Source organism: Leucopleurus acutus, assembly GCF_964270905.1.
Source record: "Leucopleurus acutus genome assembly, chromosome: 16".
NCBI lineage: Eukaryota > Metazoa > Chordata > Mammalia > Artiodactyla > Delphinidae > Leucopleurus > Leucopleurus acutus.
Window position 1 is genome coordinate 38,123,254 of NC_139158.1, and position 70,177 is coordinate 38,193,430.

The following is a 70,177-nucleotide window of genomic DNA, read 5'->3' on the forward strand; positions in this document are numbered from 1 at the left end:
CCCAGGAACGCCAAAGGCTGTCCGGGCTCCTGGGCCCACACCCCCGGCCTGGCCCAGGCCCCCCACCCCTCCTGCTGGGCCCAGCCCTGACAAGGACTTTCATTTCTCCAAACTCAAAGCCACTCCCCGACCTGGGAGGGCCAAGCCTGCATCCACTGCTTGTATGACATGGCACCTGAGCTTCAGTCCCCTCCTGCCTAGGAGGAAACCCAGCCACCTGGCCGGTGAAGCCCCTGCTCAGCCAGTGCGCCTCCGCCCTCCCTGGCCCGAGCGACCACACTTTGGTCTTTCAGTTTTTGGAAAAGTTCGGATTTGTCTTTAAATGACCACAATACAAATGGTCTGGATGAGTCACCCCCAAACCTGGGTCATCTTGGCTGCCATGAATCTTTCTATTTTAATTTATTGAGTTGAGATTCACATAACATAAAATTAACCATTTTAAATGAACATTCTCAATTCGGTGCAGCCACCACTTCTCTGGAGTTCTGGAAATTTTCTACCCCCCGGAAGGAAACCCCGGCCCCATCGGTCACTCCCCATGCCCCTCCCCCAGCCCCTGGTGATCAGTGATCCATTTTCTGTCTCTGTGGATTTGCCCGTTCTGGACATTTCGCATACATGGAGTTACACACTATGTGGCCTTCTGTGTCTGGCTTCTCTCGCTAAGCATCATGTTTTCAAGGTGCATCCATGTTGTAGCAAGTGTCCGTGCTTCATTTCTTTTCATGGCTGAGTGATACTCCGAGTGTGGACGGACCACACTTGGTTATCCCTTGGCCTGGCCCTTGTCACCAGTTGTCCCAGGGCCACGGGAGCAAGCACTGCCGAGCCTCCACACTTGGCCCCAGCCCACATAGCTGGCCACCACGCACCAGGTTTCGGCTTTGCAGCGGTTTATTCTGGGGACAGGCTCTCCAAGGACAGGTTGGATTTCACTAATTTTTTTTTTAAGTGAGCTTTTTTTTGGGGGGGGCCGCACCGCATGACATATGGGATCTTAGCTTTTCCTGACAAGGGATCGAACCTGTGCCCCCTGCAGTGGAAGCACGGAGTCTTAACCACTGGACCATCAGGGAAGTCCCTGGATTTCACTCATTTTAATCAGCCCCGGTGTGGCGTATCAGGGCCCCAGGGCCATCCCAGCTGCCCCTCTGTGCAGAGACACTAATTCCCTGTTCACAGAGGTCACTCACGTCTGCCGTCCCCACCAAAGGGCAGCCCCCATCATTTCAGAAGCAGGCTCTGAGGCTGGTGTAAAGGGGCCACCTGTGTTCAGTCACCTGATCACTGCAGAGCCCCCACGTGAGGAGCAGTGCCCAGACAGGCTAAGAAGCATATCTCAGGCTGTGTGGCCATGGGCAGAGTGGGAGGCCAAGCCCCGCAGCCCGTTCAGGGTCCAGACCTTCCCTCTCCGCTCTCCTGAGCTCAGCTTCCAGCTGACTTTCCTGCTGGCATTCCGAGGAAAATCCAATCCTCCTGGGTGGAAACGGCATCTGTCCAAATAAGTTTTCCGAGTCTGGTTGAAAACACTCTGGGAAGCTCCAGGAGAGAAAATGTGGTTTTGATTTTCTGGGGCAGCCAGGCCCCCAAACTCAGCCCACGTGGCCCAAGCACGAGTCTCTCCGATTCTCAGCCAGACGCAGCGCATCACTGAGCAGGAGCTTGCTGACAGGTGGCCTCTCCCCAGGGCCTGGGGCTCCTGTCCTAGGGTGCTGCTCCCTCCGGCCTCACCTCGGACAAAGCCCGTGTCTGAGCTCTGACTGGTCACTTCTCAAGGTCACTAAGAAACTTGGGCAGGGAAAGAGCTGACCCCATGGGGCTTCCGGGACATCCCAACTAAGCCTGGGTTCACAGCTGCTGCCTCCTACCTGGGACTGTCCAGCTAGGTAGTGAGCTCCTCTGCGCAAGAAGGTTGCCAGAGCAGCTGGGCACGTGGACAGAGGCGAGGTCCTCCCAAGCGCCCATGCCCATTCTTGTCTGAAGTCAGAGGTGTTGGTTGTGTCCACCTCTGGCTGGAGGATCCCAAGCCCGTAGGCAGCAGGGAGGGTCCGGCCACCCAGAGTCCATGGAGGGGGTCTGTGGGCGGCTCCTGCTTCCTCTCCCAGGCCAGACTCTTGGGAGCCCACAGGAGCACTTTGGGGGAAACCCGTGGCCTCCGGGGGCTGAGGTCATGGGGAAAAGGTCCTCCTGCTCCCAGGGGTCCCTGGGGTTCTACTCACTTCCCTGCACCCCACATCAGCTAGAGAGCAACTCAAGAGGCCTTACCAGTCTCTGATGCCTTGTAACATGGAGACCCCAGTTCCCCATCGGCAGAGCGGGGAGACCCCCGCCCAGGCGGGGAGTCTGAGCAGTATCATGAGGGGTGTCGGCAAGTTCCAGGGCTCAGCTGGGGGATGGGACTGGGAGGTACCCGAGCGCCCCCCACCCACCCAGACTCTGCCTCCGGAACCCCTGTCCACCCCTGATGGTCAGCTCATGTGCCTGACATGAGGCGCTGGGGTCAGCAGTGACCACAGTGGGCCCGCCGCTGCCCTCTTGGGGCTCATGATGTGTGGGCAGGAGTCCCACCTGTTGCAATGACAGCTGACGGTGACCTGGGCCACTAGGGAAATAATCAGATAGGCTCATTATGTGGGGTAGTGCAGAAGGCTTCTCGGAGGAGGAGGCATCTGGGCCGAGGGTGACGGGGCCAGCAGGGGAGAGGCAGGGCAGGCACGTTTAGCACTGAGGACACCACTCCCCACTTCTCCCAGGAGGGGAGATGTCCCCTTATGGCAGCAACTTGTAGGACGGTCTGGCTGGTGCGCCTTCCCCTACCTCCCGACAGTGGAAGCAAACAGGTAACCCACTCAGTTCCCGTCAAGTCTCCTGGGAAGCAGCAATGCCCGTTCCGGCCTCTCTTTCTTCCCCCATCTCTCTCTCTTTAAGTCTGGTGCAGGGACATTCTGGCCAGCCAGCCCGGCTCCCCTCGTTGAACCCTCCCTCCCTGCCCATCTCCTCCACCTCCCCTGCAGCCCCCACCCAGGGTCGGCTCCTTGGAGTACTCACCAGGCCAGGCTATTTGTATCCCCTCTTGACACCCACCCAGGAGCCAGGCGCTATACCTGGTTAATTGTTTCCTACCGCTGTTGGGAGCCCCCACCCACACACCTCCCACAGGCTGTCCCCTGCCTGCTCCAGAGCTCTCAGAGTCTGTGTGCACCCCTGATGACCCAAGGGCAAGGTCTCTGGGGCCGCTGGGCATGCATGTCTCCGTTTCGTGGGCCTCCTCCCCAGGGACCACCCAGCCTCGCAGCCTGGCCCCAGCACTCATGGTTCTGGCTTATCCACCCCATGGCTGCATAGGAATCTCCCAATTTAGTCCATTGCTCAGGCTCCGTGGGGCTCAAGCCTCTGCTCACTCAGGCTGACCTTCTGGCAGCCCATGGGGGAAGCTGCTCCTCTCTTTCCCCGTTGGCTCCCTCGCCGCTCTGAGGTGCCCAGGCAGGCGGACTTGGGTGCCCATTTCCCAGATGGGTAAACCGAATCTGAGCCTTCCCAATATGCCCAGCCCAGGGGAACCAGCAGGGACCGTGAAGCGGCCTCTTGCTGGGGTCCCAGCATCCATCTGGGTGGCAGGGGTAGGAGGGCATTTTGCAGACTGGAGCTTCAGGGGCTCAGTATCAAGGAGGATTTGGGTGGGGCCTCTCCGGGGCTTCATGCAAATGAACCTGCGCTGGGGCTGTTTTGTAACAGCCTCGCCCACACTCCGGATCTGCCGCGCCCGCTGCCGCCCACGGACCCTGCGGAATTAGCTTGCAAATGGGAGGAACAGGTGACAGGGAGCCCGCGTGAGGGGAGTCAGCCCCGCCAATCTCACACCCGGGTGTGCGGAGCGGGAGGCAGGCGGGGGCGAGGGCCCGCGACCCCATCAACCCATCACAATCAAGATGTAGTTTGTCTCCTTTCCAAAGGCACCGAGCTGGCTGTGTCCCTGCTTTGCAAGAAAATGACTTTCCTGTCAGCTGGGAGCAGGACGCCCACCTCCCCAAAGCTCTAGCTCTGTCTTCCTCCACGACAGCGCCTGCTCCATCCACACTGCGGGCATTCCCGAGGCGATGAAAACCCCCACTCAGCCTGGCCTGTGACATCCATCTGCCCGGCGGGTGGGGCTGGGGCTGGTGTTTCATGGAAGGAAACACTCCAGCCAGCGCTTCCTGCTCAGGTTGCCTTCTGTCCCTGCCGCTCCCTCTGGGCCTGGCGGTCAGGTCAAGGAGGCAGGGCCGGGCCAGGCTCCGCGTCCAGCAGCCCCCAGTGTGCACCCCACCCCCACCCACCACTCAAGCCAGCTCCCAAGGGTGCCTGCGGGGCCTCCCTGGCCTCAGGGCCAGCCTGAACATCCAAATGTGCTGGCCGCCCTCCCGGGGTGTCCAGAGGGGTCCAGAACATTTTCTCAGCCTTAGATCGTCCTCTAACTAGGACACCCAAGAATGCTTCCCTCTGTGGGTGATGCCAGCGCATTTGGGTCCCCTGGCAGGCCAGCTTGGGGGCTGATGGGGCAGAGGCACCTCTGGCTTGACCCACCAAGGCAGAGCCCAGGAGGAGCATCTGAGCCCACAAGCCCCTTCCATCCAGCTGACAGAGTGAAGGCCCTTCCCCTTCCCAGCGAGGAAGCCCACAGTGCTCAGAGGACAGACAGGTGTAGGGTGTCCTTTAGGGCAGCAGATCCTGGCACGTCCTGCCGCTGGGGCCTTGCCCCACTTTGCTTTTCTGCCCAGGGCTTGGCCTGCAGCCCTGGCCAGCAGAGTGACCACGGGGGAATCACAGACCCTTCAGGCCTTTGCTGAGATCACACTGGCTGAGCACAGGCCAGCCCAGTGCCCAGCACATACTGTACGGTCGCCGCTGTCCTCACGCCCCCTACCCTCTTCTGCACACCCGCCTGCCCCCCCAACCCCTTACGAATAGATGCCTCCCCAGGTCCTCACAGAGCATGTAGGTTTCCTCTTTTAACAGGACCATGCTCCCCACCCAGACATTCCTCTCCGGGGACCTGGGCAGCTGTGAGGGGCTCCCGCCTGCCTTTCCCTTCTCACCCTCAGCAGGAGAAAGGCATTCTGGACTCCCTTTCACCATCGCTCTCTTCACCATCACTTACCTGTTTCAGGATATTTTCTTTCTGTCTGCTGAATAGAGTGGAACATTCCACAATGTGGAAACGTGGGGACATGGGTCCCCTGACTCTGGGAAGAAAAGTTCCAGAGACCCCACTTTCCATAGAGTGATCAGAAGAACTTTGGGTTGATTTTGGAAGAAATCCTCCTACATGTTTTTCTCACTGCCCTGCCTTAAAAAAACAACAACAAAACAAAACGCAAAAACCCTTATCCTGGATGTGAATGGAATCTCCCGGGTGAATGGAATCTCACGGTGATCCCTGCCTTGGGAGGCTCCGTGATGCCTGGCTCCTTCTCCCAGCCGTGTTGGACCCCAATGTGTGTAAAGATCATAATTCACTTACTTACTCAAAGGGCACTTGGGAGGCTCCCAGTTTGCAGCCTACAGAGAACCTTCTAGTCTTGTGAGCACAAGAGCTTTTGGCTGTGTGTGCACACCCAGGAGCAGGACTGTGGGGTTGTAGGGCACCTATGTGTCACCTGCAGGTAGGACTAAAGCCGTTTTGAGAGATGAGGCCCTGGTTCCCCACATCCTCTCCGGCACTTGGTGTTTTCCCTCCTCTTAATTTTGGCCTTTCTGGCAGGTGCCACCCCTTCTGGAGAAGGGAGTTCACACACGCTTCAGCTGTTTCTTGATAATTCAAGGTCTCAATCATCAGTGTTACTCACAGTTCCAGATTAAATAGCTCAGAGCAGACCAGCCCTCCCCATGTTGTGTGCTTAGCACCCCCCTCACAACAACTCACCGTGCATAGACCACCAGACTGCCAACCAGAGTGCCCGGGGCTCCCAAGACCTCCTTTGTGCCCTGTCAGCCACCCCTTTTCACTCCCTGCCACTCCTGTACAAATATTGTCACTATCTGAGACATATTGAAAGAGAAAACAGTGAGTCCCTGGGCATCCTGCCATGCTGCTGCCCTGCCCTTCTGTGACCCCTGGGCCTTCGTCCGGCTTCAGGCTTTGGAAGAACTGAGACTCGCCTCATCTTCCTCTGTTCATTCACAGATTCATAGTCAGCAAATATTCCCTGAGCATCTGGTCTGTGTCCAGAACAGCCTATGTCATGGATGAAGCTCAAGCACAGCCACAGAACTGACCCTGTTGAGCTCGTAAGGCCACCCAGGGGCACACTGCCCATGCTGGGATGGGGTTGCCCCCCCAACACTGCCCCCACCCACAACCCAAAGTGCATGTTTTCCACAGAGGGGCATGGACAGTGTGTGACCTCCCACACTTGTTTATTGGGTGACCACCGTCCTGGTTCTCCAGGGACAGAGGGCCTCCCAGGATACATGACAGTCAGTGCCAAAGCTGGAAATGTCTGGAGAAATTGGGGTGAGTATGGACCCAGAGTTGTGGGGGGCTGTACCTGGGTCCTGGCCCAGACACTCTGCCTGCCTTGGGCATGGCTCAGGTCTGCCCCTGTGTCTTCTCAGTGCTGCTGCCCACTCAGGTCCAGTGAGAAAAGAGCCAGCCAGGGCTGCCTAAATGGGCTTCTGAGGCTGAGTGAAGGAGCGAAGGATGATGCCATTTACCAGGATCTGTACTAGGCAAGGCTGAGGTCACAGATCCCTGCTCAGAGGCAAGACTCTGTGGAGGGGATTTCCCTGGTGGTGCAGTAGTTAAGACTCTGAACTCCCAATGCAGGGGGCCCAGGTTCTATCCTGGTTAAGGAACTAGGTCCCACAAGCATGCAGCAACTAGCAGTTTGCATGCCACAACTGAGGAGTCAATGTGCCACAACTAAGGAGCCTGCGAGCCGCAACTAGGGAGCCCACCTGCCGCAACTAAGACCTGGCGTAACCTAATAAATAAATAAATATTTTTAAAAAAAGACTCAGTGGAAACATCTCAGGGAGACGTCTCCATGACAACCCGCAGAGGAGGCTGGTCCCTGTGTAGGTTCCTACAGTCCCCTCCACTTGTCCTGTGTGACCCTTTCTTGATGCACTGAGAAGGGGGCAGGGCTAGGTTAGTCTCCTTCTCCTTTAAAGTCCGGTACCTGGTGTCTGATGGTCATTGGATGGATGGAGGGATGGATGGGGAGAATGTCGGCCCTGTCCAGCAAGCAGGCCGACTCCTTGCTGAGGTGTGAGTCCTAACTTCAGCTCAATGACAACTTTGGGTGATGTGTATTTAGTGGCTGCTCCTAACCAAATCCTGTGCTAAGGACTCATCTCCCATGCTTCTGATCACCGTTCCTGGGGAGGTACACACCATCCTTCCCATTTTACAGAGGGACCTCAGGAGCCAGAGAGGCCTACCAGATGCCAGGCACCGTGACCCTGTCTTGATAACCCCCTCCTGTTTGGAAAAATGTAGAAGACTCAGGTTTCTAGAGCTAGGGTCATCCAGGCCCTCTGGCCACCTTCATCCCACCCCTCCCTCTCCCTTTAGTGAACAAGCTCCTCAGAAGACCCATGTGACCCCAGGAAATTGGGGAGAAGGAAGGGGAGACCCCCCCCTTTGGGGGTGATGCCCAGAGTGTCCAGGCCCACCTTAGTCCCACACTTGTGTGTGAGAGGGGACGCACACACAACCATCGGGGGTACAGGGTACAGAAGCGTAGACAATACTTCCCAGTGGTGTCCAGACGCCCTGCCACCGATGAGACACTTGTTATCTGGAAATGGATGTGGCCTCTGCTCCATGCAGCCCTGGCTTGATGGAGCTCCCTCCACCCAGGGACACCCAGCACTTGCCCTCTGCCTGCACTAGGGGCTGTCCTCTGGACAGAGCAGCCCCTCATCCTCCATCAGCCGGGATCTGGAGCTGGTCCAAGTGTCCCAGTGGTGGTGTCACCTGTCCCTTAACATCCAGCCCAGGAAGGGGCATTGACTGCCTGGTCACACACCCTGCTTATTCTCCCACATCCCCATCGCCCCGCGGCAGGGGGACCCCTCTCCCAACTTGTCTGGCATTTCAGTCCCCTCCCTTCCACCCCCAAGATGACATCCAGGAGGCACAAGACATGCCGTGAAGGAGCAGGAAACCAGGGAGCCGGCACCGGATCCTCTAGGCGGTTTCCAAATCCAGCCCCCCAGGGGGTCGCAGGGAGGAGCCGGCTGATCCTCCCCCGCGATGCACTCCTAAGTCACAGGCTCAATTTTTCTGGTGGGAGAGCTAGATCTGTGGGTGGCACTTTTTTTCCTGGTGACGTCTAAATAACCATGACAGCAGCAGCAAAGGATGGCAGAGCCTGGCTCTCGGAAGAGTTTCTTCTGGGTCTTCCAGGCTCCCTCTACCCTCACCCCTCTCTTCCCCTCTTCTCTCTTTTTTTCTACCCTCCTCACCTCACCTGTCTCCTCTTTCCTCTCCTCTCAGTCTCTCTCCTCCCCCCTCCCCATCCCTGCCTTCTGCTTCTCACAATGCAGGGAGCACAGCCACTGCTGGCCTCTGTCCCCTGAGCCAGGAAGTAGAGTCCAGGGGCCAGGATGCCCACCCGCCAAAGTCCCCTCTGTATCCAAATATTTACACTGTGTCTGCACACAAAAATTAATACATCGATTTTGTCAGCCGATTCCCACTGCCCGCTTGGCCTCTGGAGAGTCAGGCCGGTACTGGCCCGTCCTGCCCGCCACAACGGCAGCACCCACAATGCTGCCCAGAGGCCGGCTGGTAGCGCATACAAAGCACCCGTCCGGCCATTATCATTCCGGAGCCGAAATCCACCCCGGCGTGCATCTCATCGGTCATTCAGCAGCCCTTAATGACTTGTCAGTTCCTTGCCCTGCCATTTTCTGTCTAATTAATTCTTTTATTGTGCACCGGATAAAGCAAGACAAAGGCCTCCCCGGCAATAATGATTCATTAAAATGCAGCGCCTTCGCTGGCGCTCTTGGCCCTGCACCAGCCCGGCTGCTCTGCTCAGCCGCCTGCACTCCCGCCAGGCCTCCAGCACCTTAACCCTTTGCGGGGTCCTGCGGGTGGCACCCTGGCCCAGGGAGCCAGCGAGCAGGGCCGACCTGACCCGGTTAGGGACCTCTTGGAAAGGCCCAGCAACAGCCTCAGCAGACCGAGACCTGCATTCTGGCCCCAGCCCCCTGGGGACGGCAGGGGTTATGGAGAGCTTGGGGGGGCGGGGGCGAGGTATCCGCTGCACACAGGACCTTGCTGGGGACAGCCCAGCCTGGGCAGGGGAAGCAGGAAGGCTGTGCAGGCCTCCACCACCGGCCATTCTGGGGCTGAGCTGAGGAAGTCACTATGAGGCTGGGGGAGATGAGGGGAGGGAAGACCCCAGGGGTCCGGGGACAAGTCTGCCAGCAGGATGGGGCAGGAAGGTTCCTGTCCCATGTGTCCAAGTGCTGGCCTCAGGCTCACCAAGTAAATCCTCAAGGCACCTCGGTGAGACCATCATCACCCCATGGTCATGGGGGGAAACTGAGGCACAGAGGGGTTGACAGGAAAGTGGCAGAGCTTCTATCCACCGGCCCAGACTGCCTTACTGCAGGGAAGCTTGGAGGACACCTCGGTGCAGCAGGAGGGGTCCCAGAGGCAGAGGCTGGGACGGGGGCATCCCAGGCCCCTGGCCTTTGAATGCACATTCTCTGCCCATTTCACTTTTACTTAATTTTCTTACCAGCAAATCCACCTTATTCTGCAGATGAGCAAGAAGCAGCATCATGTGATTGAAGGTGGTAATAATAGAACCAAGAGTTCTCTCAGGTATCTGTGCAAACGCTCCATCGCGGGCAGGTCCTAATCTCACTGAGTCCCCCCAGTATGTCAGGGGGTCTTTTCCATCTTTCCTCCCTCCCAGAGGGAGGCCAGGTATCCCAAAGCCAGCCTGAAGAAGCAGAAGACAGGACACCTCTCACAGCCTGGTTGCCCAGGCACGCAGCCAGGGGTGGGCAGTGCTGGGCTCTCAGGGGCAGTCCTCGGCCCCACTCTCTGCTCCAGGACGTTCCTCACATGAAGGGGGGGCTGGAGCCCCATGTGCATCTCCCTCTTTTGCTCCTTCCCTCCCTGACTTTTCCCCTTTGTAGCCTCCTGCAGCCCCATCCTTGGAGATATCTGTACAGCTGCTCCCTCCTGGAGGAGTAGTGCCTGGGCCAGGGGGCCCGAGTTTGGGGGCAGAGTGCGGCTACAAGTCTCCTTCCTCGAGAGTGATTCCTTACCCCCAGTGCCTGGCAGAACAGCCCATCTCCCTTGTCTTGGGGTCTACACTGGCTCTGGGGTGAGACTGGGGGATTTGGCATCACGGGCTTTGTGGCCTCCAGACTAGGTCCTGGTCAGCACAGGTTTTCCATGAAGCCTGTTGGAATGTGTCCAAGGAGGCCGTCCACACAGGGTGTGAGGGCTTGCCTAGTGTCTGGTGGCCATCGAGTCACCACCTGGAAACACATCCTCCCAGCCCCACCTGATGCCATGGACCGCAGCCCCTGCAAACCTGATCAGCCAGAGATGGCATCCACAGAGACCCTAGAGCCCTCTGTCCTGGGCTGGACTGGAGACCCCAGCTACACACTGGGGAGGAAAGAGTTGGTTCCACACCAGGCCAGGACTCTAAGTCTGTGATGCCCATCCTGAGTGCTGTCCCCCTAAATGTGGGCCAAAGTTGCAGCAGGCTGGGTGGGTCCTGAATCTGACCCTTGGGATCGGCCAGGTGAGCAGGACTTTGGGCCTCTCCCAGGCAGCTGCTCAGAGGACACGGGCCTTCCCTGAAGCTGACAGCCACACTGGCCATGAACTCCCATCCAAACAGAAAATCCACTTCTGAAAGCCGACATCATCCCAGGAAGAGTGATTGTGAACCAGAAGGGGCCTTTCCAACCCATCAGAGCAGGGCTGGATCATAAATGCCATTTCCCCTTTCTCCCTGAACAGGGCACTCTGTTCATCTGAGATCAGAGAGGCTATGCTCTCTGTTCTGCATGAGGAAATGAAAAATGAGGATCTTTTCCTGCCAGTCTGGCCCTGGGATGGGCCAATGGAACAGTCTTAATGAGAACAGGACTCCGGACCAGCTTGAGCAGACACTGTCTTAGACTTGGGGCGAGGCGGGGCGAGGCCGACCTTGGGAGTAACCTTGTCAGCTGGGCTTTCCTCAAAAATCCTTCACCAGCCTGAGGACCAGGGTAGCCCAGGGAACCCTCTCAGCAGCCCTGACCCCCGGGGGGCCGCCCCAGCTGCCTTCTCAGAGTGTCACTGAGGGACCCAGCATTTGGGGAGACAGAGACCCCACCACTTCTAGGGTCCTTGGCTGTGGGCTCGGCCTGCGATGTCTGCCTGAGAATGCTCCCAGCGGGGAAGCCACCAGCCCAGGCCCCAAAGACGGGAGGGGGCCCTGGAGGGGCAGGGACAAGGTGCAGGGCACTGGGTCTCCATGCCCTCGGCCAGGCAGGGTGTGGTTGCGCCAGGACCACGTGACTGTCCTTCCTCTCCCTGGAGCGTCACGAGCTCAGATGTAGGAAACCCATGGGAACCCTGCCCAGAACCCAGGGCCATGGGGGCTGTCACACAGGGTGGGTCAGCGGGAAAAGACCGGGACCTGGGGAGTTAATACGCAGGAGCCCCTCCAACTCCAAACAAAACTGGCAGAGCCTCCAGCCCTCGGGAACCTGGCAAGGCCTGAGCGATCCCAGAACAGCAAAGGGGAGGCCTTGCTCCCTCTGTCAGCAAGCTGGACGCTGGGGGCTTTCCTTGGTTTGGGGTGTCAATGCGAGGGCTTAGAGGGCCATATGGACCTGGACAGCCCTTCGCTGGATGCAGGGCAGGCTGGGTTGGCTCCTCGCAGGCGGCCGGCTGTGAAGGCAGCGGGCCTCCGTGAGCCTGGATGTCTATATCCCCCCACCTCAGACCCGCCTCACCCGGGAAGCTTGGCAAACACTGGTCTCACGAACCCTCATAAATCCGGGCAGCTCTTCCCAAACGCTGCTCTTGGCAGGCCCTGGATGTGGCTCCCCAGCGCGGGGTGAGGGACGCGCCCTGGATTGCAGCCACGCGAGCGGCTGGGCAGGCGAGGGGACGGGTGCGTGGCCCTATACCCAGGCCATCCATTAAAATTGCATAGGTTAACTGCCTTGCGTATCTGGGTTCTCTTGAGAAGCATAATCTTCCTCTCACCCCCAGATGCATCTGCACAGCTCAGAGGTGGGTGCCTCCAGGCCCGTGTGCTGGGGAGGCCCAGCCGGGGAGCGAGGCTGCCCCTCGCTTGCTGTTGCTCCCACAACCGTTTCTTCCTAGAAACCCTTTCTGCCAACCAGACAGTCCTGTCCGGGGCCTGCAGGGCAGCTTTTATCCAGCTCCCAGCCTGGCTCTGAGCCAGTGCCCGAAAAATGTCGTCAGCCACCCAGAAACCAGCTCTGGGATTCGCCTGGGAGGAAACCACGGCCCAAATCTGGCCCATCTGGACCCATTTTGCCTACTGAGAAGGTTCCCCCCCCCAACACACACCAGGAGGAAGATGCATCCCCCGCTTCCTGGAGGCTTCTGAGATCTATTCTTTTCAAATTCAGATGCAGCACCCAAGAGGGAGGGTGGTCTGGCCAGCCGGCCCCTCCCCCCGGGGAGCCTGGGGTTAACCCTCACAGAGCCCACTCCTGCCTTGGCCAAACCCCTTCAAAACAGGACCCCCATGGTCTCGGAGACCCACAGCCCCCACGCTTATGGAAAGCAACACACAAAATGCAGCCCACGTAGATAAAAAGCATTTTTTAATTTTATCAAATTGATCTGTACAAAAGTTAGCGTTGCTTGGTCAGAAAGTAGCGAAACACAGCAGGTGAGTGACAGCGAAAGTCCAAACTTGACACCGAAAAATATATTGCATAAAAATGAGTTTGCTGTAGTTCCCTGCCCCCACCCCCAGGAAGAGATATGCAAAACAAAAAATTTTTTTCTAGAAAATGGTAGGAAAAAGTAGAAAAAGTAAAAAGAAGCAACATCTCAGATGTACTTAAATTTACAAAGTTTTAAAGGCACAATTTTCCATGAAGTAGGCGGTTATCATCGCTCAGCACACAGCAGAAGCAGGACAGGGAAATCAGGTATTATTCTTCTAAAACTAAGAATCTAAAAGCGCTTAGTGGAGAAGGTTTTAGTTTCACAGCTTGTAGGTGGCGCCTGGTTCCTAAGAGCCGAGATTAATGCATTTCTGGAGCCACCACGTCCCAGGAAATTCCCGCCTCCACCACTTGGCACGGTTGTGAGCAGGAAAGAAATTCAGCGACACCCTGCCTTCTAAACCGTGACTTAATGCCAGGTGCCAGGGGCACCTCAACCTGATCAGAGACACCACAAGACAAATCCCTTCTCCTTCCTCGGGGTTCCGGCCACCTCTGGGGGCCCTGGAGCTGGGGCTCTGCCTGATGCCTCCCAAACAGCCAGGCTCGCAAATGCCTGGAGCAAGGGCCCCACCCCATCTGCCCCCACCCCCAGTCCTCACCCTCAGCTCTGCGGCTTCCGTTTTGTCTTAAATTCTGCTCTCTGCACAGATTACTTCATTAATTAAAGATAAAATAATACAGAACATAAATACATTTTAACAGCTTTCAAAACAAATCAAACACATTGAAGCTTCAAAAATAAAAATTAAAAAAATAAAATAAAAAGAGAGAAGTGTTAATCACAGCCAAACCTTGCTCGGAAGAACCCTAACTACAAGGAACACCTCAGGTCTAATGAGCTGGTCCCAAGAGGTGCTCCCGCGGACACATCCCCGCCAGGCTGTGGGTGACGGGTGATGACCAGCCTCAGGAACGTCATCCATTGGTCTTGGGGAGTTCTCAGCGCCAAGGGTGGCCAGGACCTTGGAACACGGGCGGCCTGGAGACCCCACACCTCTTCCCTCCTTCTGTCCTTTGTGCTGTGGCTGCTGCTTTGCAGACACTGAGGTGCAAAACCCAGACGCTGGCGTCTGCTCGGAAGAGGGACCCAGTGACTGTCCGTCAGAGTCGCAGTCCCCGCAAAAAGAGAGCGAGAAGGGAAGGAGGGCTTTGTCCATGGACAGGAGTTTGGAAGTCTGGAAGCAGAGGGGACTCGTTTACAAAGCCTGGCTTCCCGCGGACCTCAGCAGGCACTTGACGGAGCCGCGGCTCCTCCCCACATCACACACCTTCTGGAAGCCCTCGGAGGTCTATCTATCTTTGCCGAGATCAAGGTTGTCCTTGGCCGCAGCCCGTCCACGCGGCCGCACCCTCAGGGTCTGGTCAGGGTGGTGTACACGGGCTGCTCCCAGTTACTGGGGGGGCTGTGGGCGGGCGGCACGGAGAGGCCACCGAGCAGGGGCGAGGCGTAGGGTCGGCGGGGCGAGTGGAAGTAGGGGTACTGGTAGAGGCCGGACGGGTAGCCGGGGTATGGGCCATAGTAGTTGGGGGCCTGCAGGTCGGTGTAGTCGCACTGTGAGCTGGTGAAGGAGCTGGCGGCCGCGGCGGAGGCGGCCGTGGTGACGCTGGCCTGAGCGCTGTAGGAGCCGTAGTCGGTGTGCCCCGGAGAGCCGTGCGACTGGTCGCTGTAGTGGCCGGGGCTCAGCTGCTCCGTCTTGATGTGCGGCCTCGGGGGCCCTGCCTCAGTGGGCGACGCAGAGGCCGATGGGGCTCCCTTGTGGGCCCACACGGGGGACGCCCCGATGCCAGCCGCCCCGGAGTGCGAGTAGGAGGTGCCTCCGTAGGAGCTGGCGGCCGCGGGCTGGCCTGGCTCTGTGGGCAAGGCCGAGTGGCCGTTGAGGGGCAGGTACTGGTCGAACTCGTGGACGTCAAAGGTGTCCATGTTTCCGATGACCTCACTGCTCAGCTCAGAGATGTCCACGTTGCTGAAGTCGATGTTCTGGCGCCCGCTGTCCACCAGGCGGCGGCCTTCCAGCTTCAGCTCCTGCTTGCCCCCGTGGTGCAGGTCAGTCTTGGGGGTGGTGGGGGGGGTGGGCGGCCCATGGGTCTGCCCTGGGGACAGAGCACATTTCAGGGATGAATGCCCCTTCTGTAGGGGGCGGCCAGGCTGGTGACGTGCACACAGGAGGAAAACCAGCCCCGCTAACTGCCGCAGGTAAGAATCAACGGCTTTTTGTTCCTGTACATTTCCCAGAAATTCCAGCAAAGCCAGACCTAGACCTCACTCCTCGCCAAGGAAATTCCATTAAGCACTGTTCTAGGGAAAGGCCTGGGGCCAGGGAGGCCCCATCGTGAAGAGCAAGCTGGGGGCGGGGGGGGGGGGGGGGGGGGGGAGGAGAGGAAGTGCCCAGCCCCTCGCCCACGGCAACAACACAGTCCACACAAAACCTGTCTCCCCAGGCCCGTGGCTGTAGCCAGCGTGACTAAGACTGCTCAGCTGGCCAGGATTCCACCCGGGTCAGTCTGATCCTGAAACTGGGCTGCTAACCACCAGGCCGGTGGCATGGGTGAATCCTAGGTCAGAACCAGCACAAAGGCCAGCGGAGCAGAAATGCTTTCGGGAAGAACAGAAAACACCCAGGTCACAGTGCGCTAGACCAGGGCAAGATATCAGGCCCTCAGTCTCAGAGGGGGCTAAGCAGGCCCCCGTGGGCATCGGAAACAGCTGCCTTTTGGGGCTATGGGGCCTTTTCCCAGGTACCCGGGGAAGGTTTGGTTCTCTTGAGGGTGCCTGCCCTGGGAGTGAGCCCCTGCTCCCACCCCCAGGAGCCCACCTGTGTGGTCACCGTGGTGGTGTGCGTCACCGAGGCCAGCGTCAGTCTTGTAGACAGCACCGCCCGGGTGGTGGCCCAGCTCGGCGCCTGAGTCTGAGTCGCTCTGGCCAGTCTTCACACTCTTCCTCCGGCGTGGCTGGTACTTGTAATCTGGGTGGTCCTTCTTGTGCTGGACCCGCAGCCTCTCTGCCTCCTCCACGAAGGGGCGCTTCTCACTCTCACTCAGCAAGCTGCAGGGCAAAGGGCAGGAACAAGATGACGAGGGGGCCGGCACCACCCCAGGTGTTGGCCCGCGCATCAGGTGAGGCGCTGGGTAGGACCAGGGAAGCCCGAGTGCATGCCCGCAACCTGGTGGGCACCAGGCAGGTGCTCCCCTTCTCTGAGGACAGAAGGGATCAAGCCGGGGGTGACGGCATTAGGTGAGGTCAGAGGAACAAGCCAGAATAAGACCCAAACCTTCCGGCTTCCATCTTCCTCCTCTGACTTCCCCCCTCCCTGAACCTGTCCCCTCCCTTTGGGACTTTCTATGGCAGGTGGGTGAAGAGGCCAGGACCCAGCTGAGAACACACTGTGGACAAAGGGAGGCTTCTGGGAACCAAGCCGGGACTTTGTGGGCAGCTGGGCTTCCCAGACTTCCAGAAACACTGGCAAAACCCAGTGGTCCTCGCTAAGGCTCAGAACACACACCGGCCCCCCATACCCTTCCAGAAGCTCATGTCTGCCTGCAGGACAGGGTCTAGGGATACAGAGGCACGGGGCTGCCATGGGTCCACAGCACCCTGACTGGACAGAGGCCAGAGCACAGAAGACATAAACACAAGCTTTGAGCGCCCACTCATGAGGTGAGGAGCAGGAAACAAGACCAGCACCCTGGATCCAGAGCCGTTCACTTTAAACCCCAGTAGAGAGCGTTTGGTGGGGATGGGCTGTCCCAAGCAGCAACCTTGTCACTGCTGCCCACTGCTTGCCGTCCTACTTTCTGCAAAACGGCCAGCCTCATCACACCAAAGTGCACACCAGTGCTGAATACCCCCTCCATCCCCTTCCTTCCCTGGTGAGGGTGCAGAGGTGGCAGAGCATTGGGAGAAGCTGCGGGGAAGGTGCCGAAGGTGCTGGTGGGGCAAACACACACCATTCCACCTGCCTTCTGGACTCCCTCCGCAGGGTGGTCGGGGAGTCCTTTCCAAGGAGGGGGCACCTCCAGAGAGTTGTGTTCTGCTTCCAGAAAGAGGCCACTTTCCTCTGGGAGGGACAAGCTTCCAGGCTCTGCGGCCACTCACAGCTGGGGTCCCCAACTCGGCCTGCCATCCACTGCCTAGAGAAGGCTGTTTCTGGGCTCAGGGAATGTGCTAGGGGCTGCACACTGCTCCTGCTGCCCTCTGCGTGCCCAGGCCGTCCTGTACCCCGCGTCCCATCCGTCTGGCCAGATCGGGTTTTTCCACTACGACTCGCCCTGGGAACAGCCACTGGGAGCAGGGCCGAGGCCGGGCGCTGCGCCACCGCCCAGCTCCACGCACCCCAGAACCCGCTCCCCGCCCCGGCCTCGGGACAGTGCACTCACCGCCACAGCTTGCCCAGCGTCTTGCTGAGTTCCGCGTTGTGCAGGTGCGGGTACTGATCCGCCAGCTTGCGGCGCGCTGCTTGCGCCCACACCATGAAGGCGTTCATGGGCCGCTTCACGTGCGGCTTGGCCTTGAGCGCACCGCCGCCGCCGCCTCGCACCGGCATGGGCACCAGGCTCCAGTCGTAGCCCTTGAGCACCTGCGACACGGCGTCGCGGATGCAGGCGGGGAAGCGCTCGTCCGCCGCCTCGGCCGCGTCGCCCCGGCCGCCGCCCCCCGCGCCCGCCGCACGGCCCAGACCCTCGGAACCGGCAGGCGACGGCGGCGCGTCCGAGTCCGAGTCCTCCACGTGCGACATGGAGCTAGCAGTGCCAGATGGGCTGCAGGGCGGCTGGGCGCGGGTCTCGCTCATGTCCAGCATCGGGGCCGCGCGCGGAGAAGCGCGCACCAGGGAGGTGCACCGAGTCCGATGCCCGGCTGCGCTGCAGCCTCTCTGGGACTCGAGGTCGTCGCGCGGTGGCCCGACCCGCGTCCCGCAGCCTCCCAACCCCGGTCCTCTTGCCGCCGCCGCCGCCGCCGCCGCCGTCGCCGCCGCCGTCGCCGCCGCCGGAGCTCAGTCCCCGCTGGGCTACCCGCAACAAGTTTCTTTAAGCAGCTGCCACAAGGCTCCGCCCCCCGCCCGGCTCCCCATTGGCCGGCGCGCACCCCACTGCCACTGGGGGCGGAGCTTGGCCGCCCCCGCCCCCTCCCCCCACCTTAAAGAAAGCGCCGCAGTTCCCCCTGCGCCCCCGCCCACCCCGCCTGGCGCCGCACCACGTGGGGCCGGCGCGCCCGGCAGCCGAGGACCGGATCCCGGGCTGTGCAGCACGCCGCGGGCCCCCCTTCCAGGAGGGGCGGGAAGGAAAAAGGGGGCAGAGACGGGTAGAGGTGGGCGCTCCGGGGTGCCCTTTGCCTGCTGGGGTTCTCCGCTGCGCTCCCTCTGCTGGCTCATAGCTGCTCCTGTGCGTCCGGGCCCCGGTCCCATTACCCAGCCTCGGCCTCCCGCTGCGTAAGGAGGCGGGTCCTCAAGAGCCTCCCCCACAGCTTGCGTTGAGCCCCGATGTCTTGCCCACAGCCCAGAGGCGCCGGGGTCAACTGCTGCCAGCCTGCGGCCCAGGGCGGGGGGTCAACTCCCCGCCCGCAGGGCCGGCGCGACGTGCAGGAGCCTCCCGCGCGCCAGTCTGCACGCCGCGCACGTCCAGGTAACGGCGCGCCCAGGGACCACGGCTCGGAGTTGGGCGATCCCAGGACCCCGATCCCGTCCGGGCGCGGAAAGTGCGGCAGGGGCGCTGCCGCAGAAGCCGCGGCCGCCGAAGGGGGCGGGAGCGCTGGGCGGGGCCTGGGCTGACCCTAGCTGAGTCCCTAGGGCGGCCCGGCGGATGGCGTGGCCGGACGCGGGGGCCCAGGGCCTTCCGGGCGTGACCCGGGAGTTGGGGGCACCGAGGCCGTCCGCCGGGGCGGTCCTGGGTGGTCTGGCGGAGGCGGAGGCCGCTCCGGGCGCTTGGAGTGGAGGAGGTGGGCGCGCCAGCCAAGGAGAGAAGGGGGCGGGGTGTGCCGCCCTGTTGGGGGCGGCGGGGTCGGAGAGGGGACATTTACCCGGAGGCAAGCGCCGGGCCGCGGCTCAGAGTCCCCGCCCGAGGCCGCCCCCGCCAGTTGGCCGTGGGCCCGGCGGTCCCGGAGGGCGGCTCGGATTCTTTCGCCAAACCCGCCGAGAGGCGACGGCCCGGCCGCCCAGAGCTTCGCCACACTACCCCCCCACCCCCACCCAAGACAGCCAACACAGAACATGCGCGTCTCCGACCTTGCGACCCGGGTGACCCTAGTCAAGGGCGCCCAGTTCCCCAACCATGCACCTCCTTCCGAGTCATGGATTCCCGGGCGAGTGGCCACGGCAGCCTAAGGAGTAGAAGGGGCGGGTCTGTTAGCAGAAAACACCAAAGCTGAAGAGTCTCCCCTATGTGCTTTTACCAACCCAGGAGCTCCCTCCAAGGCTCTGACCTCGCAGGGAGAGCCTCCTGCCCTCACCCCGCCCCCACACGTAAGACAGGGCTCCAGCCAGTTTCCAACTGAGTGCGCCATTGCCTGGGCTGTGAACTCCTTAGTTAGGCCTTGGAGACAGTTTCTGCCAGACGTCTAGTGGGCTCTGGGAGATGCCGGGGATGCCCGGGACCCCCGCAGCCTTGCATCTGGAACAGCTGGCCCAGGGTAAGAGGCAGGGGCCAGCGCCCAGGCTGCCCTGTTCCCCACCACCTTCAGGTGATGGAAGGGCTACCCCACTGGCCCAGGTCAGGGAACCCGACCTCCAATCTTCCAGGAAAGCACCATGAGGAGCCTCGTTGTAAGGCGAAACAGTGTGCTGGGAGGACGCCCTGATACCAGAGAGAGAGCTGGCCTCCAGAGTGGCCTGTCCCTTTGCCTCCCCTCCTGTCATCTGCCTGCCTTTGCAAGGTCACCTGCCAGGAACATCCTTCCCGCTGGTCTGCGGTGGCTTCCCTTCGGAGGTCCTGCCCTCCTCTTGGAGTCCCACCCTGCAGTCGGAGGACACCAGGGAGGCCCAAGTGAGGGCTTCCCCAGGGGCATCCACCGGACTTCCTGGCCCATAGGGATCCATGCAAATAAATGCAGGATTGAAGTGGGGGGAAGGGGGGAAGGATGACAGACCCGGCCCAAACTGTCCTGCCTCCAACCCTGTCCTGGGGATCAGATCCCACCCCTCCCTGCACTGGGCATGCCGTTGGGCACCAGGTCTGCGTTTCCATGAAGAGCTTTGCTTTGCCAGGGAAAATGGAGCACGGTCTGCATTGGGTACACTGGGCAGGGCAGCCTCTCCCCGCTCCCCACTGACCCATGGTGGGGCACCACACAGCTATGTCTCCTAGGACACAATCAGTTGACCACTGGGACCCTTGGGGGAAAAGAGGCTGAGCTAGGAGAGTCCAGTGCCAGATCCAGGTCACAGTGTGTGGCATGTGCAGTCCTAGGCCCCACCCTCAGCTCCACCGGGCTGCAGTGACCACCTCAGGGACTGATGGGGTCCTGGTGGGCAGCTTCTGTCTTATATGTGCAGGCCACCATTCCCAGGGGATGGGCAGGCAGATCCCTGCCAGGGCTTGTTTCAGGCTGGCTGCTGACACAGAGGGTGGCACCCAGAAGTGCCCCAAAGCTCCCTCGTGGTCTTGAAGGCTGTAAAATTTGCCATGTGCTATCCGGCCCCACCCATTAGTGCCGACCTCGATTCATATCCTCATCTGCTAGGCAGCCCCTGAGTGGACACCAGGACGTAGCCTTCAGAGGAGGTGGTGGCCACAGTTAATTCCTGTGTTTACCAGTATTGATGAAGTGCCTGCTGTGTGCTGGGGCTTTTCTGGGCAACACAGCACAGAACCACACTACACCGTCCTAGCCTAGAAGATGTGGCGTTTGAGGAGGGGGCCAACAGTGAACACACCAAGGGGCTGAGACATTCACCATGGGTGGCAGGGGGGTGGTGGTGGTGGGGTGATCCAGGAAAGCGGCTTTGAGGAGGTGACAAGTTGGGGCCTGACACTTCTGACCAATCGAAGAGAGAGGAAAGAGCATGGCGGGATGGGGAGCATGTGCGAAGGTTCTGTGGCAGCAAAGAGCACAGGTTATCTGAGAACAGAGCCAGGCTGAGGGGCAGCTCTCAGTCCACCCCCGGCTCCCCTCTTCTCTGAGCTCTTCCTTTCTGTCCCCACCCACCCCAGTCCACATGCCTCTACCTTCATCTGTGGGCTCTGCGGTTTCAGGGAGACGATCTGATTGGCCAAGTTTGGACCAGGTACCTGCCCCGGGACTATCAGCCTGGGGCGTGGGAAAGCTGACGTAAGCAGGTTTCTAGACCCACACCCCTGGCAGAGGCTCCAAGGGGACCTGCAAAGAAGGAGGTGTGGGCTGCCAGGCACCCCCCGTGCCTATGAGACCTGGCCAGTGGAGGGCTGGAGAGCTCCAGGGAAACCTCTTCCAGGTGCAGAGACCCCCCCCAGCCCAACCACTCGTTGGCTTCTAGGCCGGCTTGGGAAGTCCATGTGAAGGGGCTGCTGAGGACCAGATCACCACGGAGAAGGACACCTGCCCATCCTCTGCCCGTCCCCTGCCTGGCTCTTCTCTCAGACAGTCAGGGCGGCCATGTGTGTAGTTGGTAGAGTCTTTAAGAGAAAAACCTTGGGGGCAGGTCATGTGGGCCCATGAACCCCAGGCCGATGTGTCCCCTGTGTGTCCGCAGCCCTGGCCTGGGCCTCTTGGCAAGCCAGCCTGAGGCAGTTGGCATTACATCCTGGGAACCCCGGCTCAACCTTGGGGATTAATTGGTACTTTTAATTACTGGCCGGTCTGCAGAACCAAACTTCCAGGCCAAAGATGAAGGGACAGCTCTGAGCAGAGGCCCCATAAAGGCAGCCTCGTCCTGGCCCACCAGGTCTCCAGAGAGAGAAGAGAGGGGGCTCCCAAGGGTGCCAGGGGTCCAGCATCCCCCAGTAACAGACTCTCGGGGCTCTGGGCCAAGCCTTTTGCTGAAACTCCCCTCCCCGACATGGTTGCCAGCTGGTGTGGAAGTTCTGGTTTGGGTGGAAGCCGGCCCCTTGGTTGGGCTAATATCCCCTCGGGAGCTGGCCGTAGCTGTTCCTTGTCCTGTGCAGAGGACACTGGAAGATCACGCCCGGATTCCTCCCCTCTCTGCCCGCAGGGCCAGGGTGTTGGGGGCCAGCCCGTGGCAGGCGCTGGTCCCATGCAGCTTGCTCCTGAGCCCTGTTACTGCTTCCAGCAGACACCTCCTCAGGATGCCTCCCCACCTCCAGGTAGGGAGAACCTGCTCCAGGCTGTCCCTCTGCACCTTTTCATCAGCTCTAAGGCCTCCTGATAAGTAAACCCATACGGCCTGGGGGTGACTGCTGACTGCTGGTGGGACCCCCTGCTGTGGCTGTTCTTCTCTGGGGAGGGGGCAGTGCTTAACCCAAGGACCCCAAAGTACATTGTCTGCCCAGTGAGATGTGTGTGCACAGATGTGTCAGAACAGCTGTGGTCTCTGCTCTGGCCTCCACTCACCCCCTCCTGGTAGTGGTCCCCAAGCCTCCGGCTGTGCCCATCCATCTCTCTCTGGCCAGTGGGCTTGGAGCTGACTCCACCAACAGCCATTAGGTCTCTTTGACTGCGGGAAGAGGGTGATTCTGCAGCCAAAAACGTCTCCAGGCAGGGTCCCGGGGGTAGAGGGAGCACAAAGGGGTCCAGGCCAGGCACAAGCAGCGTCTTCCACAGAGCAACTGAGTGCTGAGGCGTTAGCGTTTTGGCATTGGTGTGTGCCTTCCTCTGGACGTCTCCCCCGTCAGCCAGTAAATTCCGTTCCTTGTCCCTGCAGAAGGGCTCTGCGTGCTACCAGACTCCTGGATCCCTGGACCCCAGCCCCATGCTGGGCCCTCACTCCCCTGGGCCCTGGACTCCACCCTCATGTTGGGCCCTCAGTCTCCTGAACTCCCAGACCCCACTCTCATTCTGGGCCTTTGCCCCCTGGACCCCAGCGATGGGGCCAGGAGAGACTTCCTCAGCCCCCATGCAGGAGGGGACCCAGGACATTGAAGCTGACTCTCACTTCAGAAAATCAGCTTTCTGAGCCCGAACAGGCTGCCAAGAGCTATGCTTGTCCTTCCAATCTTGGCTTTCAGATTTAATGAGGCCTCTTGTCCAAGTTGAACCCCTCAGAGTGTGACTGGGATGGGCCAACATGGCTGAAAGTAGACACGTCACAGAGAAAATCCCTTTCTGAGTAAGGGGCTCCGGCCAGCAGGGACCTGGCCGCCTCTGCCACTATGGAAGGTTCCAGAGACCCACTAGTGTCAAAGGCAAGTTAAAACACACCCTGTCAAAAGATTACCACCCAGGTCTCCCAGGTATTTGTTTTTCTGAACACAGAGCAGGAGGGTTTAATTAAGATGCTCTCAGGCGGGCACATTGGGGGGGTTCTTCTGCAGTGAGGTGGGAGCCGGCCTGCAGGAGCTCAGACATGGGTGTGGCAAAGCTTTGCCTCTGGGGGTGTTGGGCTGGGGCAGAGGTGCAGGAAACTCCTGGTCTTCTCTTCGTGGGTCCCTTGGTCCCTCTGGGCCTGGCACGGGGAGCTGGAGGGGCAGCCGCTGGCAAGAGAAAACCCAGCCTCCTCAGCTGCAAACCCTAACGTCTCCTTCCTCTTGGGACATGGCGTGTGTAGAACAGGACTGTCAGCCACCTGCTCCCGAGCCCCAGGACCTGAGGACTTCAAGATATGGGCCAACTTTGCCACTCAAACTGGTGATTCCCACCCAGTCACCTGGTGTTGGTTTGAGAAGGAATGGGCTCCTTGGCCAGGTGCAAGCAGGAGCCTGGCAGGTCATCAGAGGAGGTAGCTGGCACCCCGGGGGCGGGTATATTGGAGCCTCCTGAGGGCTGGTGGCCTGCTGCTCCCTCTCCGTTCCCTTGGACAGAGGGGCCCTGAGCTGGCTGTGTGGAGGTGGGTGCTGGAGTGGCCGGGATGAGCCAGCTCCGAAAGCTCTTGATCACGTGACCCCTGCGCGTTATCTGGAAGTACAGTAATGAATTAACCCGAGCGGTTAGAAGCAATTTCTGGCAGCTTTCAACATTTCCTGTGACCACGATGAGATGGAGAGCCCCCAGTGGCCGCTGTGCAGGTCCATTAGACTAGATCGGGATGGGGGAAGTAAGCGTTCTATATTCTATAGCTCATTCTGAAAACACTTTTGGGGCTTCCAGGCCAGACCTGTGTTGGTGCTGGGACAGTGGGTGACGTTCACAGGGGCTCTGCCCTGTAGAAGCTTATGCCGGCAAAGCATTCTAATAAAGTGTGGAAGGAGGTTTCCCAGCTGGTCTGTGAACTGGGGCTGCACAGTGGTCCCTGCCCCTGCCTCCTGCCTCCTGCCCTTGGGGTGTGGAAAGGGGCAGGAGGGAGTTGTGGTGCTCCCCCGAGAAGGTGCTGGAGTTCTAGAAAGGAGGGCATCTCCAGGTCATGGGTTCTGATGCCGTTCTCTGTGGCCTCTAGCTTTTGGGCACCTCTAGTTACGGGGTTACTCTGGGCAGCAGAGTACCTGTCTGTCCCGGGGGCCCCACCAGACCTGCACAAGTTGATGTCCGTAGGATTCTGGGTGTGCTGTAGACAACACCTGATGTGTCCTGCATTTTCTCAGTGACCTCACCATCATGCGAAGCTGGCAGAGTTCTGAGCACATCTCCCACTGTCAGGCCCACTGGGCGTCCTGTAGGAGAACCTGTAACAGCAATGCTGCCCTCTCTTTCCAGAAATGAATCGTCTGCTTTAATCACGGGGTGAGTCTTAAGAAGGTAAGATCTGGTGATGCATGGCACTGGGCACAAGCTCCCCCAGCCCAGCCCTCAGCACCCCCCAGGTTTGGGCCAAATCACGGTCTTGGATGCCGGTGCCTTCAGGAGCCAGGCAGGGAGGGGAATGTGGAAGCTGTTGAGGGTGAGGCTATAAGGAGTGGTGCGGCCTGTGGGTGGCCGGAGAGAGGCCCTAATGGCCAGCCAGGGCTCTGCTGCTACCCAGACCTCAGCTGACTGCAGAGGCATACCTGAGCCAGGCTGGATGGGAAGCACTGCCCAGCGACACAACAACTTGTGGCTTTGAGGCTGTTTGTTACGTGGCATTATCGTGGTGATTGGTAAATGATACAGTTCTGTGGGCCGAATTCACCTGCAGGCCTCCTGATTGTGACCTCAGCAGTTTTCAAGACTTCTTCCAGTTCAGAATATGATTCCGTGAGAAAAACATAACTGTACACTCTTTCCCCTATAGGGCTCTACAACCAGAGAATGTCACTGCACTGGGATTATTTGCTTTCCACTCTGCCTGGCAGTCATGGCCCACCAGCTTGCAGGTCCACACAGGGTCACATCTCCTTCTGGGGATCAGGGGTAGGAGTGCTCGTGGCCCGGAACCGAGGTGTGGGGACAGGAGACGGGCAAGCCAAGCAGAACAGCCGTCCATGAGTCATGGTTCCAGAACAACCAGCAAATGGCCAGCACCTGCTCACCCACCCCCTCCCGCACCTGCCAGCCTCACCAGGGGGTTTTGGCCGCTGGACAGGCAGGGTGGGGCCGGCCCAAACTGACCACCCCTCCAGAAGAAAGTGACAGATGTTAGCACCAGCAGGTCCTGCCCTCCCCATCAACAGATGTCAAGACATGAAAAATTGGGGTAAATGAAGGGTGCACGATTAGATTTGGGCCCAAGCTGGGTTTTTGTGGGTGCCAGAGACAGCTGCAAAGGCACGTCAGGGACAATCACCCTGATGCGGTGGGGACTGCCAGGCCCGTGTGCCCAGGGACAGCTGGACGAGGTGCTGACATGGGGCTCCTTCCTCTGAAGCCGTCCTGCAGCTGCTGGGAGTGCCGCCAGCTGTGAGCTTGTGCGCCTCGGCTCCAGGGCCGTGCTGGGGGAGCTGCAGGCGGACCCACCTAGGGGTTCCTGGGACACTAGCCCATCTTGAGCTGAGAGCTCCTCTCAGGGGAGCTCCCTTTCTCCCCTCCCCTCCCCTTCTTGGCCCTTTCTGGCTCTGTCCAGGTGAGGCTCAGCTCCAGGTCTCTTGAAACCAGCCCGGAGGGTAGTCAGGCCTCCTCTCAGCACCTCTGGCCTCTCCTGTATCTTGGCTTGTTTTCATATAGTTTTTTCCTTGAAAATGTAGGTTCAGGAGCCTCCCCCAGGCTCCTGGCGTTGGTGAACAGCTGCTTCATAGAGACCCCAGCATGCAGGCGCTGAGCGGTGGGGCAAGAGGAAAGCATCTCAGTGCCCCGACCCAGCACCAGGCCCCGGCCCTCCGGCTTGGGGTTTGCAGAAGAGGTGTGTTTTAGAGTGGGGCATCTTCGCGGGGCACAAGATGTACCCATGTCTGAATATTATTTTAAAACTGTTAGTTGCTCTCTAGCATAGATGAAGATGTAAGTTTAAATGAAGATGTAAGTATAAATGACATGACTTATTCCAACAGGTAAAAGCAATGCCTTTTTAGGTGATTCTGAAACAAGGACCAGAGCAGATTTTTTTTTTTAAATTTTGGTGAAATTCACATAGCATAAAATTAAGTTTTTTTAGGTGTACAATTCAGTAGCATTTAGTACATTCACCATGTTGTGCAAGCATCACCTCTATTTAGTTCTACAATATCTTCATCACCCTACAAGGAAACCCTGTCCCTGTTAGCAGTCACTCCTCATCCCCCTCCCCCAGCCCCTGGGAACCACTGATCTAATTTCTGTCTCTGTGGATTTGCTTATTCTGGATGTTTCATATAAATGGAATTGTACAATATGTGGCTTTGTGTGTCTGTCTGGCTTCACTCACTGAATATGTTTTCAAGGTTCATCTATGTTGTAGAATGTATCAATATGACTCTTTTTTATGGCTGAACAATACACCAGTGCACGTTTGATTAAATTCAGGCTGAAACGGGCACGAACTGAGCCACTGGCCAGCCTTTCCATGGCCAAGCCCTGCTCGATGGGGTTCATTCCCGTGAAGGTTCTAGACCCTCAGATGGACTGGACCTCTGCAGTCAGCTCAGAGGAGGACCCTGGAGGAGACATGAGAACATGAGCTCCCGGTGGACCCTCTGATGGCCTCGCCCACCCTGTGCAAACCCGGGGAGGGAGCCCAGAGCCCAGCGAGCTGGAGGCTGGACAAGGGGCCCCTTTCTGCTCTGCACAATGTCCCATTGTGCCCTTCTCAGGGGGGAACAATGCAGCCCCAGCCAGGGGAAGCTGAGGACAAAGGGCCCTTTGTGAAAACTGTCCCCACCTGAAAAGCAGCACCCAGGGTCACACCTGACAGCAGAGCCATCCTTCCTTGCCTCCATCCCCTGTGCAGCTCCCACATCCAGGCGGGGACCCAGGGAAGCTCGGGCAGGCTTGGGCTGGGGGCCCTGGACTCTCCCCACTCTTCCCAAGTGGCTGTGTGGGCTCATCCGAACGTGGCACCCGGACAACAGCGGGTATGGAGGGGAGGTGTGGGTTGTGGGTTCCTGTGGAAGGACCTGGAAGCAGGGCACGGCCAGGGCTCCCCAAGGCTTGAGCCCTCAGGATGAGGGCTCAAGGAGCTAGGGGCTCTCCAGGCTACAGAAGATGTTTGCACCCTCCGTTGAAAATCTCTTATAGGTCTTAGAGACGGGGTCCGAGGGAGGGTTTTTCATGGAAAAGAAAAGGGAGCGTTTTAAAAAAATCACACTATAATATACACGTAAATGCTATTACCCCAACAATGGGAGGGTGGGGTGGCAGCTGAGGGCTGGAGGGGGGGTTCCTGAAGTTCCTGGTCAAGCCTAATTTGGGAGAGCCTATGTCCAGAGGCAATCACTGCCCTCATGGGGCTTACACTACAGGTGAAGATATAATTAAACATGCCAGAAAAACTGATCATTTGACTACACAACTATTGATAATTTACATACCAAAGACTAGGAACAAGACGTAAAAACAAACAAAAAACCCAGAACATTTGCAATATACAGACAAGAAGATCTTTCTTGACAAAATTCACCACTCACTTGTCTGGGCTTGTTGTGTGTAGTGCATTTCACATTGTATGACTAGGTGGTTGTCTCTCCCCTACTAGACTGTGAATTCTTTCAGGATCAAAACTATTTCATATTTACCTTTGAATTCTCAGTGGCCAACACAAATGAAAATGGTATAGTTAAAATGAAAACTATACCTCATGGATTTTAATGTTTTTTTCTTTTAAACTATAAAGTGAGAATGTTGATCTACTTCCACTTTGAAATGGAAAGATATTTTAAGTAGATAAAATCCCAAGCAATATTAAAAAAAGAGGATCTTTAATATGTAAAGAGCTCTAACAAATGAATAAGAAAAAAACACACCTACCTCAATCATTTCCTTCCAAGCTCCCCACAGTTTACCCAGTAACCCCTAAGGTCCACTCTCTCGCACAGCTCTTCCTTCCTCTGAGGAATGCCTACCATTCCACCTGCTTAGAGACACCTCTCCTGTATCTTCAGAATGTAGAGTTGCTTGTGTCCTCACTGGGGTTATGCTTGGGTCATTGGTCAGTAAGCTCTTCCTTACTCTGAATCCTCAGCCCACCACTCTCCCCTGCGGCTGGAGGTCCAGTCTTGAGGGCCAATAGGAGCGCTGACCATCTAAGGGGACTTTGCTGTCCTGTGCAGAGATGTTGTGGGGTTGGTGGGGGGTAAAGGGAAAGAAAGCTGGAGCGTCTGAACTTTAGGGCCCAGCCACTGCGTGCACTGTCCCTCACTAGCTGTGTGATCATCACCCCAGCACCCTCCTCAGACAGCAGAGATGGGGAGTTGGGAGGGGACACCTGTGAGGTACCGGTCCACACCACCCGTTCAGGCAGTGGCAGCCTGGAGCCCTGGGGTGAAGCTGCTGCTCTGGCCTTTCCTCTGCAGGAATGCAAGTCTACACACTGCCAGGGCGTGCAGCAGGAGCCCAGTACCCTCCAGGGTCCTTGGCTGCCCACATCTCAGCTGCCCTGGACGCGGAGAAGGCCTGTGGTCTGATACGTGCTTTCCAATAATCTCTTTCACATTGCATTTCTGCTTCTGAAGTGCCATCCGTCCCTCTCCAGTGTGAGGGTCCAGGAGGGGAGGCGCCTAGGTAGGGGAGTGCACTGGGGGCCTCTGCAACTTTGGCTAATTCAATGAATGAATGAGCGAGAGAATGAACGAGTGAGTGGGTCAAGCCCGCTCCAGGTGGGGCGACGAGCCGTTCTCCACGAACCCACCCCGTTACTCTCACGGCTGCAGCGCCCCGAGCGACCTGCGGGGAGCGCGAGCGGTATCGGGCCAGGTCCTCGCTCCCCGCGCATGGGCGTGGCTGGCCGGAGTTGGTCGGACCGCTAAGTGTGGGCGGGGTCTCTCGGCGTGGGCGGGGCATTTTCAGCGCGCGGCGCTCCTCGCGCATGCGCTCCGACGGCCCGGCGATGGCGACGCCGGAGGAGCCCTTGAGGAGGCGGAAGGCCGGGGTCGCGGGCCCGGCGCCTGAATCTTCGCCAGGGCCGGGGCGCGACCCTGCGGGCTGCCCAGCCCGCCTCCGCGCGGGCACCTTCTGGCTGACCAGGATCGTGCTCCTGAAGGCCCTCGCTTTCGTTTACTGTGAGTTCGCGGGGCCAGGAGCCCCAGTGTGGTCCCTCCGCTCGCGCCCTGCCCCCCACCCTCAGGCCCACCCACAAGCGGGTTCGCGGCCGAGCCTCGGCCCTGCGCCCCCCTCCGTCCTGCAGGTCCGGGGGGCCCCCACGCCGACCCCGCGCTGACCAGGAGCTCGTGAGGCGGTGACTCCCCTTTGCCGCCTACAGGTCCCACGAGCTGTGGCCCCGCCGCCTCCCCGCGGCTCCAAAGCTTTGAGGCCTGAGCAGCAGGTGCGGCCTCACCTGCGGGGTTCTGTGCGCGCCAGGTTTGATCAGGCGGAGAACCGCGTGGTCTGCCCCAGTCTCCCTCTCTCCCTCCCCTCGCCCCAGGCCGCCCCCCAGAACACCGCTGGACACCCGACGCCCCCCGTCCGCGCGCGCGCGGAGTGCACACACCCCCAACCCCGATCCCCACGCCTGGAGGGGCACAAACGCCCTGGGTCGAGCATTGGTGCCTGAAGCCAAACTGGGCTTCTCAGACAAACGTGGCAGTGCGGGGACCAGTGGGGTTGGGGCACAGCCCCCGGCTGAGATGGCCTGGGGCCAGTGGGCAGTCGCCCTTCTAGAGGGTTCCGGAGGGCGCTGGTACCCGGCGGGCCGGCCGGGATTGCACGCCGCGGGCACCGGCCGTCCCGGCGTCATTTCTGAGTTTTCAGAACATGTGTTCCAAGGGAGTGGAAATGCCACGCTTTGCACAGCGACCGTCATCACACACCGAGCGGGGCGCCGCGGGGACCAGGGCCCGGCGCGCGGTGAGGCTCGGTGTGCGGCGCTGGGGGATTCAGCTTCGACTCTCGTGCGCTCTAAGTTACTATAGAAAATACTTCTTGCCAGTATTGCTTTATTCTCCACGGGATTAGTCATTCTAAACGGTTGAGCTGTCACTTAGTAAAAGATGGAGTCAAGACAAAGTTAATCTCCGAGACTTTAACAGACCCTTAAACCGGCGCCATGACAGTAGAAAAACCCCGGTGGCTTAGCTCGCAGAGAGCACAGCTTATAAAAAACTCAGCTTGGCTTTCCAGTGTTAGGGGCTGCCTTTGATCTCCACAGGGATTCTCTGTTCGGTTCAGAAGGAAACCGTTTTGAACCAGTGGGTCAAGAAGATATTTTAAGGCCGGTACTGAGCACAGAATGATTTGCTTTGGCATATGCATTCCCCCCACCCCCATCTTTTCTCGCTATTTGGGGTAGAGTCAGTGCTTTTCAGCTGCACGAAGGAACCAGTTTACCATCTTCAGGGACGAGGGTCCCGGCTGAGATGGCTCTGGCAAGTAGTCAGTCGCCTTGTATTGATTTCTTTCTGGAGGGTTCCAGATCTCCTGGGGACTGTGAGCTACCTCAGAGTCCCTTAAGTCCCAGGAATTTCCCACAATGCCACAGACTGTCCACAGCTTTCACTTGACGTTGAGTGTTACAGTTGCCCTCATGGACTGCTGACCCCACCAGGAGGCTGAATAATGGACCCCTAGCCTATGCTTCCTTCACCCTCTGCACATCTAACAGAGTTCTTAGTGTCATTAGTCTACCTGTCTGTGCGACTCCCTGGGAGCTCCTTGAAGCCAGGGTCGGTGTTTAATACCTCCGTCCTCTGTCTTCTAGGAGCAGCTCCTGCTCCATAAAATTTCCTTGACGTTTTGCAGCCTTTATCATTGCTCTGTGCCACCACAGGATACTTTTCCAACTGTGTCCTCCCTCCTCCCTAGCTCGGCACCCCAGGCCCTGGGTGTGACACTCAGGTCAGAGACTGCCCACCCGAGAGGCCCCTGGTTCTCTCTGAGATGTAGTTGTAATTCCTCAGATCTCGTGTCTTGTTTTGGGGTTTATTCTCTCTCTTTACTGGAGCATATCCCAAAACAACGTTCCAAGAAAAGATACAGAGAAGGTGAACTTTCTGTGTCCTTCCTTGCACACGTAGAAATTGGCCACTTGCCTGGGTCTGTGGCTCTCAGAGCAGTTTTCCTCAGAACTTTGTGATGTCAAGGGGTCTTTAGACAGTCTGACTCCTGCTCTTTTGCAGGTGACTAAAGGGAAACACTTTTATTTCTTCTGCTCACATGCTTGTGACACCAGATGTGGGTTTTTTCTCACAGCGAGTAATCGTCTGATTGTCCAGACACCACGTGAGTGTCCTGCAAGTCAGTGCGTTTTGACCCTAACTGCCCGGCGTCCCCACAGGCTGAGGGCTCAGTCCCACGAGACACCTCCCAACACCACAGACGCCAGTGAGAAGTCCAGGCCGTCACCTGTGCTTCTGACCAACCATATGTAAATTGGGGTTCCCACGACCCCCTCCTCGGGTTCCATAACTTGCCAGAACAGCTCACAGAACTCAGGGGAACACTTTGCTTATGTTACTGGTTTATCATAAAGGACATGACTCGGGAACAGCCAGATGGGAGAGATGCCCAGGGAAGGTGTGGGAAGGGGTGCAGAGCCCCCACGCCCTCCCAGCACCTCCCTGAACCCCTCCATTTGGGGTTTGTGTGGAGGCTCCATTACACAGGCAGGACTGATTAAATCCCTGGCTGTTGGAGATCAGCTGCGTCTCCAGCCCCTCCCCGTCCCGTGAGGTTAGAGGTCAGGAGTGGGGCTGAAATTTCCTCTGGCAACCAGCCCCCATCCTCCAAGAATCACCTCATTGGTATAAACCCAGGTAAGGTTGAAAGGGGCTTGTTATGAATAACAGATGCTCCTCTCACCCCATCACTCAGGAAATTCCTGGGGTTTTAGGAGCTTTGTGCCAGGAACCTGGACGAAGACCAAATAAATATTTCTTATGATATGACAATACCACAGGGACCTTTTTTCCTCTCTGGGAGCTTTTCGAGTCTGCTGCCTTGCCATCCTGGCCCGGGTCCTTGTCATGTGATGGCGTGGCTCTGTGAGCTCCCTTCCTCGTTCCTTCGCAGGGCCCAGGTGAGCTCACTCAGACTTAAGACTCCTGCCCTAGTTCTGGACGAGCTTCTCTGGCCCTGCCCAGTCTGCTGACTCCAGGCCCCTGTCTGTTCAGACCCCCCAGTGGGTCCCAGATGTACCCCTTTGGGGACCACCAATGCACTGAGGCTCCCAGCTCAGACCAGAGCCTGAAGCTAAACGAGGATCTGTTGCAGAAGAAGGTGAGCTCCTCCCAGGCCTCGGGAATTGTGCCCTCATATGGGACCCACCGCCGTGATGGCCAGGACCGTATGAGTAACCATGTGTAGGTGACTGCTGCCATGGTGCTCTCCAAGGAACTGCAAGCACTGGAGCGAATGGAGGACTTTTTGACACATCAGCAAAATTATTTATCTCCCCAGTTTCATATGGTACCTTGGAGTCCCCGGGATAATATATCTTTTAAAATCCTACTTCAAAAAGATCTCACAACTAGTTTCAGCCCAACTCTGATTCCTGGCTTTGCCAGCTTACGGTACTGTCCTTTTGGTTCAGATTTGCTGTGCAGTGTCATGCTTGAGTCTTTCCTTGTTTACTTTACCTGTAGTAGAGTTTATTAGGTCTTTCCTCCCAGCTGCCAGTCACTGTTAGAGCGTCTGAGGTGAACCTAGACTGCACCCTCTAACAGCGGCAGCTTGTCTCACTCATGGTCAAGAGGTCTCACCTGGGGTCTGGTAACTTAGCCTTGCGGCCAGTCAGCGCCCAGGCCCAGCACTGGCGCAGCCCAGCAGAACCACACACACCTGCATTTGCTGAACTCTTAGGTGTTCTTTGGAAATTTTGAGGAAGAAAATGGAACCAAAAGAGTACTCGAATCTTGCTTCATTTTCTGTTGTTCTGAGCTTTCAGCGCTTCCAAGATTCATGGGAAGTTAGTTCTTCCCTCCAGGCCCCTTGATTGCTAATGAAATGCTCTGCTTGGTTTCACAAGCTTCTCTGTAAAATGCTTCCAGTTTGTTTAAGAAATAAACCTGCCCTACGTCTGAGCTCTCTACAGCACACACCTTTAAAGAAAACCTTTAAAGAAAAAGTACTGGAGGTTATTTTTCTAAGGCCCGGAATTTAGCCACAGTCCATAAAACCACCCATCGGAGAGTGACATTTCGGAGATGATTCTGTTTTAATTTTATAGCACTTTATCTGAAAGGGAGAGAAAACTAAATTTTTTCTTTTTGATTTTTTAAAGAAAATATTTACAGACATCCTTGATAATGCATATTAGGTGACCTGGTAACCTCTCCTAGGTCAGTCTGTGGGTTACCCCACCAGGGAGCAGCTGAGAGTCTCATGCCTGGGCCCTGTCTCCTTCCTTCCTAGAGCTGGTCAGGGGCTGTCTCCTTTCCTAGAGCTGTGGGGCGGGGGGTGGGGGGGGGTGTCGCCTTCCTTCCTAGAGCTGGGCAGAGGGCTGACTCTTTCCTAGAGCAGAGTGGGGGCTGACTGAGCCTTTCTAAGGTTGGTTGTTTGGTTTAGCTTTGAGATCCTATGATTTTTTGAAAACTTTTTTCTTTATTTAGCCATTTCTATAACAGGAGTGAAAAATGAATAGGTTCTTTTCATCTGAAATTTAAATCCATTCTATTTTCATTTTTTCCTGTAAGGTAGGAAGTTTCCTATGATGCTTGCCTTAGATTTACTTTTTTTTTTTAGTTAAGATGGTATGTTTTATGCTTTCTGTATTTTACCACAATTTAAAACTTTAAATTTTTTTAAATTAAAAATTGAAAATATCGTAAATGGATGTTGAACTTTGTCAAAAGTTCTTTCTCCATCTGTTGAGATGATCATATGGTTTTTATTCTTCGATTTGTTAATGTGGCATATCACATTGATTGATTTGCATATATTGAAGAATCCTTGCCTCCCTGGGATGAATCCCACTTGATCAGGGTGTATGATCCTTTTAATGTGTTGTTGGTAGATTTACTTTTTAACTAGTGAGACCAAATTTCGTTTTTCTTTCATGGCATTGGAGTGTGGTTGTGGGGAGGGAGGATGTCTAGCTGTTCAGCCATTGCTAATTAGGTCCCCACGTAGTCTGAGTCGGGAGAGACAGGCTCCACCTGGGTGCGTGTGTGTGGATGTGCACACACACGGCCAGGGCTGGGTGGGCACCACTGTGGGGGTGGCCTCCATGTTACCAGGAAAGTCGGTGGCATAGGGACTTGGGCAGCTTTTGCCCAGTGATGGAGGCATCAGGGGGGGTGCGAGGAGAAGACCAGGGGAGCCCTCCCTGCTGACCCTCTGGTGTCCAGTGTTCTGTCTTTATTCCTGACATCCTGGACGTCTGCTGTCATGGGGGGGATCAGGTCTCAATTTTCTTCCTGCAGTTACAGTGAGCCGCACGTAGTATTCAAGAAACATTTGCCTTTAAAAACAAAACAAAACAAAACTATTAACCAAACTCCAGACCTTATTGGTTTTCCACCAGCACCCCTTCCCATCCGGTGTCCCTGCACTGCGTTAGCCGTCATGGCTCCTCTGTCCCCTCTGGTCTGCAGCAGTCTCTGGACTTCCCTGCCTCTTCATGACCTTGACAGTTTTGAGCATGTCTGGTCATGTGTTTGGTAGAATGTCCCTCAAATTGGGCTTGTCTAATGTCTTCTCGTGACTGGACAGGTTGTGGGGAGAATCTCACAGAGGAGAGGCACCCTTCGCATCTCGGGTGATACTGACCTGGATCACCTGGTTGGGGTGTGTCTGCCAGGTGTCTCCTCTGTCAAGTTCTCCTTTTTCCGTCCGTCATGGGGTCCAGTCCATGCTCCAGGGACCCCCCGAGGTGGTATCTCCACATGTTATTTGGATATCCTCTGTAATGAATTTATTTGGCAATTGTCATATTTGTTTACACTGTGGGTTGTGGTCCAGCAGTGTTACTCGTGGTATCAAATTGTCCGGCTCTGGTCAGTGGTGGTTCTTCCCAGTTGTCTCCCGTATCCCTGTGACATGCCTCCATTCTTTATTTTTCGAGAGCTTCCTTACTTTGTGGTACTGCAGGATGCTGCAGGCTCCTCTCATTTCCCAGCCCTAAAACCAGCCATTTTCCAGGAGCCCTCGTTCCTTTTATTTGAGAGTGGTGTTAGGAACCCAGATCTGGGTGCTGTGCTGAGAGTGCCCATTGCTACTGGGGTGTCACTGCTTCCAGCCTCTCTTAGCAAACAGAGCTAGGTTACATATGTGGGTGTGCTCACTCACATATGGTCATTTCTCTGCATATCCATTTGAATGTATATTAGGGTAAACATGAATTCTCATTGGCATCTCCGATTCTCATCCAGTATGTGGGATGTGTGTTGGCCTTCCCTTTTTGCTTATCTGGAACCTCCTTCTCCACTAGTGAGAAATCTTGCCCCACCATCCCCCATGGTTTATTTGCTTAACCCCAATGCACATGCAAAGCAGTCTTAGAATTGTTCGCCTACCCCCAATTAGACTCCGGTGTTTCTATACAGTTACTTTTGTCTTTGTCCTTAGTTTTTACTCAGAACAATTTCCAAAGTTTCTTAGGCCAGCCCTCCCTCTTTCCTTGCATTCAGTGTGGACGAGTTATACATTTGTGATAGAGTTTGATTCATTTGTCACAGTCTGCATTCCATCCTGGCATCCCCTAACCTCCTGGCTAGGTTGTTTTGATAGTTTATATACATTAAAGTTCGTTTTTTATGATGTACAATTATGGGTTTTGACAAATGCGTAGTTATCAGTCACTCTAGTACTGTACCAGAATAGTTACATCTCTTGAAAATTCCCCTGTCCACGTAATCGGCTTCCCCCCCGCAGCCCCTGGCATGCTCTGGTATGTGTTCTGCCCCATGGTTTTGTCTTTTCCAGTGTGTCAGATGAATGGAATCCTACAGTGTGTAGCCTTTGGGTCTGGGTTCTTTTACTTAGTAAAATGTACTTGAGATCTTTCCATGCTGTTGAGTGAATCAACATTCCGTTGATACTCTCTCTGAATATCATACCGTTTTATGAACGCACCACAGTTTTTATCCATTCAAGCTCTGAGGGACATCTATGTTGTTTCCAGTTTTAGCAATTATGACCAAAGCTCCTGTAAACATTTGCATGCAGGCTTTTTTGTAAATGTAAGTTTTCAGTTCACTTGAGTGAACACGTAAGAGTGTAATTGCTGGGTCATATGGTAAATCTGTGTTTAACTTTATAAGAAACTGCCAAACTGTCCTCCAGAGTGACCGTACCAGTTTGCCTCCTACGAGCAATGAATGAGAGTTCCTCTTTTTCTGAATCCTCTGGAGCATTCGGTGTTTTTAGTTTTTTGGATTTTGGCTGTTACAATAGGTGTGTGGTGATACTGCATTGCGTTGGTTTTTTTTTTTTAAGTTTTTTAAAATATTTATTTAATTAATTTATTTTTGACTGCGTTGGGTCTTTATTGCTGCACGTGGGCTTTCTCTAGTTGCGGTGAGCGGGGGCTACTCTTCATTGCGGTACGCAGGCTTCTCATTGCGGTGGCTTCTCTTGTTGCAGAGCACCATGGGCTCTAGGCACGTGGGCTTCAGTAGTTGTGGCTCGCGGGCTCTAGAGCGCAGGCTCAGTAGTTGTGGCTCCCGGGCTTAGTTGCTCTGCAGCATGTGGGATCTTCCCGGACCAGGGCACTAACCCGTGTCCCCTGCATTGGCAGGCGGATTCTTAACCACAGCACCACAAGGGAAGCCCCTGCATTGTGGTTTTAATTGGCGTTTCCCCCCTAACAGATGATATTAAGCATCTTTTCATGTGCTCATTTGCCATCTGTGTATCTTCTTTGTGTGAAGCAGATGACTTTCAGTATCTGTTCAGATCTTTTGCCCTTTAAAAAACTGGGTTGTTTGTTTTCTTGTTGTTGAGTTTTAATGGTACTTTATTCTGGATGCAAGTCCTTTATCAGATATGTGATTTGCAGGTATTTTTCCCAGTCTATGGCTTGTCTTTTCGTTCTCTTAAAAATATCTTTTACAGGGTTTCCCTGGTGGCGCAGTGGTTGGGAGTCCGCCTGCCGATGCAGGGGACTCGGGTTCGTGCCCTGGTCCGGGAAGATCGCACATGCTGCGGAGCGGTTGGGCCCATGAGCCATGGCCGCTGGGCCTGCGCGTTCGAAGCCTGTGCTCCACAACGGGAGAGGCCACGACAGTGAGAGGCCCACGTAGAGCAAAAAAAAAAAAAAAAAAAAATCTTTTACAGAACAAAAGTTTTTCATTTGATAAAGTAGAATTTATCAGTGTTTTCTTTCATGGGTCATGCTTTGGGTGTTGTATCTAAAAACTCATTGCCAAACACAAGTCACATAGATTTTCTTCTATATTTTATTTTAGAAGTTCCATACTTTTATGTTTTACATTTAGGTCTCTGGTCCTTTTGAATAAATTTTTGTACAAAGTGTGAGTTATGTGTCAAGGTTCATTTTTTTTGCATATGATTTCTAGTTGTTCCAGCACCGCTTGTTGAAAATACTGTCTTTGTCTGTAATTGTCTTTGCACCCTTGTCAGAAATCAGTTGACTGTCTTTGTGTAGGTCTACTTCTGGACTCTCTAGTCTCCCATTGATTTATGTGTCTGTACTTTTGCTAATACCACACTGTCTTGATTACTGTAGCTTTGTAGTAAGTCTTGAAATTGGGTAAAATGAGTCCTCGAACTTTGTTCGTCATCGGAATTATTTTGGCTATCCTAGTTCCTTTGCTCTTACATATACATTTTAGAATCAGCTTGTCAATATCTATGGAAAAGCTTACCAGATGTTTTGATTGAGATTGCATTGACTCTATAGATCAAATTGGGGAGAACCGACCTCTTAATAATGCTGGCTCTTCTTCCAGTTCATGAACACAATGAATCTTTCCATTTATTTTGATCTTCTTTGATTTCTCTCATCATGTTTTGTAGTTTCCCATGTACGGATTCTGCATATATTTTGTTAGTTTTTTATCTAGGCACTTTTTTTTTTTTTTTGCGGTATGCGGACCTCTCACTGGTGTGGCCTCTCCCACTGCGGAGCACAGGCTCCGGACGCGCAGGCCCAGCAGCCATGGCTCACGGGCCCAGCCGCTCCGCGGCATGTGGGATCTTCCCGGACCGGGGCACGAACCCGTGTCCCCTGCATCGGCAGGCAGACTCTCAACCACTGCGCCACCAAGGAAGCCCTAGGCACTTTTTTTGGTGGCTATTGTAATATTTAAACATTCAGCTTACAGTTGTTCATTGCTGATATATAGGAATATAATTGACTTTTGTATATTGGTCTTGTATTCTGTGACCTTCTTAAACTCACTTATTAGTGCCATGAGGGCTTTTTTTTCTTCTTCTTTCTTTTTTGTCGATTCTTTGGGATTTTCTACATAGGCAGTCTATTAATAGAGATAGTTTCATTTCTTCCTTTCTAACCTATATACCTTTATTTCTTATACTTGCTTCATTGCACTAGCTAGGATTTCCTATACAGTGTTGAATATGAGTAATAAGAGAAGAGATAGTCTTGCTTTGTTCCAAATCTTCAGGGAAAAGTATTCAGTCATTAATCTTTAAGTATGATCTTGGCTGTAGGTTTTTCATAGTTACGTTTTATAGACTGGTGAAGTACCCTTCTATTCCTAATTTGCTGAAAGTTTTTTTACCATGAATGGATGAATTCTTTCATGTACTTTTTTGTGGGTCTGTTGATACTATCTTATGGTTTTCTGATTTAGTTTGTTAGTGTGGTGATTACATTGATTTTTTTAAAAATATTTATTTATTTATTTGTTTGGCTTCCTGGGTCTTAGTTGAGGCACTTGGGATGTTCCTTGCCGCGTGTGGGATATTTAGTTGCGGCATGCAGAATCTTTTAGTTGTGGCACGTGGGATCTTTTAGTTGCGGTGTGCAGGATCTTTACTTGTGGCATGTGAACTCTTAGTTGCGGCATGTGGGATCTAGTTCCCCGACCAGGGACAGAACCCAGGCCCCCTGCATTGGGAGTGCAGACTTAGCCATTGGACCACCAGGGGAGTCCCCGTGGATAGTTTTTTGTTTGTTTGTTTTGTTTTGTTTTGCGGTACGCGGGCTTCTCATTGTTGTGGCTTCTCCCGTTGCGGAGACAAGGCTCCGGACGCGCAGGCGCAGCGGCCATGGCTCACGGGCCCAACTGCTCCGCGGCATGTGGGATCTTCCAGGACCGGAGCACGAACCCGTGTCCCCTGCATCGGCAGGCGGACTCTCAACCACTGCGCCACCAGGGAAGCCCTTAAGTTATAAATAAAAGTAAAATAAGGTGTATATTATTTTTATTTTTTTTTACATCTTTATTGGGGTATAATTGCCTTACAATGGTGTGTTAGTTTTTGCTTTATAACAAAGTGAATCAGTTAATACATATACATATGTTCCCATATCTCTGCCCTCTTGTGTCTCCCTCCCTCCCACCCTCCCTATCCCACCCCTCTAGGTGGTCACAAAGCACCGAGCTGATCTCCCTGTGCTATGCGGCTGCTTCCCACTAGCTATCTGTTTTACGCTTGGTAGTGTATATATGTCCATGCCACTATCTCACTTTGTCACAGCTTACCCTTCCGCCTCCCCGTATCCTCAAGTCCATTCTCTAGTAGGTCTGTGTCTTTATTCCCGTCTTAACCCTAGGTTCTTCATGACATTTTTTTCTTAGATTCCATATATATGTGTTAGCATACAGTATTTGTCTTTCTCTTTCTGACTTACTTCACTCTGTATGACAGACTCTAGGTCCATCCGCCTCACTACAAATAACTCAATTTCATTTCTTTTTATGGCTGAGTAATATTCCATTGTATATATTGGCACATCTTCTTTATCCATTCATCCGATGATGGGCACTTAGGTTGTTTCCATCTCCGGGCTATTGTAAATAGAGCTGCAATGAATATTTTGGTACATGACTCTTTTTGAATTATGGTTTTCTCAGGGTATATGCCCAGTAGTGGGATTGCTGGGTCATATGGTAGTTTTATTTGTAGTTTTTTAAGGAACCTCCATACTGTTCTCCACAGTGGCTGTACCAATTCACATTCCCACCAGCAGTGCAAGAGTGATCCCTTTTCTCCACACCCTCTCCAGCATTTATTGTTTCTAGATTTTTTGATGATGGCCATTCTGACCGGTGTGAGATGATATCTCATTGTAGTTTTGATTTGCATTTCTCTAATGATTAAGGATGTTGAGCATTCTTTCATGTGTTTGTTGGCAATCTGTATATCTTCTTTGGAGAAATGTCTATTTAGGTCTTCGGCCCATTTTTGGATTGGGTTTTTTGTTTTTTTGATATTGAGCTGCATGAGCTACTTGTAAATTTTGGAGATTAACCCTTTCTCAGTTGCTTCATTTGCAAATATTTTCTTCCATTCTGAGGGTTGTCTTTTCATCTTGTTTATGGTTTCCTTTGCTGTGCAAAAGCTTTTAAGTTACATTAGGTCCCATTTGTTTATTTTTGTTTTTATTTCCATTTCTCTTGGAGGTGGGTCAAAAAGGATCTTGCTGTGATTTATGTCATAGAGTGTTCTGCCTATGTTTTCCTCTAAGAGTTTGATCGTCTCTGGCCTTACATTTAGGTCTTTAATCCATTTTGAGCTTATTTTTGTGTATGGTGTTAGGGAGTATTCTAATCTCATACTTCTACATGTACCTGTCCAGTTTTCCCAGCACCACTTATTGAAGAGGCTGTCCTTTCTCCACTGTACATTCCTGCCACCTTTATCAAAGATAAGGTGACCATATGTGCGTGGGTTTATCTCTGGGCTTTCTATCCTGTTCCATTGATCTGTCTTTCTGTTTTTGTGCCAGTACCATACTGTCTTGATTACTGTAGCTTTGTAGTATAGTCTGAAGTCAGGGAGCCTGATTCCTCCAGCTCCGTTTTTCGTTCTCAATATTGCTTTGGCAATTCGGGGTCTTTTGTGTTTCCATACAAATTGTGAAATTTTTTGTTCTGGTTCTGTGAAAAATGCCAGTGGTAGTTTGTTAGGGATTGCATTGAATCTGTAGATTGCTTTGGGTAGTAGAGTCATTTTCACAATGTTGATTCTTCCAATCCAAGAACATGGTATATCTATCTATTTGTATCATCTTTAATTTCTTTCATCAGTGTCTTATAATTTTCTGCATACAGGTCTTTTGTCTCCTTAGGTCGGTTTATTCCTAGATATTTTATTCTTTTTGTTGCGGTGGTAAATGGGAGTGTTTTCTTAATTTCACTTTCAGGTTTTTCATCATTAGGGTATAGGAATGCCAGAGATTTCTGTGCATTAATTTTGTAACCTGCTACTTTACCCAATTCATTGATTAGCTCTAGTAGTTTTCTGGTAGCTTCTTTAGGATTCTTTATGTATAGTATCATGTCATCTGCAAACAGTGACAGCTTTACTTCTTCTTTTCTGATTTGGATTCCTTTTATTTCCTTTTCTTCTCTGATTGCTGTGGCTAAAACTTCCGAAACTATGTTGAATAAGAGTGGTGAGAGTGGGCAACCTTGTCTTGTTCCTGATCTTAGTGGAAATGGTGTCAGTTTTTCACCATTGAGGACGCTGTTGGCTGGGGGTTTGTCATATATGGCCTTTATTATGTTGAGGAAAGTTCCCTCTACGCCTACTTTCTGCAGGGTTTTTATCATAAATGGGTGTTGAATTTTGTTGAAAGCTTTCTCTGACATCTATTGAGATGATCGTATGGTTTTTCTCCTTCAGTTTGTTAATATGGTGTATCACGTTGATTGATTTGTGTATACTGAAGAATCCTTGCGTTCCTGGAATAAACCCCACTTGATCATGGTGTAGGATCCTTTTAATGTGCTGTTGGATTCTGTTTGCTAGTATTTTGTTGAGGATTTTTGCATCTATGTTCATCAGTGATATTGGCCTGTAGTTTTCTTTCTTTGTGACATCCTTGTCTGGTTTTGGTATCAGGGTGATGGTGGCCTCGTAGAATGAGTTTGGGAGAGTTCCTCCCTCTGCTATATTTTGGAAGAGTTTGAGAAGGATAGGTGTTAGCTCTTCTCTAAATGTTTGATAGAATTCGCCTGTGAAGCCATCTGGTCCTGGGCTTTTGTTTGTTGGAAGATTTTTTTTTTTAACATCTTTATTGGGGTATAATTGCTTTACAATGGTGTGTTAGTTTCTGCTTTATAACAAAGTGAATCAGTTATACATATGTTCCCATATCTCTTCCCTCTTGCGTCTCCCTCCCTCCCACCCTCCCTATCCCACCCCTCCAGGCGGTCACAAAGCACCGAGCTGATATCCGTGTGCCATGCGGCTGCTTCCCACTAGCTGTCTACCTTACGTTTGGTAGTGTGTATATGTCCATGACTCTTTTTCGCCCTGTCACAGCTCACCCTTCCCCCTCCCCATATCCTCAAGTCCGTTCTCCAGTAGGTCTGTGTCTTTATTCCTGTCTTACCCTTGGGTTCTTCATGACATTTTTTTTTCTTCTTAAATTCCATATATATGTGTTAGCATACGGTATTTGTCTTTTTCTTTCTGACTTACTTCACTCTGTATGACAGACTCTAGGTCTATCCACCTCATTACAAATAGCTCAATTTCGTTTCTTTTTATGGCTGAGTAATATTCCATTGTATATATGTGCCACATCTTCTTTATCCATTCATCCGATGATGGGCACTTAGGTTGTTTCCATCTCCGGGCTATTGTAAATAGAGCTGCAATGAACATTTTGGTACATGACTCTTTTTGGATTTTGGTTTTCTCAGGGTATATGCCCAGTAGTGGGATTGCTGGGTCATGTGGTAGTTCTATTTGTAGTTTTTTAAGGAACCTCCATACTGTTCTCCATAGTGGCTGAACCAATTCACAGTCCCACCAGCAGTGCAAGGGTGTTCCCTTTTCTCCACACCCTCTCCAGCATTTATTGTTTCTAGATTTTTTGATGATGGCCATTCTGACTGGTGTGAGATGATATCTCATTGTAGTTCTGATTTGCATTTCTCTAATGATTAATGATGTTGAGCATCCTTTCATGTGTTTGTTGGCAGTCTGTATATCTTCTTTGGAGAAATGTCTATTTAGATCTTCTGCCCATTTTTGGATTGGGTTGTTTGTTTTTTTGTTATTGAGCTGCGTGAGCTGCTTGTAAATTCTGGAGATTAATCCTTTGTCAGTTGCTTCATTTGCAAATATTTTCTCCCATTCTGAGGGTTGTCTTTTGGTCTTGTTTATGGTTTCCTTTGCTGTGCAAAAGCTTTGACGTTTCATTAGGTCCCATTTGTTTATTTTTGTTTTTATTTCCATTACTCTAGGAGGTTGGTCAGAAAGGATCTTGCTGTGATTTATGTCATAGAGTGTTCTGCCTATGTTTTCCTCTAAGAGTTTGATAGTTTCTGGCCTTACATTTTGGTCTTTAATCCATTTTGAGCTTATTTTTGTGTATGATGTTAGGGAGTGATCTAATCTCATACTTTTACATGTACCTGTCCAGTTTTCCCAGCACCACTTATTGAAGAGGCTGTCCTTTCTCCACTGTACATTCCTGCCACCTTTATCAAAGATAAGGTGACCATATGTGCGTGGGTTTATCTCTGGGCTTTCTATCCTGTTCCATTGATCTGTCTTTCTGTTTTTGTGCCAGTACCATACTGTCTTGATTACTGTAGCTTTGTAGTATAGTCTGAAGTCAGGGAGCCTGATTCCTCCAGCTCCTTTTTTCGTTCTCAAGATTGCTTTGGCTATTCGGGGTCTTTTGTGTTTCCATACAAATTGCGAAATTTTTTGTTCTAGTTCTGTGAAAAATGCCAGTGGTAGTTTGATAGGGATTGCATTGAATCTATAGATTGCTTTGAGTAGTAGCGTCATTTTCACAATGTTGATTCTTCCAATCCAAGAACATGGTATATCTCTCCATCTATTTGTATCATCTTTAATTTCTTTCATCAGTGTCTTATAATTTTCTGCATACAGGTCTTTTGCCTCCTTAGGTAGGTTTATTCCTAGATATTTTATTTCTTTTGTTGCAATGGTAAATGGGAGTGTCTTCTTGATTTCCATTTCAGATTTTTCATCATTAGTGTATAGGAATGCCAGAGATTTCTGTGCATTAATTTTGTATCCTGCTACTTTACCAAATTCATTGATTAGCTCTAGTAGTTTTCTGGTATCATCTTTAGGATTCTCTATGTATAGTATCATGTCATCTGCAAACAGTGACAGCTTTACTTCTTCTTTTCTGATTTGGATTCCTTTTATTTCCTTTTCTTCTCTGATTGCTGTGGCTAAAACTTCCAAAACTATGTTGAATAAGAGTGGTGAGAGTGGGCAACCTTGTCTTGTTCCTGATCTTAGTGGAAATGCTTTCAGTTTTTCACCATTGAGGATGATGTTGGCTGTGGGCTTGTCATATATGGCCTTTGTTATGTTGAGGTAAGTTCCCTGTCTGCCTACTTTCTGCAGGGTTTTTATCATAAATGGGTGTTGAATTTTGTCAAAAGCTTTCTCTGCATCTATTGAGATGATCATATGGTTTTTCTCCTTCAATTTGTTAATATAGTTTATCACATTGATAGATTGCGTATATTGAAGAATCCTTGCATTCCTGGTATAAACCCCACTTGATCATGGTGTATGATCCTTTTAATGTGCTGTTGGATTCTGTTTGCTAGTATTTTGTTGAGGATTTTTGCATCTGTGTTCATCTGTGATATTGGCCTGTAGTTTTCTTTCTTTGTGACATCCTTGTCTGGTTTTGGTATCAGGGTGATGGTGGCCTCGTAGAAGGAATTTGGGAGAGTTCCTCCCTCTGCTATATTTTGGAAGAGTTTGAGAAGGATAGGTGTTAGCTCTTCTCTAAATGTTTGATAGAATTCGCCTGTGAAGCCATCTGGTCCTGGGCTTTTGTTAGTTGGAAGATTTTTAATCACAGTTTCAATTTCAGTGCTTGTGATTGGTCTGTTCATATTTTCTATTTCTTCCTGATTCAGTCTTGGCAGGCTGTGCATTTCTAAGAATTTGTCCATTTCTTCCAGGTTGTCCATTTAATTGGCTTAGAGTTGCTTGTAGTAATCTCTCATGATCTTTTGTATTTCTGCATTATCAGTTGTTACTTCTCCCTTTTCATTTTTAAGTCTATTGATTTGAGTCTTCTCCCTTTTTTTCTTGATGAGTCTGGCTAATGGTTTATCAATTTTGTTTATCTTCTCAAAGAACCAGCTTTTAATTTTATTGATCTTTGCTATCATTTCCTTCATTTCTTTTTCATTTATTTCTGATCTGATCTTTATGATTTCTTTCCTTCTGCTAACTTCCGGGTTTTTTGTTCTTTCTCTAATTGCTTTAGGTGCAAGGTTAGGTTGTTTATTCGAGATGTTTCCTGTTTCTTAAGGTAGGATTGTATTGCTATAAACTTCCCTCTTAGAACTGCTTTTGCTGCATCCCATAGGTTTTGGGTCATCGTGTCGCCATTGTCATTTGTTTCTAGGTATTTTTTGATTTCCTCTTTGATTTCTTCAGTGATCACTTCATTATTAAGTAGTGTATTGTTTAGCCTCCATGTGTTTGTATTTTTTACAGATCTTTTCCTGTAATTGATATCTAGTCTCATAGCATTGTGGTCAGAAAAGATACTTGATACAATTTCAATTTTCTTAAATTTACCAAGGCTTGTTTTGTGACCCAAGATATGATCTGTCCTGGAGAATGTTCCATGAGCACTTGAGAAAAATGTGTATTCTGTTGTTTTTGGATGGAATGTCCTATAAATATCAATTAAGTCCATCTTGTTTAATGTATCATTTAAAGCTTGTGTTTCCTTATTTATTTTCATTTTGGATGATCTGTCCATTGGTGAAAGTGAGGTGTTAAAGTCTCCTACTATGAATGTGTTACTGTCGATTTCCTCTTTTATGGCTGTTAGTATTTGCCTTATGTATTGAGGTGCTCCTATGTTGGGTGCATAAATATTTACAATTGTTATATCTTCTTCTTGGATCGATCCCTTGATCATTATGTAGTGTCCTTCTTTGTCTCTTCTAATAGTCTTTATTTTAAAGTCTATTTTGTCTGATATGAGAATTGCTACTCCAGCTTTCTTTTGGTTTCCATTTGCATGGAATATTTTTTTCCATCCCCTCACTTTCAGTCTGTATGTGTCCCTAGGTCTGAACTGGGACTCTTGTAAACAGCATATATATGGGTCTTGTTTTTGTATCCATTCAGCCAGTCTGTGTCTTTTGGTGGGAGCATTTAATCCATTTACATTTAAGGTAATTATCGATATGTATGTTCCTATTCCCATTTTCTTAATTGTTTTGGGTTTGTTATTGTAGGTCTTTTCCTTCTCTTGTGTTTCTTGCCTAGAGAAGATCCTTTAGCATTTGTTGTAAAGCTGGTTTGGTGGTGCTGAACTCTCTCAGCTTTTGCTTGTCTGTAAAGGTTTTAATTTCTCCATCAAATCTGAATGAGATCCTTGCTGGGTAGAGTAATCTTGGTTGTAGGTTTTTCTCCTTCATCACTTTAAATATGACCTCCCACTCCCTTCTGGGTTGCAGAGTTTCTGCTGAAAGATCAGCTGTTAACCTTATGGGGATTCCCTTGTGTGTTATTTGTTGTTTTTCCCTTGCTGCTTTTAATATGTTTTCTTTGTATTTAATTTTTGACAGTTTGATTAGTATGTGTCTTGGCGTGTTTCTCCTTGGATTTATCCTGTATGGGACTTTCTGTGCTTCCTGGACTTGATTAACTATTTCCTTTCCCAATTTAGGGAAGTTTTCAACTATAATCTCTTCAAATATTTTCTCAGTCCCTTTCTTTTTCTCTTTTTCTTCTGGGACCCCCTATAATTCAAATGTTGGTGTGTTTAATGTTGTCCCAGAGGTCTCTGGGACTGTCCTCAGTTCTTTTCATTCTTTTTTCTTTATTCTGCTCTGCAGTAGTTATTTCCACTATTTTATCTTCCAGGTCACTTATCCGTTCTTCTGCCTCAGTTATTCTGCTATTGATCCCTTCTAGAGTATTTCTAATTTCAGTTATTGTGTTGTTCATCGTTGCTTGTTTCCTCTTTAGTTCTTCTAGGTCCTTGTTCAATGTTTCTTGCATTTTCTCTGTTCTATTTCCAAGATTTTGGATCATCTTTACTATCATTATTCTGAATTCTTTTTTAGGTAGACTGCCTATTTCCTCTTCATTTGTTAGGTCTGGTGGGTTTTTATCTTGCTCCTTCATCTGCTGTGTGTTTTTCTGTCTTCTCATTTTGCTTATCTTAATGTGTTTGGGGTCTCCTTTTTCCAGGCTGCAAGTTCGTAGTTCCCGTTGTTTTTGGTGTCTGTCCCCAGTGACTAAAGTTGGTTCAGTGGGTTGTGTAGGCTTCCTGGTGGAGGGGACTAGTGCCTGTGTTCTGGTGGATGAGGCTGGATCTTGTCTTTCTGGTGGGCAGGTCCACGTCTGGTGGTGTGTTTTGGGGTGTCTGTGGACTTATTATGATTTTAGGCAGCCTCTCTGCTAATGGGTGGGGTTGTGTTCCTGTCTTGCTAGTTGTTTGTCATAGGGTGTCCAGCACTGTAGCTTGCTGGTCGTTGAGTGAAGCTGGGCGTTGGTGTTGAGATGGAGATCTCTGGGAGATTTTTGCCATTTGATATTGCTGGGAGGTCTCTTGTGGACCAGTGTCCTGAAGTTGGCTCTCCCACCTCAGAGGCACAGCACTGACTCCTGGCTGCAGTACCAAGAGCCTTTCATCCACACGGCTCAGAATAGAAGGGAGAAAAAGTAGAAAGAAAGAGAGAGAGAGAGAGGGAGGGAGGGAGGGAGGGTGAGAGAGAGAGAGAGAGAGAGAGAGAAAGAAAGAAAAGAAGATAAAATGAAGTAAGATAAAATAAAGTTATTAAAATAAAAAATAATTATTAAGCAAAAAAAATTTTTTTAAGTAAAAAAAAAAAGAACGGATGGACAGAACCCTAGGACAAATGGTGAAAGGAAAACTATACAGACAAAATCTCACACAGAAGCATACACGTACACACTCACAAAAAGAGAAAAAAGGGAAAAAATAATAAGTCTTGCTCTCAAAGTCCACCTCCTCAATTTTGGATGATTTGTTGTCTATTTAGGTATTCCACCGATGCAGGGTACATCAAGTTGCTTGTGGAGCTTTAATCCGCTGCTCCTGAGGCTGCTGGGAGAAATTTCCCTTTCTCTTCTTTGTTCACATGGCTCCTGGGGCTCAGCTTTGGATTTGGCCCCGCCTCTGCGTGTATGTCGCCAGAGGGCGTCTGTTCTTCGCTCAGACAGGACGGGGTTAAAGGAGCTGCTGATTCCGGAGCCTTGGCTCACTCAGGCTCGGGGGAGGGAGGGGCATGGAGTGCGGGACGAGCCTGCGGCGGCATAGGCCAGCAGGACGTTGCACCAGCCTGAGGCGTGCCGTGTGTTCTCCTGGGGAAGTTGTCCCTGGATCCCGGCACCCTGGCAGCGGCGGGCTGCACAGGCTCCCCGGAAGGGAGGTGTGGATAGTGACCTGTGCTCGCACACAGGCTTCTTGGTGGCAGCAGCAGCAGCCTTAGCGTCTCATGACAAGCAGCCTTAGCGTCTCATGACAGTCCGCACTGTTAGCCGCGGCTCGCGCCCGTCTCTGGAGCTCCTTTAAGCAGCGCTCTTAATCCCCTCTCCTCGCGCGCCAGGAAACAAAGAGGGAAGAAAAAGTCTCTTGCCTCTTCGGCAGGTCCAGACTTTTCCCCGGACTCCTCCCGGCTAGCGGTGGTGCACTAACCCCTTCAGGCTGTGTTCACGCCGACAGTCCTCTCCCTGCCATCCCCTCAGCTCCCAGCCCCTGCCCGCCCCGGCGGGTGAGCAGACAAGCCTCTCGGGCTGGTGAGTGCCGGTCGGCACTGATCCTTTGTGCGGGAATCTCTCCGCTTTGCCCTCTGCACCCCTGTTGCTGTGCTCTCCTCCGCGGCTCCGAAGCTTCCCCCCTCCGCCACCCACAGTCTCCGCCCGCAAAGGGGCTTCCTAGTGTGTGGAAACCTTTCCTCCTTCCCACTGGTGCAGGTCCCATCCCTATTCTTTTGTTTCTGTTTATTCTTTTTTCTTTTGCCCTACCCAGGTACGTGGGGAGTTTCTTGCCTTTTGGGAGGTCTGAGGTCTTCTGCCAGCGTTCAGTGGGTGTTCTGTAGGAGTTGTTCCACGTGTAGATGTATTTCTGATGTATCTGTGGGGAGGAAGGTGATCTCCGCCCATGGATAGTTTTTTGAGGGTTGAACCAGCCTTGCATTTCTGAGATGAAGTTGGCTGGTTGTGATGTATTATCTTTATTTCTTCTTTTGTGAGTTTTGGTAGTTTGTGTCCTTCAACTAATTCTCCTATTTCATCTAAGTTGTCAAACTCAAGATCTTAGAGAGATGTGTAGTATTCCTGTATTATCTTTTTACACCTGTGGGATCTGTAGCAGTGTTCTGTTTTGATCCCTGATATTGGTGTCTTCTTTCCTTGGTTAATCTGACTAGAGTTCTAACAGTTACATTGATTTTATCGAAGAACCAACTTTTGGTTTTATTGATTTTCTCTGTGTTTTTCCCTGTTCTCAATTTCATTGATTTCACCTCTTTTTAAAAATGTCTTTTGTGATGCTTGTTTTATATATAATTTACTCTTTTTTCTGATTTCTTAAAGTAGAAGTTTAGATTTGAGGCCTTTCTATTTTCTAACATGAGTGTTTTACTGTAAATTTTCTTTAAGCAAAGTTCATTCTGGGATAGTTAACTAACCATTTTATGTAATCAGGCACATATTTTATATAAATGTGTGTCTATTTTATATACACGTATACGTTGTGTATAAGTAGATACAACACACATAGCTATGTATACATATACACATACATTATGACTTCTCCAGGTTGGATCTTCTAATATCTCCCCCAAGATTTTGTGAAATACCCTTGAGTCCACGCTTTGATTCCAAACCACTGGTCAGACTCTGCCTCATCTTCTTGCCTAGCCGAGGCCCTGCACGTCTGAAAAGTATCTACAGAGGGCTGTGTTCCTGTTCATGTTCCTTTTGTCTTCTTTTCCTTCCAGTTGTGGCATTCTTGGTGGCCTTCCATCAGAACAAGCAGCTGATTGGAGACAGGGGACTGCTGCCCTGCAGAGTGTACCTGAGGAGTGTGCAGCAGCATTTCCGTGGGCAAGTCAGCTGGGAGACCGTGAGCTATGCCCCCACCGTCCTCTGGCTGCTGGACTGGTCTCACATGGACTTCAACCTGGACGCGCTGGCTCTTCTCGGGCTGGGCATCTCCTCTTTCATCCTGGTCTCCGGCTGTGCCAATATGGTTCTCATGGCTGCTCTCTGGGTCCTCTACATGTCCCTGGTCAACGTGGGGCAGATCTGGTAAGAGGGAAGGATGGGGCACCTATAATGCAGGCACGTGGTAACTCAGGGTTCTAGGGGTGTTACCCCTCAGAGCCCAACGAGGCCTCCTAGTAACAGGAGCAAGCAAATGAGCTTACTTCTTACGTTAATTTGGAAAATGTCACCCTTTTAATTAGGCTGTGGTAGACCCTGCTGGTCGCATTCAACCAAAATCCGGGAGCTTCCTTATTTGGGTGTAATTGGGATTCTGTTAGGAGTGTCATGGCCACACCTGAGATAGCATTGCCAGCCTCTTGTGCTGGGGGGCCATGAGATGGAGGTGGAAGCTGCTGGGTGGGCTGCTGGGAGCACTCTGGTGGTGGGGCTTGATTTGGAGGCTTACTCCTCTGCTCCTGCTCCCACCTGCTCCTTCCTTGTTTGAGAGGAACTGGTGCCAGTGGTCACAGTTCAGGCCAGCCCTGCTGGGGGGAATAGGCTCCAGTGCCGGACAGGTCAGAGGCAGCATTGGGCTCCATGGAGGGAGAGTCACATGGGAACATGACGGAGGCATCAGTGCAGCGTGTGGCTTGGATAGGCTTGGAGGAAAATTGAGGGCCATGAAGTGCTGTGCCATGTTTGACAGTGGAGGAGGGGGTACCACTCTTCTTCAAGTTCTGGGCTCCGGCCCTGGGGAAGAATCACCTACCAGAGGAAGCACAGAGGACTCTGTAAGAGAAGGTGAAGCCTTGAGAGAAAGCTCTGGGGTCGGGGCGGGTGTCTGTGTAGACATGGAGGAAGTAGACAAGGGGGTGGTGTCTGCGTGGATGAGCAGGAAGTGGAGGAGGGGTGGTGTCTGTGTAGAGGAGCAGGAGGTTAAGCACCTGTGGGCCTCCTCCTGCCATGTTCCCACCAGAGCCTTTGTTTTCTGGGAGGAAAGGTTCATTCGGTGGCCTGACATTCTTGGCTGCTGGCCCAGGTCAAAGGGGCTGGCTAGGTCCTGGACCATGACATGAATGGGTTTTAACCCAGACGCCGGACTCCTTCAGTGTCACTCACTCAGCTCGTGAGCCATCAGAGGTCCCCTCCCAGCTCCTGTCGTCTGGCCCTGGTCCCCGAGCAAGTGTGAGTGACACTCAGTGTGTGAGCTGAAGACACCTCTCCCCATCCAGTCTACGGAAAAGAAGGCTGACATCTCAGTCACCCTGGCTCCCCTCCCTGCTCCCGGGGCCTTCATGTTGATATTGAACTATTGACCAGCTAACACCCTCGTAGTCAGAGCCAGAATTTATTCAGAGACTTTGGGAAACTTCAGTGCCCTGGTGTTGTGGCGTGGGCTGCGTGGATCAGAAGAAACAGTGATGGGCGTCGGCTACCAGGTTTTGCAGGGGTCACCAAGTGGGTGGCAACATCGTACTGTGGTGGTGCATCCTGTGTCCAGTTCCATACAGAAACTGTGTGGGTTCCTAGACAAATGATATTTACATCTGATTTATGGCATTTTCTTTTCTGAAGGCCCAAGCAGTGAGGGTAGAAATAGGGGCTGGCTCCCGGTAGGTGGAATGTGCCTCGTGCCCATCAGGCAGCTGTGAGGCGAGGGAAGCGTCCTTCATTCCTGTCTGCTTCTCCCCACCTGGGATTCACGGGTGCTGCCACCTCGGGCTGTCTGACCTCCTCGGCGGCCACAGGCATTCACTGCCCGCCTCTAGTCTTTCTGGTCAGTGGATGTTTACAGCACAAGAGGACTCTGGCTGGGGTTGTCTGTGATGTCTAAAAGGCTGCTGTTTCTTGGCACGTGTGATTTAGTGCATGTCAGAGGAGGGAGAATTCTGGGTACCTTTGCCCCGTTTTAACAGCTGGAGTTACAGAGAGGGGGAGCGCAATGCCTGGCTCCAGTGTCCTGCTCAGAGGATGCACCTGTCTGTAACACGGGGCTCGGGCCATACTGTACCTCACCCAGCAACCGGGAAAATTGTATCCACTGTCAGTTTGGGGTTTTTTTCTTTTTTTTTTTTTCTTTGCGGTACGCAGGCCTCTCACTGTTGTGGCCTCTCCCGTTGCGGAGCACAGGCTCCGGACGCGCAGGCTCAGTGGCCATGGCTCACGGGCCCAGCCGCTCCGCGGCATGTGGGATCTTCCCGGACCAGGACACAAACCCGTGTCCCCTGCATCGCAGGCAGACTCTCAACCACTGCGCCACCAGGGAAGCCCTCTTTTCTCTTTTAATTTATTTTTGGCTGCATTGGGTCTTCGTTGCTGCTTATGGGCTTTCTCTAGTGGTGGCGAGCAGGGGCTACTCTTTGTTGCAGTGCACGGGCTTCTCACTGCAGTGGCTTTAGGCATGCGGGCTTCAGCAGTTGCGGCACGTGGGCTCTAGGGTGCATGGGCTTCAGTGGTTGTGGCACGCGGGCTCTGTAGTTGTGGCTCACGGGCTCTAGAGCGCAGGCTCAGTAGTTATGGCGCATGGGCTTAGTTGCTCTGCGGCATGTGGAATCCTCCCAGACCAGGGATTGAACCTGTGTACCATGCGTCGGCAGGCAGATTCTTAACCACCGTGCCACCAGGGAAGTCCCTCCACTGTCAGTTTTGTTTTGTTTTGTTTTTTAATAAATTTGTTTATTTTATTTTTGGCTGTGTTGGGTCTTTGTTGCTGTGCGTGGGCTTTCTTTAGTTGCGGCAAGTGTGGGCTACTCTTTGTTGTGGTGCATGGGCTTCTCACTGCAGTGGCTTCTCTTGTTGTGGAGCACGAGCTCTAGGCGTGCGAGCTTCAGTAGTTGTGCTCGTGTGCTCTAGAGCGCAGGCTCATTAGTTGTGGTACACGGGCTTACTTGCTCGGCAGCATGTGGGATCTTCCCATACCAGGGCTCGAACCTGTGTCCCCTGCATTGGCATGCAGATTCTTAACCACCATGCCACCAGGGAAGCCTCTCCACTGTCAATTTTAAACAGTAATTTCTAGTCACATCTAGAATGTGTTGGTCAGGAAGATTTTTGAAAACTGGTCTGAGTACACATGGCCAAAAATAGAGTCTTGTATTTTTTCAGTGAAAAAGATGTTCTGCTCCCTTCCACTTGGATGTGTTTAAAAATGTGATTTGAATTAATTTAAGCTCACTCAAGGAAAATAAAATAAAACTGTTTTCTCAGAAATGACACATGAGGGCTTCCCTCATGGCGCAGTGGTTAAGAATCCACCTGCCAATTCAGAGGACATGGGTTCGAGCCCTGGTCTGGGAAGATCCCACATGCCGCGGAGCAGTTAAGCCCATGCGCCACAACTACTGAGCCTGCACTCTAGAGCCCACGAGCCACAACTACTGAAGCACACGCACCTAGAGCCTCTGCTCCACAACAAGAGAAGCCACTGCAATGAGAAGCCCGCGCACTGCAATGAAGAGTAGCCCCAACTCCCTGCAACTAGAGAAAGCCCGCATGCAGCAACAAAGACCCAACACAGCCAAAGATAAAATAAATTTATTTTAATAAAAAATGACACGAGATGTTTTAGGTGAAAAATGTAAAACAAAACAAAACAAAAACCTGTCAGTGGAAACCAGTGGATTATTTACCACATTCTTGATGCCGAAGATCTGTGTTCCCAGCGGAACTGCAGGCTGCTTGCTGTGGCCCACGTGTGGGGCCCCAGGCGAGGCTGGGCAGGCCACTCAATCTGGAAGGTGTCTCAGGTCACCTTGACTCGGGGCTCCTTAATGGATGATAGTTTCCAGGTTGTCAGAGTGATGCTGGAAACTTACTGGGAGAGTGAGGACCCCTTAAATGGAAATTAGGCTTTCCTTTTCTTGATGCCCCAGCATGAAAGTTAGACACACTCTGTTCTTTCACGTCCCATTTATTCTAAGTTGAGGGAGAAGGATATCTGTTTGGGGTGAGATCCTCAGATAATGGACACTGTTGATTGGATGTCTTTCAAGTGTCATCCAGCTGGTGGCCTGCAGTGGGGACAGGAAGCCCACATGGGGCAAGGAGACACCAGGCAGGTGCACGGGGCACATCTTGGCCGGCACCGAGGCCCCTGCCCTGGGGTCCCATGGTGGTGGCTCGGCGCCTGCCCAGTCTGGCTTGTATGCACTATGGCCACTGCTTCACTTGAAGCCTTGCTCACTTCCTTCTCTTAAGTGGGTGTCCCCTCTGCTCCTGCTGACCCCAACTGGCATCTGTGATGAAGTCCCAGCGTTGGAAATGAACGTCCTCAGCAGACATGGGATGCAGCATTGCTGCCAAGTGAGGCTGGTGGGGCCCCATGTCGATATCTTGGGCGGAGTCAGGCAGCCTTCCAGACAGCCTGCTCGTTCTGGGATCCTGGGATCGTGCCCGCCCTTCTCCCGCCCTCCTGACATGGTCCTAGTACATGCGTGGTGAGGCTAGCAGGAACCTGATGAATCCAATTCATGGCGGCAATGGTCAGAGATCTTCATTTTGGGGAGAGTGGCTTTAGTCATGCAGTTAGTGCTTTGTAGGGTGATGACCCAGGTCCTCAGACTCGGGAAGCGATACTTTCAGAGGAGCCAGAAAAGACTGGTGTTATCAACTGCTTGTCTAGTGGTGGCAGGAGGGAGAGCAGGATCACAGTGTTCCCACCTTGCAGCAGAAACAAGGGAACCAAGACAGGGCCAGCTGGGGTGGTCTGCCCCTGGGTGAGGGTCCAGCTCTCTGGGGTCCTCTCCTGGAGCTGCACCCTGGAGGCAGCGCAGTGCATGGGTAGGCTTGGGGCCAGCCATGGCCATGCTGAGACCCAGCCCTGGCCCCATAGACACCTGGGCTGTGTTGTTGGCTTAGCTGTGTCCCTAGCTCCACAAATCAGCATGTCCACACTCAGCCTGTCCCCCAGGTGGGATCCTGGGGAGATCTGGGACTTGTTTGTGAGTCTTCCTGCTTCCCCCATGTTTCACCAACCTCCACATCCTCCTGATTTCACCTGCAGGGTATCTCCGGAACCTTCCTCTGCTGCCAGCACCAGTGTGGCCCTGAGTCCATAGTGGCTGTCAGCTCTGCTCCTCACACGCCCTGTGGTTTCTCAGGGACACGTGCCAGCTTCCTCTGGGTTTCTGCTGTTCCAGGCCCGGCAGTTAGAAGGCGGTACTTTCACATGTGGGCAGATCTAAGGCGAGGACCACAACCGCCCTCCCCACCTGCCCCACCTCGTCTTGAAGAGCAGGGCAGGCATGGTTTTGGGTTTTCAGGCCTTGGAAGCTGGGCCCTGTTGCCTCTAGACCAGGGCTACTGTCAGGCTCCTTTCAGGGAATGGGAACAACTCCCACGGCCCGTAGGAGGGGGCCCCATAGGGTCAAGGTGCCACAGACTCACAAAGCGGGCCAGGTGGGTCGGAGCTACGGGGTGGGTGAGGGAGTCCTTGGACTTTGCTGGCCAGAGGGAGGAGAAGGAGGAGCAGATGCACTGCCGTCGTGGTGTTTCCTTAGGCTGTGGTTCTGTTCTGTCTGGGTTGGTTGAGAAACTCTGAGAGAGGGTGCAGCAGGCAGCAGGGGTGCACCTTCCTGATACCTGTCGTGTCTTCTGGACATGGGAAGGAGACGACGCCAGACGGTTCTTCAAGACAGGAAGTGAGGCAGAGGCTTGGCACCCAGGGGCTGGACATTTGGGGGCCTCCCTGAGGACAGTGCTGCCACCGAGAGCGGGCAGTAAGAAGCCCACCAGGCCAGCAGGTCCCTCAGGAGAGGTGCAAGGCCGGCCCGGGGGGCCCAGAGTTTCCAAGGACACAGGTTTGGCCGCGCCTCATGGCTTTGGGATCACACACCGCCCCCCAGAGTCTCAATCAAGCATGGCGGGAGTAGGTTGTGATTTAATGGTGCCCAGGGACTGGGTGACAGCAGGAGTCATAGTCGTCCCCGAAGGGCAGACAGCCAGGGCCAGCTCCGTGACACTCTTGGTTCCATGTCTGGGTTTCATAGAGGAGGTCTTGCTGGCAGAGGGCGCAGCTCTGGCAGGCGGGACGGGGTGGGGGGTGGCCAGGCGCTGGGTCTGCAGCAAGGAGCTTTGGGCCAGGCACATCAGATGCAGGGCGAGTCTGTCCTGTTCTGGCCAGAACTGAGTTCACCTCCCTTGGCCGTTGCCAGAGCCCCCGGGTGTTGCACTCACAGGAGGGGAGCTGGGCTGGCCTTGAGGTGACGGCCGTTCTGTGCGTTCTGTTTGCGGGGTTGGAGGCAGCTCTCCTGACAGGTGCAGATGTTGTTGCTGCCCAGCTACCTCGACTTTTCTTAATTTCACAGACTTCATTTTAGAAGAGTTTGAGACCTACTGAATTACTGCAGAAGCAGTGCGGAGTTCCTGTGTGTCCCACTCCCAGTTTCCCGTTATTATCCTCTACATTAGACGGTGCATTTGTCACACTTAACAAGCCAGTGTTGACACTATTGTTCATTCACCTCTTCTCAGTCCTTCCCATCCCGGGACCCCATCCAGGTCCCACAGAAATCTTGTTTGCCGCATCTCCTTGGGCCCCCTGGGCTGGGACGGTGGCTCAGACACCCCTGTTCTGGACGCCTGGACGGTGTTGAGGAGGACCGATCAGGGGTTTTGTAGAATGTCCCTCCGGCGGGATTTGTCTGATGTTTTTCTCATTGTTGTCGTGGTGATGGGTTTGAGAGGAAGACCAGAGGTAAAGTGCTGTTGTCGACACGTCGGATCAGGAGTCCCTGCCCTCAGCATGACCTGTCTGCGGACGTTGCCCTGACCTCTGGCCGAGGTCATGCCTATCAGGCGTCTCCACTGTCCCAAGTCTCCACCGTGTCCTCATTGGAGGTCATCACAGCACAGCCCACACATGGAGGGGGTGGTGGTGTCAGCCCCTCCTCGAGGGGGGCACACACAGTGACGTGGGCTCTTCCCCACAGGTCTCTCTGGCATCCCCGTGTTTACTCAGTCATTGGCCAAGTCGCCGTGGACTGGAGCATGTTTATTGGTGCCCTGGGTGCCCGTCCTCTTGCTCTAGGCATTGAAACATCTTGGGGTCAGTGACACTGAAGAGAGACAGAGCCAGAGCTCAGTGACTGTTGTTGCGTGAAATGCGAGTGACCTCACAGAAGACGGACCAGCCCAGTGCTGTCCTGCTCAAATGGCATCGGAAGCCCGAGTTGTCCCTTCTTCTCCAGTTTCTTCAGTTAGTATCAACTTTCCCAAAAAGTTGGATTTCTGGTTCTGTTATCTGTGCTTTGCTTTGACAGGAATCCTAAAGGGCTTCTTTGTTGCTCTTAAGGATGGCCGTGTGGCCGTCCTTTCCTCTTCCCACCTTCCCGGCCCCCACAAAGAAGAAAGGATTATCTCTAGAAACTTGGAGCGAGGTCGGGGGCTCCGGAGGTCCCTTCCTGCAGAGGAAGCCGCCTTGGCACTTTCCTCTGGCAGAAGGGACAGAGTATCAACTTCAAAGAGTGCCGGCAGCAGATGCCCGAGGGCTGCAGAGGTGCGGAGGGGACCCCTGCATAGCGGCCGCCTTCAGACTGTTGAGGATGAAAACTTTATTTTGGCCTTAAACGCAGTTGATGTCCACGGCTGCCCCTGCCCGTAGCCCCAGGTGCTTTTACGGGTGTAGATAGATTTGATGTGTAGAAATGAATTCCTGCTACGGTTTTGCAAGGTCCGGGCAGCAGCATGGTGCCATTTCTGCCGTGTGGCCATGCAGCAGGGCCCTGTCCCCTGGGGAAGCCCCATGTCCTTGTCAAAGGAGTGGCTCACCGCTGCCCACGGTCATCGGACACTGACACAGGCCTTCTCTGCTCTCTCAGACAGTGCCAAGATGTGGCGGGTCCCAAGACAGACTATGTTCCTGGACTGGGGGCGGGGTGGGGGCAGTCACCCATTGGCTGCATCGGTCGGGCCACTGCTTCACCCCCTCTGGCCTTTCTGTCCTGCCCTGCTTCTGTTCAGCCGTCTCCACGCAGCACTCACGGACACAGCTTGGAAGAACATGCTTTATCATGAATTCCCATCCACCTGCTTCCCGAGTGGGCCTTCGAGAAGCACTCTGTGCCAGGCAAGAAAGTGGGAGAATTCTACAAATTCACAGCTGCCCCTCCACAGCCAGGGGAGAGCAATCTAAAATATTTATCCAGGGCTTCCCTGGTGGCACAGTGGTTAAGAATCCGCCTGCCACTGCAGGGGACACGGGTTCGTGCCCTGGTCCGGGAAGATCACACATGCTGTGGAACAACTAAGCCCGTGCGCCACAACTACTGAGCCTGCACTCCAGAGCCCGCGAGCCACAACTCCTGAAGCCCAGGCACCTAGAGCCTGTGCTCTGCAACAAGAGAAGCCACCGCAATGAGAAGCCCGTGCACCACAACGAAGAGTAGCCCCTGCTCACCGCAACTAGAGAAAGCCCGTGCACAGCAACAAAGACCCAACACAGCCAAAAATAAATAAATAAAATAAATCTTTTCTAAAAATTTATAAAATAAAAATAAAATATTTATCCATGATGCCTTCTTACAAAGTGAAAAATCGCTGGGAACTGCTTTAGTTTTCTAATCAGAGGCTTTCTGTAAAACAGGAGCCTTGCATAGAGGTCGCTGGGGTAGCTCAAGGCCGAGGGCTGCAGACATGGGCGCGAGGAGGCCTGGCACACACACCCCTCCCTTCTTGGTTCTCTGCTTCCTTGCCGTGGAGATGAGTGGTCGGTGGGCTGTGGGCCACCTCTGACGGGGGAAGGCCTGTCACTAACAGACAGTTGGAGGTAAGGCATTAATACAGACCATTGGGGAGCAAAATCTGGAACTCTTAGACCAGGGAGGACTTGAGTTTCTTTAAAGAACAAAACAACAGACCATCCCCCAAAGTAGTTCCGTGGACAGCCATCTCTTCTAAAATAAGTTCCAGCTGTTAAAAATATAATAAAAGCTGTAAAAGTCTAATGAATACTTTTTAACTTTTCATGTAATTAGATATAACTGCCTATATTTAAAAATCTTATATCAAGCAGCCTTGAAATTTAAAATTCAAAACAGGTGAAGTTAGGAGAGAACGCATTTCCAAATGCCCTCAGCAAATTTGACAGCAGTGATGCCACAAGCCCGTCGCCGGTGTCCACGGGGACACTGTTCTGGTGGCCAGGCTGTGGGTGGGAGCTAGGGCAGGCCTCCTCTGTCCTGTTAGCTTTCAGTCTCTTCCAGTTGGTTCTGATGAAAATGTAAAACGTCCATTGTTTGTGAGGTTTTAAAAGTCAGCCCCGGGCTTCCCTGGTGGCACAGTGGTTGAGAGTCTGCCTGCTGATGCAGGGGACTCGGGTTCGTGCCCCGGTGCGGGAAGATCCCACATGCCCCGGAGCGGCTAGGCCCGTGAGCCATGGCCACTGAGCCTGCGCGTCCGGAGCCTGTGCTCCGCAACGGGAGAGGCAACAACAGTGAGAGGCCCGTGTACCACAAAAAAAAAAAAAAAAAGTCAGCCCCTTCCCTTTTCTCTGCTCACCAAGGTTGTTTATTGGGAGAATTTACTGGGTAAACTTATTTGTCGCATTAGCCAGTGTGTGCACTGGCTGTTTATAGGTTTTTATTATGGAAACTCAGAATCCTGCTCAGAAGCAGAAGGAGTAACGCAGAGCGCTCAGGCCCATGTTCTATGCTCGTTCTGTCCTCGCTCCTCCGTGCAGCTTTCCCTGTAGGAAGCCAGCATCTCTCTGGGTCAGATTGTTAAAACGCCCCTACTCTGAGGAAGGGCCCTGGCCTCACCATGTTCTTTATTGCCTGGCCTGCAGGGTCTGTGTCCTGCCTTCTCAGGTGGGAAATTGCTTCGTGTGGGAAACAGGCAGTCAGGGCGCCCTCCTCGCGACCCCGCACCCTGCCCTTCCCTCCCCTTTGGGAGCTTCCAGCAAATCTCAGACTTCGTATTGTTTCATTCACACCTCCTTAATCAGACAACTTTTTTTTTTTAACATCTTTATTTACAAACCATAAAATGTAACCATTTAACACGTGTAAGAACAATCACCATCTGCCTCTAAAACATTTCATCAGCCTGGGCCTGCGTCCTCACCCCCTGGCACCCGCTCTTGCTTCCTGTCTGTGCGGACATGCCTGCTCTGGCTGCTTCACACAGATGGAGTCACCCTATGCGGCCTCCCTGTGCAGCTGCCGTCACTGAGGAGGCGCTGCATGGCTCATCCACAGTGTAGCTGGGACCGCTGCCTTGCTCCTTTCACTCATGATCACTTGCAGAGTCAGTTAGAGACAGTTGTGTCCCTTTGTATTCTCGGGTCCTCCTGCTGGGTGTTGTGTTAACTTGGGCAGAGTGACGGGCAGAGGATTCACAGGTGTGAGGAATGTGTTCTGGAGCCACTGCGATCCCAGCCAGGGCCACTTGTGTTACATTGTGGGGTTCCTTTCCATGACCTGGGGTCCATACACGTTTGTGCTCCCCAGGGGTGCATCCTGGAAGCCCTTGTGGGTGAAGACCCCCAACTCCCTCAGATTCCACAGGGAAGGCATGTCTGACACATCCTCCATTTAGGGTTGCTTTTCTAATAACCTGTGCTCGTGGTAATGGGGTGTCCTTTGAAATTAAAGATTCTAGGGTAGGACATTTTCATGGTGTTTGAAGGAAATTATTAACTGCAGTAAAACCAAGTACAGTTGACCTCTGAATACATGGGTCAGAATTGCGTTGAGTTCACTTCTACACAGGTTTCTCACTAAAACCTATGAGGAAACCACTCAACCTGCAGTGAGAGGGCCGATCTAAAAAAAACCTCCACTGCAGAATAGCCTGCCTAAATGCCAAATTGTTCAAGGGTGAACAGTATTACATTTACTTTTCCAAACATGTTTATTGATACCCTGTTGTGGGCGTGGCCCTGTAGTGTGATTGTACATTGGGGCAAATAGGAAACACTACTGTCAATGACAGTTACCTGGGTACCTAAGGTGTGCACCCCAAGTTCAGTAAACTAGGACAGGTCTCCCCTCAGCTTCACCTCCACTCACACCTCAGATCATGTCTCCCCTCAACTTCATCTTTGCTCAGACACTTCAGGGCAGGACTCCCTTCAGCTTCACCTCCACTCAGAGAGCTGATGGCTGGTCTCCCCTCATTTTTATCTCCACTCAGATGCCTGAGAGCAGGTGCCCCTTCAGTTTCACCTCCACTCAGAAACCTCAGTGCATCTCTCCCCTCTTCTTCACTTCTACACAGACACCTCAGGACAGGTCTCCACTTTAGCTTCACCTCCACTCAGACACCTGAGTGCAGGTCTTCCTTCACCTCATCTTTACTAAGAGACCTAGGACAGGTCTCCCTTGACATTTATCTTCACTCAGACACCTGAATGCAGGTCACCCCTCAGCTTTACCTCCACTCAGGGACCTGAGGACAGGTCTTCCCTCAGCTTCACCTCCACTCGCACACCTCTGCACAGGTCTACCCTCATTTTCACATCCACTCAGACACCTGTAGGAGGTTCTCTGCTCACCTTTACCTCCACTTAGACCTTAGAGGGAAGGTCTCCGTCACCTTCACCTCCACCTGGAAACTTGAGGGTGTATCTCCCCTTAGCTTTCTCTCCACTGTGTCACCTGATGGCAGGTCTCCGCTCACCTTCATATCCACTCAGATACCTCAGGACAGGTCTCTTCTCACCCTCATCTCCACTCAGAAACCTCAGGTCAGGTCTCCCCTCACCTTCACCTTCACTCAGACACCTGAGGGCAGGTCTCCCTGCACCTTCATGTTACTCAAACATCTGAGACCAGGTCTCCCCTCAGCTTCATCTCCACTCAGACTCCTCAGGATAGGTCACCCCTTAGCTTCACCTCTACTCTTACATCTGAGGTGACTTTTCCCCTAACCTTCACCTCCACTCAGACACCCAAATACAGGTCTCCTCCACTCAGTCACCTGAGGGCAGGTATCCCCTCAGCTGCCGCTCTACTGTGTCACCTGAGTGCATGTCTCCCCTCACTTTTTCCTTGTACCTCAGTAATGTGGTGACCTCCGTAACTTGTCTCCGTTCTGTTTGGAGACACTGTGTTAATCTTTCTTTAGTGGGGTGAAATGATGCTTAAATTAGAAGTTTTTGGTAAAGCCGTCCTAAATTAATACATTCTTCCCCTTCTGTCTTTCAGGTATTCATTTGGTAAGTGGCAGACACTTAGGATAGCCTACCATGTTAGAGGTAATCTGGGGTATGTATCTTTGCACGTGTCCTGGCTTCTCGTGCTGGCGTCTCTCGTTCTCTGTGGTTGCACCGTCTCTCTCTGATAACCCATTTGCCCTTGACCTGCATCCTCATCCACGGCCTTCCACCAGATGGGGGACTAATGCTACTGTCATGCCTCCATCTGTCATGCCCTCATATGCTGACATCTGTTTTCATACTGGTGATGGGCACCCAGCGGGGTGTCCCAGGACATTGTCATTGGTTGTACCCTTCTGGTGGTGGAGGGACTTGTGGCATGAGGACTGCAGTGTCCTGCAGGCCTGCTCTCCACTCCCAGGCGTCCCCGGGGACACCCCATGCAGCACAAGTTTCCTGGGTGCCCCACAGGCTCAGGTTTTGCTTGGTTCTCTGTGGGGAGACTTCAGGTCCCACCCGTGCTCTGTGAGCAGCGCAGCCCCAGAGGCTCCCGAGCCAGTAGAGGCGCAGGGCTCTGGGCACGTGGCCGGGAGTGATCAGGCAGGCTGAGCGCGCAGCTGGTCTCGACCCCGAGGCCTCTGGGCAGCCCTGGGGACATAGCGGGTTCAGCAGTTGACGCGTCTCAAGGGTCCTCCCAGGCTCAGGAAGCAGAAGCAGGGGTTCCCCGGGGCACCAAGATCCATGTCGGGTGGGATGGGAGCCCAGTGCCCTCCCGCCCCTCCTGCTCCCATGCTGACCTCTCCCTCCATGCACGGTAGGCAGTCGGGGTCCAGGGCTGCCCCCCTCACCGTCTCCGCCTGGCCTCTGAGGCACATGCCCCCTGCATCAGAGGTCACTGTCTTTGCGCTTCATTCCTTAAAGGTCATTCCCTTACCAGCCGTACAGGGCCTCCTGTGACAAGTATGACGGGTGACTTGGAGCTTGTGGCCTAGACCAGGAGCTGGAGATGGGATTCCTTGACTGTCTCACAGTTATTACATCAACAAGAGGCAAAGCAGCGCATAGCATTTGTTTTCAGTTCTGTTCGAGGGGACTCTGGGTGAGGAGAGGCCGTGTGAACACAGGAGACCGTGGTGCCCACCACCATGCACTCTCTGCTGTGCACTTTGGAGGCCACTAGTGTTGCAACTTTTACTTCAAAAAATAGGTCTAAAATTCTGTGCCCTGTAAGTGCGGCCTGTTTCCTGCTCCCCTGCAGGAAGTGTGCTTTTTTGATATTTGCGAGCTTGGGGCTGGGAGCCTTTTTCGAACTTCATGCTGGTCCCTGTGCATTTGAAAACTATGCAGGAATCTGGCAGTCCTGGCTTAGCTGAGGCTTCCAGGAAGGGCTTTCTGGTCTTTTCCCCCAGGATGAGGCTGCTCTTGGCCCAAGGCTGAGTCCTGTGGGGCTCCAGGCGGGGCCATAGGGAGGGGGGCTCCAGGAAGGGACTCCCCTCTGCCCGCATGTGCTCAGGTCAGGGTGAGTGAAGGGTCACCTCAGTCGTTTTCTCCGGGCTGAACTGTGATTCCCTCCAAGTGCTTCTGCAGAGTCCACGCTCAGAGGCAGGCCCCTCCCAGGCCTGGGCAGGCGAGAGCGCCAGAGGGACAGGCCAACCCACTGGAGGATGGGTGATGCACGCTGGCCAAGCCCAGGTCGGGTTCTCCTCGGCTCCGGCTCTTGGCCATCTACCAGGGTCCTCACGCCCAGGCAGACAGACAGACAGACAGACAGACATGGGGATGCTGGTGCTTTCCTGAGGCCTCACTCCTTCTTTCATGGCTCCTGAGGCCTTGGGAGTGAATGTTTTGTAACTTCTTTGATTTGATTTTATCTTGAGGGACCTCAGTGTGTGCAGATGGTGCCTCCAGGTGACCTCCTGGCAGGTGACCTTCAGGGATGACCTCCCAGCAGGTGACCTCCAGGCAAGTGACCTCCAGGCACCTTCATCCCTGTCTCCACTTTTCAGCACTGAGATTCATCTGTCAGGAGCCTTGCTGTCCTGACAGGCACAACATAAGTGCGTTTGATTCACTCCTTAGGAGTTTTCTCTTAAGGGACATATTTCCCTATTTCTCAACTCTGGTGGGGAGGGAGGGGGAAGAGGGAATTTTAAGGAAGGATTCCGAAAGGCTCCATGCCCAGGATGTTCCTTTTGAGGATAAGTGTTCACTGTTTTACTGTAGGCTCATCAGGCTAAGAATTGGACATTTAGGGATCCTTGGTTTTATTGAGAAGCTCAGTGGATGAATTTTTGATTTAGCCTAACGTGAAAACTGTGTCAGCTAGTGCACAGTCTTCCTTGGGACTGGGCAAGTGTTGGGGTCCCGCCTCGAACTGCAGGGTCAGGGAACAGGACCACAACAGAGACGGTGAGGGCTGACCACTCGAATTGTGTGTGCCATGTGAGCCGGGAGCACACCAGGTCCTCTCGGCAGGTGCACGGGGTGGATCGCAGCGTTTAAAATAAACACGCCCAGGCTGCAGAGGCCCATGCGGGTGAGGCCGGGGAGGCGGGGCAGGCGAGCAGCATCCTAGGCAGGTAGGTGTCTGGCAGCGGAGCTGCTGTGTAGTGGGGCCGTGCCTCCTGTGCGGGGCGTGGAGAGCCTGGGCTGCGGGCAGGACGCGAGCAGACAGGCTGTGTGTAGGTCTGTCACCTGCCGCCATACCTTTGGTGCCTTGCTCTGCTGTGCTCTTACCGAGTGGGCCACCCTCACTCCTGTGTGTTGAGTCTGTTTCCAGGCAGGCCGAGGGCAGGTCAGATGTTTACGCGGCCTGCACCCCCAGACCGCACATCCCCTGTCACAGCAGCACCTCCCGGCAGCCGTTGCAAATTAAATGCTCCCTGTGACCTTTACCTCTCTTAAATTCATGCTTTGAAAACAGCTTAATGAGGGGTTTACTGGCCCAATTGGAAGTTTTTATTAAAACCCATTGGTGCTGGAGTGGAGCCTGCCTGCAGGAAGCGATTAGCCAGCCTCGTAGCTCAGAGCTGCCTTGGCCACAGCAGGGCCACCAAACCGTTTCCAGACCCTCACCGGCCCCGGCTCCAAGATTCGCCTGGTTCTCATATCCTCCACTTTAATTCATGGTTCGTCTAGTTCTCCCTCCAGCCCCATGTCCAATGAAGCAGTTTCTTGTGATTAAATTATTCCCGTAATCAGAGGCAGCCGTGGCCGCCCTGTCCTGTGAGCTCACCAGGCTGCAGACCCTTCCGGGGAGCCTGTCCCTGCTGACCCCTTCCTGGCCCTCCAACCTACCCCCTGGAATGTGAGCTCTGCTAGGCAGTGTCGGTCTTGATCTCATGTCTTGTCGTGTCCTTCTTAGAAAGGACAGAGAGCCTGGATCAGGTGACTCTCAGGGCCGCCATGTGACCCAGCAAAGGTGGTCATTTCCAAAGTGAGGGAAACAGGCACCATTAGTATTCTCACTGTGAGTGGTGACCCTCCCTGCTGGGGGCTCCCGGCACCCGCCTGCCCCCTCTGGTCTGAGTCTCCTCCTTGGTGTGGGCCAGTGTGGCCTTGCTCTTTCCTCTCCATCCCCCTCCCGGTCATGGGGAATGCAGTGCAGGAGACGTGCTGCCCAGAGGTCACTGTCCATTGCTGGAGGGGAAGGAGCAGCAGATGAGGGGCTGGAGCCGGGGTAGACTGAAGGTGCCATCCCCACGGTAACCACCTACCTGGTCATGCCTTCCTTACCCTGGAGCCTGATTGGATCTGCACATAAGCACAGACCAGGCGGGCCATGGTATATGCATTTCTGCCCTTCTCTTTTTTTCACTTGGTAATATCCAGTGAAAATTACTTAGTGGAACCTAAAAGAAAATATATTTTAAAGACTTTTTTCTTGTTCACATGATTATTAACACTTTGCTTGTTCTAAATTTTTCCCATCTAGTACCCGTTTCTGCTTCTAAAACAGAATGTGCAGAATTCTAGAATACCAAAGAAGCATTTTGTGGCTGTGATTCATATTTCCAGTCCTGAATCCTTTTGGGGGTGTTTTGTCTGGAATATTCTAAATAGCCTTTTATTTTTATTAAATTGTGTAGATGTTGGACTAGTATTGCCTGTTCAGTTCACAGTATAATTAATAATGACAGCATTGCAGTTGACTGTGGAGGCTCCTGGGTGCTGGCACCCTGGCCATTGAAGGCAGGTTCATCACCACCCATTTTCCAGAGACTTGCTGTTAGTCCTGCAGCCCAGGGTCTGCCTGCTGGCCATCCGCCCTCCTGTTCATGCCCTGGCCTCACCACTCCCCCACCCGTGGTGCTGCCTCGACTCTCCTGTGATGCCAAGTGCGTGTTTGGCTCCTCCCTCCCCCCACATCACAGTAGCCATATGGGTCCTTTCAAAGAACTGGCTTTATTTATCAGATTTTTTAAAAATGTGTTCTGGCTCATTAAATTTTACTTTTTACAGGTTGCTTCCTCCTTCTGGGAGGAAGGGGTTTAATATTTTCTAAGATCTTGAGTTGATTAACTCATTAATTGTCCATTCTCCTTACCTGCAAATGAAAATATGGAGAGGGGTGATCACTCCCCTCTGAATGTGTCCCTGGCCACCCTGGCAGCTGACCCCAGTGTCCCCGACAGTGGCAGACAGTGTAGTTTTATAACCTTCAGATGCTGATGCCTCTTTGTCCCAAGTGCTGTTTAGAGAAGAGTGTCAAATGCTTAAGGTTTTATAGGTTATCTTTTGTTAGTCAGTTTCTGATTTTATTACACTATGGCCAGATAACATGGCCTAAAGACTGTTCTTTTTTTTTAAATTTTATTTATTGGCTGCATTGGGTCTTCATTGCTGTGTACTGGCTTTCTCTAGTTGCAGCAAGCGGGGGCTACTCTTCGTTGCGGTGCGCAGGCTTCTCACCGTGGTGGCTTCTCTTGTTGCAGAGCACGGGCTCTAGGCGCATAGACTTCGTTAGTTGTGGCTCACGGGCTCTAGAGCTCAGGCTCAGTAGTTGTGGCACACAGGCTTAGTTGCTCCACAGCATGTGGGATCTTCCCGGACCAGGGCTCGAACCCATGTCCCCTGCATTGGCAGGTGGATTCTTAACCACTGTGCCAGCAGGGAAACCCGATTGTTCTTTTAATTATTATTTTTTTTAAGTTAGACATGAGAGTGGATTAGAAATTCAAGTTGTATTACACAGCTTCTAACAAAAACAGCTTACCTTCTTTTACCTGCACTCACCCCATCCTGTTCGCAGGGTAACTCCTTCATCTCCTCAAGCAGTTCTGACTAACATGTTTATATAGATTATTCTTACTGTATCACCTCTAGACATTATCCGTGTACTTCCTGTTATTACTCTCTCACACGTCTAATGCTCTTCACCTATCTCAGTTCAGCTGTCACAAATGTAATTTTTATTAAATTAATATTCAGTCTTTACATTATTGCAACTATGTAATATTGTTGATTGCTGAGCTGGTAGAGACGTATAATGATTTTTTTCTAATAACTTTTTTTTTTTTTTTGGCTGCGTTGGGTCTTCGTTGCTGCGCACAGGCTTTTCTCTAGTTGCAGAGCACAGGCTGTAGGCACGCGGGCTTCAGTAGTTGTGGCACGTGGGCTCAGTAGTTGTGGCTCGCGGGCTCTAGAGCACAGGCTCAGTAGTTGCGGTGCACGGGCTTAGTTGCTCCGCAGCACGTGGGATCTTCCTGGACCAGGGCTTGAACCCGTGTCCCCTGCACTGGCAGGTGGATTCTTAACCACTGCGCCAGCAGGTAAGTCCCTCTAATAACTGTTTTTGGGGGAGATACGCAGTTTACGGGATCTTAGTTCCCCAACCAGGGATTGAATCTGGACCCCCTGCAGTGGAAGCACAGAGTCTTAACCACTGGACCACCAGGGAATTCCCTAATAACTCCTTGTTTTTCCTGGAGTTAATAGTTGCCTCTTCTTTTTTAAAAAAAACACATTTTTTCCTTCCTTTTTTTTTTTTTGGCCATGCCACACGGCTTACAGGATCTCAGTTCCCCGACCAGGGATTAAACCCGGGCAGTGAAAGCATGGAATCCTAACCACTGGACCACCAGGGAATTCCCTAGTTGCCTCTTCTTTTTTTGGTTTGCTTTGTTTTTCATCTCTGATCATGTTTCATTCAGCAGTTTGTTCCAAATACAACAGCACAACTGCTTGACCCCTCCCGATAACTGTTTTTTTTTTTTTTTTTACTGAATCAGACACATTAGATAATCTATCAGTGCTTTCTCCCCCTTCATAGAGATTTCTCCTTGGGTGCTGTTACCACCTGGAGTGCATGCTTTTGAGGCCTTGGATTTGGAGATGGTGGGCAGGTTAACTCTGCCAGATTAGGTACCACTGACTGACTGGTCCCTCTCCCCATCTCTGGGATCCTTGTGGTTCACAGGCCAGGTGCCTTTTTGTGCTGGGGGTAAGGCCAGAGATGCATCCATGTCTCCACTGCCTTCCTCCCCATTGTGTTCTGGAGCAGTATTCTCAGGGAGGATCATTTTTAAGCCCTTTCCTTGATCACATTTATATAAAACAGCTAAAAGCATCTGGCGAGATGGGTCCTTCTCTTTACTTCTCCAGCATTAATAGTCACCTGTCTGAGGCAAGGTGAACAGGCTGATTTTATTCACCTTGCCCCAGTGCTGCTTCCTTTCCAGGTAAACACCTGTGTGTCCTGAATCCTGAAAAGCACTTAGGAGCCAGAGAAGGGCTCTTGGTCTCACTGGACACCATCGCAGCCACTGGCTGGCCTGGAACCTCCAGAGTCTGGTGTGTGTCCCTGGAGCTTCCTGGCTGCAATGCCCCATTGTCGGGTGCGGGAGGAACACAGCGTCGGCAAGCCTGACCTTTGGCAGCACAGTAACAGGGGGAGGCATTGTTAGGTTAGCTCTGGAGCAGCAGCTGTGTGCCAGTTTCTTTTGTAAATGCTTTGATATTTTAAAACAGAAATTTTAAACGAGGAAACCATGCTTTGTTGCTGTTACAATAGCAGCTCTTGTCCATGTGGGTTCATTGAATGGAGACAGATAGCGATGCAGCTTTAGTACCATTAATGGCTCCCAAGTGTGTCAGACAAATCTCTTCTTGATGGCTGTGTCCTTCTCTTACCAAGAATGTTATACCTCTTTTAAAGAAGGATCCTGTACTTATTACGGACATGTTGGCTGTCCGTTTGACAGGGTTTTCCATTTGTTTGCAGCCTCAATGCCTGTCTTTTGAGCATTTAGAAGGTTGACATACAAACAGGATTCAGGGGTAAACTTTGTGTGATGTCCACTGACCCTTATGGGCCTCCGTACGGGCTGTTCCTGCTGTGGGATGTGGCCCCTGGAGCTGCGTGCTCCCCTGCCGCCAGCATCCTGCACATC

At 52.8% G+C, this 70,177-nt stretch overlaps 2 protein-coding genes across 2 annotated transcripts; one reads left to right on the top strand and one right to left on the bottom strand.

Annotated features, from left to right (window-relative positions):
- Window positions 1-14,299: 14,299 nt before the first annotated feature.
- On the bottom strand, window positions 14,300-17,744 carry SOX8 (SRY-box transcription factor 8; the record flags this gene model as incomplete). The annotated part of the gene is made up of 3 exons (XM_082857237.1): window positions 14,300-15,039; window positions 15,762-15,991; window positions 17,323-17,744. 3 exons carry the CDS (start codon window positions 17,742-17,744, stop codon window positions 14,300-14,302), a joined length of 1,392 nt encoding a protein of 463 aa, XP_082713363.1.
- An 11,588-nt stretch (window positions 17,745-29,332) lies between these two features.
- LOC309973495 (lipase maturation factor 1-like) lies at window positions 29,333-57,745 on the top strand (the record flags this gene model as incomplete). The annotated part of the gene is made up of 3 exons (XM_082857790.1): window positions 29,333-29,505; window positions 50,485-50,794; window positions 57,622-57,745. The coding sequence occupies exons 1-3, from the start codon at window positions 29,334-29,336 to the stop codon at window positions 57,743-57,745; spliced, it is 606 nt and encodes a 201-aa protein (XP_082713916.1). The 5' UTR covers window position 29,333.
- Window positions 57,746-70,177: the final 12,432 nt, after the last annotated feature.